Raw genomic sequence first — 70,904 nt, 5'->3', positions numbered from 1 at the left:
TCCTAAAATCAACTAAACTGTAGCTCTGATACCAATAAAATGTAACGCCCCTAACCTGTATCTGTCGCCAGAGTAGGGTTACGAGGTATTACTTGTGATATCTTGAATTAGGGCCTAAATGGAATAGTGATTTTGAAACCACAATTCTGAAGTAGAAAAATTTATTCCGATTAATTTTTATAATTTATTGAGTGATTGGATGCATGTGTTAGAATATCGATAGAAAATTTCATGAATTGCATGTCTAATTTGCCTATTAGGAATTAATTGCAAAAGTTGATAAATATGAGTTTTAGATGTTAAAGGATTAATTGAAGAGCATAATTGAAGTAGAGGTCCTTAAATGATAATTATACCATTAGGTTTTCATGGACAAAAATGGACATATATAGGTAGAAATAACCAAATTTTTTAATGAAGGGTATTTTAGTCATTTGGTAATTAAAAGATTAAAAGAAGGAAAAAGATGGCAAAATATGTCCATCTTCTTCATTAGGACGAAATTTCAAAGGTTCTCCATAGCTAGGGTTTGTTTCAAGCTTCCAAGCTCCATAGTAAGTGATTCCAAGCCCAAGTGAGTAAACAGAATTCCGTACTCGATCTCATAGATACATATGGAATTACGTTTTTGGAGTCCCGGTAACTTGATTTAGCTTATTCTAGCAATAATTTAACCTAGGATTTATATTTGGCAAAATACCCATAGGTGAAATGTGTTTATTTTGACGTTTTATGGTAGAATATGAAGCTTTAAATTGTATTAAACAATTTTTGCTAAACAATTTTACGTGAAACGAGTAAAATGACATAATCGGTAAAAATACCTAATGTTTATAACTACATGTTAGAGTGAGAATTTGATGTTTTTATAGAAGGGAAAAATGACCAGAATGTCATAAAACATAAGAATTTTGGAAAAAAATTAATTTTCGAGTTTTGGGGCAAAAGTGTAAATATGCAAAAGTTTAGGGGCAAAATCATAATTTTTCCAAAGTTAGAGTTAGGGACTATTTTGATAAATTTGAGTATTAAATCAGCTAAATGTGTTATTTTAGACCAAGAAAGACATGGAATCAACCTTGATCGGGGAAAGGAAAAGATTGTGGACTAAATTGTAAAATTTCTTTATTTTGTACCGAGGTAAGTTCATGTGTAAATAAGGTAACATAATTTTTATTTTAAGTGATTTAATGATATTTATATGATATTATACTTATTATCATGAAATATTATGCTTTGTGAATTAGTATTTGGTAATATGCAAATTGTGTGAACAACTTGATAAGTATGAGATGCTAGCAATTATCGGAAGACGATTAAAATGTGTAATTGAGAAGAATACCATTTGAACCTTGGGAATAGATTAGGGTACAAGTGACATGTCACTAGGATGGTTGAGTTCCGAACTCGTTGAGTTGAGTCCGAGTTTGTGAGATGTAACTAGGCATCTGAGCTCGTTGAGCTGAGTCCGAGTTCACTTATGGATGTGAACGCCCGAGATCGTTGATTTGAGTCCAAGTTCACTTATGGGTGGGTTACATGGTAGCTTGGCTACATAATTTCCACAGGCTATTGAGTTTGTCTAGCTGCGGGTATGACATTTATGTGCATGAAATCCGTGTATTCGAATCATATTCTGATGTGTTCAATGGGTAAATCTTAAGTGGATAAGGTGAGTACCTAAAACGAAGGTGACATGTTGGTAAGTGTGGTGAATGAGAAAATTTGTACAGGTATGTACTTAACACTCGGGTTGAGACTTCAATATAACAATAATATGGTAGGATCATGAATGAGAAATATGATATGAATGCTTTGGTGATATTATGCAAATGTGGATTTCGTATTATTGCATGGTTATGTTACTTGTTATTTACATGTGAACTTACTAAGTAATTATGCTTACTCCCTCCTCTCTATTCTTTGTAGTTTTTTCAAGTCGACTAGGAGATCGGGAACGGTCGGAGGCACGCTCACACTATCAACAAACTATTTCGGTATAATGACTTGTATATTTTGGGAATATGGCATGTATAGCATTATAACCATTTTGTGTATATAATCTTATGATATGACTCATGGATGGCATGGAAATGTTTGAGAATGATTAGCTATTAAAATGGCTAATCAAGATTATATTTGATAACACGTATGCTTTATGTGCTAACTAATCTATGGAAATCCATAAAATGGTGAAATTGGCTATAAAATAGAATCACACAGCAGCAGTGATGTGAGTTTGAAAAATCACTAAAAATACTAGAGATAGAATTAGATGATTAATAAAATACATAATTTAAGCTTAATGAATATATTTTCATTTGGAAGAAACAAAATAGGTAAAAGAGTTGTATTTTATGAGATATTTAAGTTTTGGTGAAACAGGGCAGAGCGATTTCTAGATCCCCTATTTTGACTTTATAAATTCACCATAAATTTTGTAAAAATAATTTGGACTAAAACTTTATATGTATGGATTCTTTATTGAGTATATTTTTAATAGAAACAAACTACATGGTCATTGGATCTCTGTACAGGAAGAAATTTGATTTGTAGTACACAGAGGTTAGAGTAGTCAAACCCTGAAACAGGGGAGACTTTAACTAATAAACTGTACTAATTGGCCCTACAAAAAAATTTAGAAAAAAATTAGTAAGTAGATATATGAGTCTAGTTTTAGGAAAAATTTACGGAATTTGATTTTGAGTTTCGTAACTCGAGATATGATTTTTTATCCACTATGACGCAGATGGACAGTTTACTACGAGAATTGTTTGAACTTGTTTAAATGCTAAAATAAGTTTAGTAATGTCTCATGCTCGACTCCGGCAACGGTCTCGGGTAAGGGGGCGTTACATTACTGATCAATACACAACATATAGCATAAATTTATCAACTATAAAGCATTCGTTCTCATAAATCATTCATTCTCATAAATCATTCAACACAATCACATTGTCTCTTATAAGGGCTTACGAGGCCTTAAACATGCTTTAGAAGTAGTTCGAGACTAAACCGATATCATACGAAAATTTTAGAAACTTAGTAAAATTTCAATCATACAGGGGTCACATGCCCGTGTAAATAGGCTGTGTACCTCACACGGCTCCAAACATGCTTGTGTCTCTGGCCGTGTAGAAACAGGGAATACATATTAACTTGTATCACACGGCTGAAGACACGCCCGTGTGCCAGACCGTGTGAAAACTGGAGGGTATACTGACTTATGCAACACGGCCATGTCACACGCCCGTGTGCTAGACTGTGTGCCAATTAGGGGGTATACTGACTTGTACCACACAATTAGTCACACGCCTGTGTGTGAGACCGTGTGGGGCATACTGACTTTATTTTAATAACAACACCAGGGGACACACAGACGTGTAACATGACTGTGTGTCGCACACAGCCAAGATACACGCCCGTGTCTTTGCCTATGTCGACAAAAATAGGCCATTTGCAAGGCCAATTTGCCACCCTAACTCATGCTCACCTAAACAACCAAAATGGAACCATTTCATCATACAATTAGGCAGCCAAAAACATCAATCAAATGCACAATTGATACAATATCCATTTCAACCAATTTCAATACTCAATTCAATGCCATTTACCTAATCAAATACTTATCAACTTAACTTCTAAAATCATACTTCATCAAAGCATTCCTCAAGCATTTATACTCCACAAAACAATTAACCATATTCATACCAAACATGCCAAAGTAAGCCATTTCTATCAATATTAACATCATTTACAAGCCAACTCTCATGGCTATCATCACAACCAAAATACCATATCTAGCCTATACATGCCATATACCATATATACACAACTCAAAAGTACCAAATAGATGTTCAATAGTGCGATGATGTTCCAGATGACTTCCGGATCCGAGCTAGCCTTGATTCACTATAAAACATAGAAAAATAACACGAAATAAGCTTCATAGCATAGTAAGCTCGTATGTAAATGACTTAATTCATCGTATAAATGTAAATCAACCAATTTCACATTAACTACAAACCTTTCTCATGTCTTAAAACATGATTAAATATCATCTTATTGAACCTTTTCTATTTAATACTCAAATAGGTTTTATACATACATGTATCGCCTCGTACTAACTTCTTTCTCAACCACATCATTCGTTTACCTGCTCAACCATTCGGAATAGAAATTGGATACTCAATAGTCTCATACGATAAGTACCTATACCATGGCCCGTAGCCAAATCAAGGTAACTCATCCGAAGAACAATTATCATGGCCCAAAGCCAAATCATCCGATATGTATGGCCCAAAGCCAAATCGGTATAACTCGCACCCAAAGTGCTAATATCATGGCCCGAAGCCAACTCAACTCATCTAACAACATGATACTAGTATCCAAATCTATTCCTAAAGTTTAATCGAGATTTCACACTTTCCGTTTCTATCATCGAATGCATTCATAAAGTCGTTTTCATAATTTGAACATTATCCATAATCTCATAATCAAAGCTTTTAATGTACTTTTATAATGAAATTATCACATTCCAACTTATTTTGTATTCGGAATTAACAGATTGGATATACTACTCGATAACCTTGCTTTTCCCCCGATCTAATTCTGGAGTCCTCTTTTCTTAATCTAAATATATTCAAAATTAACTTATTTAATCAACCATTCATTCAATTTAGTCTAAGACATACATTTAGGCCTATTTGCACATTAGCCCCTAAACTTTCAAATTTAATCAATTTAGTCCCTAATTTCACGAATACACAAAATTCTCATAATTTCAATAAACCTAAGCTTGGTCGAATTATTCATAGGCCCTTAGCAACCCAAAAATTTCATTTATTTCACATTTTAACTACTCAATTTGAAAATTTCACAATTTAATCCATATTATGTATTTTCATCAAAAAGCACTTTACAAAACATGAAAATCCATCATCAAGCTATCATATTTCAACATTAAACATCAAAGAACACCTAGATTCAACAATTTCAACTCTAAAAATCTTTAACAATTTCAAAATTAAAGGTATGGGCTAGCTAGATTGAGCTGCAACGATTACAAAAACATAGAAATCATCAAAAATCGAGCTAAAACTGTACCTTAATCAAGATAGGAGTGTGTCAAATGCTTTAAAACATAAGAATGGTTTTCTTCCTCTTAATATTCGACCAAGAAGATGAAAATGAAGCTTAAAATTGATTTTCTTTTATTTAACATATAATAATTATGCTAATTACCATTTTAACCTTAATGAAAATCCATTTAAAATATCCATTAAATGTCCAATATGTCCACTCATACTATTAAGGGTATAATTACAACATAAGGACCTTCACTTTAATAAAATATGGCTATTAAACACCTTTAACAAGTAGAATGTAACTTTTGCATTTTACGCGATTTAGTCATTTTTATCAAATTAACCAACCAATCGATAAAATTAACTCGCGAAATTTTTACATCTATCAAATAACATACTGTAAATATGGACAATAATATTAAAATAATTTTTCAACGTCGGATTTGTGGTTCCGAAACCACTGTTTCGATTTGACCAAAAGCGGGCTATTACAAGAGGGCTATTACAAGGATTTGACCAAAATCATGTTTAAAGCGTAACATAACATCACATGTACTCAAATGCTTTAACTTACCTATTTAATCCGTCTCATTAATTTATTAAAATTTTCTACTAATTACATACATACAAGCATATATCATTCACATCCACATTTTCATTTACTTCATTTCTAAACCAACATATATATATGTAAGTTGAATATTTAAACAAAAGTTCACTCCTAACATTTATACAAACCAAGCTTTAATTAAATTCATATCAACCTTATACATGCCATATAAATCATAGTATATGTTACAAAAAATACCAGAATAAGTTGGATAGTGTGGCTTGATGTGTTGATCCGATCTCCTAACGTCACGTTAATCTACAATGACATTAAACAACACAAGTAAACTTAATGAAGCTTTGTAAGTTTGATAGGTTAAACATAAATCTTACCGAACCTATTATAACCCATCAATTAAATAAATTCATTCAATGTAAATTCCCTGTCAACCACAACTTCAATCGATGAATATGCTTATTTGAGACCAATACCAATAATAGCAATAAGTCTCCCAATTTCAATTATATAAGTCACTTACCAAATCTTACCAAATCGGTGAACGGCTTACAAATATGAGTACATCATTTTCAGAAGCCCGAAAGCTGAACAAAAGCACATAAGTGCTAAACAGAAACCCATAAGGGTTGAACGGAAGCTCATAAGAGCTGAATGAAAACCCATAATGGTTAAACAAAAGCTCAAAAGAGCTGAACGGAAACTCATATGAGTTGAACAAAAGCTCGTGAGAGCTAAACGGAAAGTAAACACAAAAGTTCACAACAGATGCTGAACCTCGATTTACTTGGGTAATTTGCCGTCAATTCCTCTTTTACTGTCTTGCGCCACACAACGATTGTACTCAAATCTTGCATTCCATTTAACTTGGATATTCACCTCAAATTTATATCTTAACAATAATTCCATTTTCAAAAATATACTAAATATATAATACCATTCATCAATTCAATATAATTATTAAAGTTTAACCATACGAACTTACTTGGGTTACATTGTAAGATTTGTAGAAGTTTAAGGACTATTTTGCTAATTTTCCTTTTTCACGAGTATCTACGGGCTCTTAATCTAAAATATAAAATTACTCATTCATTAGCATATATTTTAGTTCCAATTCACTTCACAATTAATACCCCTCAATTTTTTTGAATTTACACAATCACCCTAACTTTAACAACTTTTGCAATTTAGTCCCTTATTAATTAGTCTATCAAATGAACTAATTTTTCTCAATTGAAAATTTATCTAAATATTCTAAGCTATCATATAGCCCTTGATAAACAGAAATTTAATACCAAACCCTAATATTTAGTCTTTTCACAACTTAGTCCTAAAATCAATATTTATCAAAATCACTTTATAAAATCGTCATACAATAAAATTAAAGCTCTAAACATGTTATTTCATCAAAAACATCCAATATTCATCAATGGTAACTTTCAAAATTTTCAATAAAATCAAAAACTAATGAAATAGCTAGTTGGACCTAATTGTAAAAGTATTAAAAACACAATAATTACAAGAAAAAGACAAGAATTAAACTTACTTGAACCTAAAATATGAAAACCAGCCTTAAGAGCTCTTCAATGGTGTTTTTTTGGGGGTTTTTTACTAAAATAAGATAAAAAAATACCAAAATAATACAAAGTAAAAATTATGTACCAAAATGGTACATTTGGGATGGTGCCGCCTATGGCAGAGGCATAACCACCCCATGTCTAATCAAAAATTCTGTTTAAAAATAATAAAAAAATAAAAATCTAAAAAAAAGCTGGCAAAAAAAAAAACAAAAGCTGGCAGATTGAGGGGGTGCCAGAGATGGCACTGATTATGCCTTTGGCAGATGCGGCACCTTGATGGAACGGCTAATACAGCAGCTGTTTGTTGTTTTGTTTTGGTGACCATTATAAGATCTCTTATGTTTCAGCAGTAGAAACAAGAAACAGCAAGGAGAAGAAGAAGAATGAGAAAAAAAAAGGATAAGAGAAGAATGAGAAAAAAAAAGGATAAGAGAAGAAGAAGAAGAAGAAGAAGAAGAAGAAGAAGGAGAAGGAGAAGAGAAAAGGTAATTTTTTTTATCAAGGTGTTGCCTTTGCCAGAGGCACAACCAGTGTCATCTCTTCTAAAGGTGCAACCAGTGCCGCCTCTGCTAGAGGCACAACCAATGCCACCTCTAGCACCCCCTCGATTTGCCAGCTTTTTTTTTTCCGCTAGCTTTTTTTTTTAATTTTTAAACAGAATTTTTTTTTTGACATGGGGTGGTCACGCCTCTACCATAGGCGGCACCACCCAAAATGTACAATTTTGGTACATAATTTTTGCTTTGTATTATTTTGGCATTTTTTATTTTTTTGTCCTATTTTAATAAAAAAACCCTATTTTTGGACAGAAAAATGGAGAAGAAATAGTCTAAAAACTCTTAAAATCTCATTTTAGCTATTTTAATTTTAATTTTATTTCCAATTTTGCCCTTAAATCACCTAATTCCATTATTTTTTTCTACTTATGCCGCCTCAGCCTTTACTTAGGCTAATTTACTCTTTAAGTCCTCCCTATTTACCATTTAGGCCATTTAATCATTATTTCCTTAATTAGAAAGTTTTGCATCTTTTTCAATTTAGTCCTTTTTAATTAATTAACTATCAAAACGTTAAAATTTTCTAACGACACTTTAATACTACCTTAATGATACTCTGTAAATATTTATAAAAATATTTACGGCTCGATTTGTAAAATCGAGATGTCAATACCTCATTTCCTAAACCATTTAACCTAATAAATCCTTATAAAACACAAATTACTAATTCAAAAATCTTTCTAAAATCACATTTAACTCGTAAGTATTTAATAATAAAATTTATGAGCTTACTCGTCAGATTTGGTGATCTCGAACCACTGTTTCCGACACCATTGAAAATTAAGTTGTTACAAGAAATTATTGTTAAGAATATTATAGTAATATATGTATTTAGTAGACCTTATAAAATAAAAAAATTAATAGATAATTTAAAATATTAAAATTACTAAGATATAGATAAATTATTTTAAATATTTTGATTAATTAATATATAATTATATTAATTTATTTATTATATTAAATAAATGAAGAATATTGAAAATTTAAATAAATGATTAAAAACAAAAAAATAAAATATACAATGAAATTTTATAATAAGTGAATAAAGTGAAAATTTTTAAGGCCTGAATGAATTGTAATAAAATAATTAAAAGTTTTTTTAAAAGGTAAAACGTGGAAGCGAATAAGAAAAAAAAAAAGGAAATGGGTTTGAGGGATCAATTCAAATATAGGGTTAAAATTATTTATAAAAAGAAAAATAATACTTATTAATATAGAGTTAATATTCTAAAATTAGAATATAAATCATCAGTCTGAAACTGCAATTATTAAATCAAACAAAAGATTAATGTTGAAGGTATAAATCAAGGGAATATTATAATAATATAATAAGATGAATGGGTGCATAGAAAAGACTAAAAACAAGGGTACATTAATGGTTAGTTTTGGTCAACAACCAACACTAAAATCTAAGATTGATCATTGCTATTCTATTCACCGCCACCCATGCCATTATACAGTACCCTCCATGGTCTCCCCAACTTTATTTTGGGATTCTTGAAACTACATTTTTATTTTGCCTATGGCCCTGCTTTCAAGCTTCTTATCTTCACATTTCCCTTTGTTTTCTTCTTTAAAAATTTATTATCCCTGCTGCAAATATCCTTTTTAAAACCAATGTCTCTATTTTGTTTTGGTAAATTATTAAAATAGTTACAGATTATATTTTAATTATTTATATTTAACATTTTAGTCACTGAGCGTAAATTATCATTAACGGTATAACAATAAGTTAACATGGTACATTAAATCATCATTTCAAATAAAAATTTTAGGTTAAATTATACAATTGGTCCCTATATTTTTTCGTCTCGAGCAATTTAATTTTTTTCTTTATGTTCTTTGAACTTTCCTTTTTTTTCCTTTTTTTTCGTTCTCTTCTGCTTCTCCCTCAGCTTCCTCCCTTCTCCATTTTTCTTAACGTAGTTTTTCTATATCTTCCATTTGTTAAAACTAGTCCCTATATATACTTTTATTTTTTTTGAACAATTTATTTTTTTCTTTATTTTCCTTTTCTTCTTCCCCTTTATTTTTCTCTCTTATCATATTTTTCACTATAGAAACATAATCTTTGCCCACTAAATAAACCAAGTCTTTGTTTCTTTCACATTATTCCTAAATTGAATTTCACTCAAAATTGAATATCAATCATTCTTAATCAAATATCAATTTGAATATAACATAATTTTGAAACTAAAATTGGATCTAACTAATCAATATAAAAAATCATATCATTAATCAAATCTAAACATAAATTGAATTCTTTATATTCAAAACAAATTTTTTCTGTTTCCAAACTTTTACAAAATCATGTGGATTATTCATTTCCTTTTCTTTTATTTTCTGATGAACAAAATTAAGCAAACGATAAAATTAATCTAAACATTCTTGGATATTCCCAAGCAAGCTTGATTGGAAGTCAAGCATGGATGAACCAAAGAGAGAAAGGGAGTATGGAACCAAACTGGTTTGGGTGAAGTTGAGGGTAAGTTTCTTATGATGGTCGTTTTAGTCATTGAGGATAAGTTTTGTCATTGAAAGTGTAGAGCTCATTTAAATAATCTGTGAAACAATATAGTTTCGAGACGACGAGAATGTTGTAGGTAAGATAGATAGATAAGGTGGTCGTGGGGGTTGGTTAGGAGGTTAAGGGAACAGGCTCAAGAAACTTTGTTGAGGGTAGACTACCATAAGTCACGACTAGCAAAGTCTTTGAGTGAGGCGAGCTTGTGGATTAGGTCATTTTAATATCCAAATTGGTTTGTTAAAATGATGATGGGTGATGAGGGTTTGTAATTGTGGGTAGAGGCGAAGCTAGGGGGTTGGCATGGGCCCCGCCCTCCCTAAAATGAAAATTTTTTATTTAGACCCTTAAAATTTTTAAAAAATTTAAATTAGTAAAGGTAAAATTGCACTTCCCCCCTAAATTTATAAAAATTCGATTTAATCATTTACAAATTATAAAGATATAGACTATAAAAGATTAAAATTTTATCCGGCCCACTTAAAAAATTGCTCTAGCTTTGCCTCTGATTTGTGGGGTGAGAATAAGCAAAGCAAGTTTTATTTTGGTTTCAGGTTTTGCCTTTTCCTTTTTCATAAACATAAAAAAGTTTTAACAAATGGAAAATATAGAAAAATTACGTTAAAAAAGATGGAGAATGGAAGAAAATAGAGGGAGAAGCAGAAGAGAATGAAAAAAGAAAGAAAGTTAAAAGAACATAAAAGAAAAAATTAAATTACTCAAAATGAAAAATTATGGGGACCAATTGTACAATTTAACCTAAAATTTTTGTTTGAAATGATGATTTAATGTATCACGTCAGCTTACCATTACACCGGTAACGACAATTAATGGCTCTATGACTAAAATATTACAACGCGTTAACGTAAGTGACTAAAATATAATATTTCAAATATAAGTGACTAAAATGTAACATGATGTAAACAAAAGTGATTATTTTGATAGTTTACCTATTTTGTTTTCTATGATTTTGGGTGTAATTTTTTTGATTAACGGTATTTTTAGCTTTCAAACTAAAAAAAAATTGACTTAATTTTGTTTACTTAATTGAATCCATGAACTAATAAAATTGGTCAAATAGGCCCTTTGATTAATATTGATCCTTAATACTTAACAGTAAATAGGCGTGACCGTTAATAGGTGCCATGTCAGCATCGTTTATTGACGTTGCAATGCCACACCATCACTAATCATTGATGTGGCAATTCACATCATCATTGAAGCTAAAGTGGCAACTTTACGTCATCATTAATTACTGACGTCATTAATTACTGACGTAGTACTTCCACATTACTAATGTGGTAGTGTCATGTCATCATCAAATATTATCATGTCAATGTCACATCAATAAAAAAATTAAATTATATTTTAACATTATTTTTTAAATAATACATAATGAATTTGAACATTTAATTTGTCTAAATTCATTATAGAATTATAAAAAACCAAAATTTATAAAAATATTAAAAAATCATTAAAATTTATAATAATTGTTAGAGATTAATTCAAAACATTTTTTTATAGATTTTATAAAAAATAGATTTATTAAAAACCATAAAAAATTAGAATTTTTTTTATAAATTTGTTAGAAACTAATTTAAAATCATAAAATTTTATAAAAATAAATTAAAGGCTTATTAGTAAAAAAAGCTTTTAGTGAAAGATAAAAAAATCAATTAAGCCCTTAACAAAATTTAGCATCCAATTGAGCTCTTAAAGGATGAAAAATAAATCAATTAAGCCCCTCTTTTAATGTTCACTAGGTTTGACCATTATGTTTCGTCTAGCAACGCATGGCAACCACGTGTATATCATGTTGATGTGGCATCTTAGATGTGATTTTTTAAATAATTATTTTTTAAAAATATTTGTTGATGTGACATTTTAACACGTTAGCATAATGTACATGCGGTTATCAATGTGCTGATTGGCCTATCAACCATGTTAGTGAAACTTAGCAGTCAAACTTGGTCAACATTAACGAAAGGGCTTGACTGATTAATTTTTCATCCTTTAAAGGCTCAATTGAGTGCTAAATTTTGTTGAAGGTTTCATTTTTTTAAAATTTTTCATTGAGGACTTTTTTTATTAGTAAGCTTAAATTAAATATTTTATTAAAGTAAAGCTGTTCATCATTAATTAAAAAAAAAAGGCCATGCGGCATTGTCACACCTGCAAATGGTGCTGATATGAGTGTTACTAACGGCTATGTTAGTATTGTTGTTAAGTATTAGCGGCGAATGTTAATCAAAGGGTTTATTTTGTTAGATTTTTTAGTTTAAAGGCTCAAGTGGACGCAAAAATCACATAACCTTAATTAAAAAAAATTGATGGTTAAAAATACCATTAAGCCCTAATTTTTTTTTATTTGTTATGATTCCTCTTATAATAATATGATTTTTAAAATTTGAATTTAATTTTTTTTTTTGAAATATAATGTATTTTACCACCAAATATAATTTAATGTTGCATTATAAATATTAATGGAAAACAACACTAAAGAACCTATCTCTAATTCAACTAAAGGATTAAAAATTCATCTTTCGGTTATTATTTCTACTTACAGAGGAGGTAGGTTGAGAGTTGGTTATTGAGTTAGTAAGAGTTTCAACCTTGTAAGCGAGAATAATTGACATAGCTTTTGGAGCTTATGTTTGAAGGTACTTTTTTATGCTTAAGTCTATAAAAGAGAATGTGATAAAAACTTTTGAGAATATTCAGGGCGCAATTAGAAATTTAGAGGGATGAATTATAATTTTATAAATTTTAAGGCTTAAAAAAGTAATTTTTTATTTTAAAGAGTTAAGGCATTCACCAGCTCCTTTACTTCGCCCTTATACTTAAGTCTAATTTATTACTTAAGTTAGAAATTTGTTTTTAAAATTTTTGATAATGTTTATCATTATTATCAAAAAGTGTTTTTGATAAGATAGAATGTCAATTTTAAATATGATATTATAAATTTTTTGATAAAGAAAAATATCAATTTTAAAAAAGATACTGTAAAAGTAAAAAATATATATTTAAAGTAAATTTAAATTCATTAATATATGATGCAGTGCTTCCTTTCAAGATTTTAATCAAGCTATATATTTATGGTTTAGTAACAAAAAAATAATTTGGGTTGAATTTTCATGTATGGATGTTTGTGTATTCTTGAAGTGTGACTTCTTCATAAGTTTTAAGGCCATGATGAAGTTCACCATTTTCTCTTTGAACCAACGAACCCCTTCGTGATATCAAAATTAATATATAAACTTACAAATCTGAAGTTAAAACTAGCATTGACAATGTAAATAATGATGTTTATCTCTATGATTCAAAGTTAAGAATCGTCAAAATTTGGAAAAAAAAAAAAGAAAAAAAGAAAGAAGAGATCAATGTTGTTCTGGGTTTATAATTTCATGGCTGATCAAGACTTGATTAAATAAAAAAACACAAGAGTTTAAATGCATAAACAGGGAAACTTTTTTTTCTCTAAAAGCATAAGAAAGTTGTAATCAGACTAGTTAAAGACTGAGAAAATTAGTATTGAACTTAAAGTTGCGATATTTTCGTAAAAGCTGAAATGTAGACCTTTCAAAACTGACGGACAATCCATGAAAATTAACGGTCATTCTCACACTGCGCCTTATTTCTCTCATACAACCCCAGTTGCATGCACTCTTTTTTGTTTTCTATTTTTTCTCCCACTTTTTCCTTTATCATTGTTTTCTTTCAATTTTGGCTTCAAAGAAGAAAAAAAATAATTGATCATAATCGGTTCAGATCTGGAAATCGGATTTTATTTAATTAATGATGACGTATTCGGATTCTGAATCGTCTCATGGTGGCGTAAAAGAATACAAGGTGTTTCGTCAGTTTAGCCGCGATCGTATGTCCTCTCTCCATTTTCTTTTTCCTAAAGTTTGAATTATGATTTTGAGGGATTCATTTTCTTTCTTCTCTTCCCAGGACTATTGTATGAAATGCTAGGAGAGTCAACATCAGGAGAAGGTTCAAAATCGTCTTGGAAGGTACTGATAATGGATAAAGTGACAGTCAAAGTCATGTCGCATTCATGTAAAATGGCAGATATTACAGATCAAGGAGTTTCCCGTAAGTTTATTTAAACATTCGGGACAAAAATTAAGCAATTTTTTTTTAAAAATCGGAAATTACTGTAAATTCTTTTTCCCTATATTGCAGTGGTGGAAGACATTTTCCGGAGAAGGCAGCCATTACCATCCATGGATGTTATATATTTCATCCAACCAACAAAAGAAAAGTAAATCTTTTTTGTTTTCCAGTTAAATTTCATGTTAGCGAAACGCAACACCAACTCTTTGAAACCAGTTAACATTTTATTTTCTAACTTCACTTCTTATGGCACTATAATACTCATGCACGGTAGAGTTGACCATATCCAAGTGCACTAAGTGCTTAGAAATCTAAGATTTCTAAGATTTAATCAGATTAGGATGTTGATCTAGAATATCTAGTCTTTTAAATAATAATCTATTTATTTATTTTATATTTTAAAATATTACCAAAAGAATATCACTTAAAAGGATAAGTTTGGATTTTATTTAGAAGTAGCAACATTTCATTTTAACTTCAATCAATGTATCATAGCTTTCGCTTCTGTCTATTAAGAAGCTGTAGGTAAGCATGTTTCAAAACTCTGAAACTATTTTAACCCTATCTTTTGCTAGCATGCAGTATTGTCATGTTCTTATCTGATATGTCTGGAAGGGAGCCTTTATACAAGAAGTATGTGAACGATTTTCCCACAAACTTTGTTCCATTATGATTGATGATTTAGCTCTTTCAGCTTGGAATGGAAGTGTCTGGTCTCAACCCCTTTTTCTTCCAGGGCATTTGTATTCTTCAGTTCACCTGTTTCAAAGGATTTTATTAACAATATCAAGAGCGACATTAGTGTGTTACCTCGCATAGGTGCATTGAGAGAGGTCAAATTTCTTTTAATATTACTTCTTGCAACCTTTTTTACTCAAGATTATTCCTTTTTTTGGTTTTCCATATAATTTCTTGTTTGATAATATGCAGATGAATTTGGAGTACTTTCCTGTAGATAGTCAGGTAAGATAACGTAATTTATTACAAGAATTGTGTTGTGGTACTGGAATCACATGTCTTGTGCCCAACAGGGGACAATGGTCTAGGAAATTTACGATCATATATAGCTCTAGCAATGACCCTCGCATACTTACTAGTTTGGATTAGGGTCTAAGGGTGATTTAATTGTTAGATAATTATCAGACAGGTATTTTATTTAAAAATATTTTACCCACCAAAACTTTTTTCGATGCAGGCCTTCATCACTGATCATGATTCAGCCTTGGTGGAACTCTATAGTGAAGAGGCAGAGAACACTCCGTATTTTGAAATTTGTTTGTACACAATGGCATCTCGACTTGCCACAGTTTTTGCCTCGATGAAGGTGAGAACAGTATAAGAAATTAGGAAGCAACTATGGTAGTTACAAATGAAAGTATGAATGTCATGTCTTGTTGGCTTGACGGTTTATTGTTTATATGCCTTTTAAGCACATTTTCATGGTGAAACCGACTTTTGCCTGAAATGAATATGCTTTACTATTAAGTGAATAACTAGGTTTGGATTTCTCAGGAGTTTCCATATGTTCGATATCGTGCTCCCAGGGAACAAGATGGATCCCCAGCAGCAACCCGCAGTTTAATTCCTTTTAAGCTTGCTGAGATTCTTTGGAAATGTCTTGAAAAGTACAAATCTATTCCTAACTATCCTCAGACTGAAACCTGCGACCTGCTCATCTTGGATAGATCTGTTGATCAGGTTTAGTGTACCTACTCTTAGCATCACTTTCTATTTCTGAGCCAATGCGATATTGATTTTGTTCCATATGACGACCCCGCTTTGCATTTTTCAGATCGCTCCTGTGATACATGAATGGACATATGATGCTATGTGCCATGATTTACTTAATATGGATGGAAACAAATATGTAGTAGAGGTAAGTCTTTTTGTTAAATTGCTTTTATGATTTTCCATCTGCCTTGCTAATCCTTTTTCAAAATATGGTTTTGTAACACATGTTTTCTTAGCTTCCTGGCAAACATGGTGGCCCACCTGTGGAAAAAGAGGTCATTCTTGATGATAATGATCCAGTTTGGCTTGAGCTTCGTCATGCACACATAGCAGATGTATGTCTCATCCACTTATATTCTCCTTTATCTGGAATCAATAGAACTATAATCTTCTTTTCTACAATTGACATGTTAGGCTAGTGAGCGCTTGCATGATAAGATGACCACCTTTAAATCAAAGAACAAGGCTGCAAACATTAATAGGTTAGTGGCTTCACTGCTTAACTTGGTATTATTCATCTCATATAGTTATTGCATCAGCATGTTACTTAATTTATGACTTATGAGAATTTTCAGTCTTAATCTTAAGCTTGGAAAAAGGCTGGAAGTGTGTTTGTTCGTTTGTTATCAGAGTAACAAAGTCAACTTCATATGTAAGATGCATTTAGTGTATGGCTTGGCACGATGTACTTCTTTGAAATATAATGCAGTTTATCCATTTATTTTTCTGATTCATTTTTTTTTCTCGAGGTATCCATATCTGACGTATATTTGGACATGGGTATGGAGATATGGCTCTCCAATCACCATATCCATGTCCCAAACAAATTAGGTTTATTCTACAATTAAATAAGTAAACATATTCTGTCATCTTTTTTTTTTTTTCCTTGTGGGGGGTATTTTTTTAACTGAAACTTTAGATGCTTCCTCTTAGGGCTGCTTACAAGCATGGTTGAAGGAGACAAATGTTTTTACTCTCTACTATTGTAACTTTAATTAAGTTGTATATTCATGCAATTATACCATATATTCTTCCTGTTGAAGTTTAGTTCATTGCAGAGATGGTGAATTATCTACACGAGAATTGCAGAAAATTGTGCAAGCTTTGCCACAATATAATGAAACAGTTGAAAAGCTCACTCTGCATGTGGAGGTTTGTTTCTTCTTGAATGCCTGGCCTTTTTTTTTTTTTTTTGAAATTGTCATTTGTTGAACGCCAAAGATGCATGTATTCCTTCTGAAATTTATAATCTAATAAAGAGAAATCAATATGACCGGGTTTTAGCCACTAAAACTGAAACCCCAGACTTGTATCTTCATATAACTTCCAGTAATTCGTCTGCAACATGCACGGTTTCGGTAAACATTTTAAGTATTTGAATAGCAATAATAAGAATTAGATAGAGTTTTAAGATGCTTGCAGTTCTTGAACAAATAAGATAGTTTTGCCGATTGTGTTTACTTATCATTTCATTTCAGATCGCCGGAACAATCAACGAATGTATTAGGGATATGAGACTTCGTGATATCGGGCAACTAGAACAGGATATTGTTTTCGGAGATGCTGCAGCCAAGGATGTCATCAACCTTCTGAGGTCATTGCAGGTAATGCCAGCGATTGGCGTTATCGCATAACATTTTTATATTGTATGATTGATCATTACCTTTTCTTCTTAAAAATCTCACACATTCAGAAATTTAATCCAATACAGGATGCATCTACTGAGAATAAATTGCGTCTGCTGATGATTTATGCAATTGTGTATCCAGAGAAATTCGAGGGCGATAAAGCTACAAAGCTAATGCAGGTAACTACTGCAGTCCCATTAGTTGGTTACATTACGAAGCAACAGTAGGTTTATTCTTCTTCTAGTTATTAAAACAGATTAATGAATGATGTCTGATAAAAACAGTCAAGTTCACACTGTTCTTTTTTTCCCCTATTTACTCTTCAGTTGGCTAAACTAACACCAGAAGACATGAAAGCTATTAACAATATGAAATATCTTGGAGGAAGTCCACAAAGTAAGAAGTCAAGCTCTGGTTTCTCACTCAAGTTTGATGGCGGTCAAAAGGTAAGCCAAGAAGGTTAAAGATATCAGCTGAGATTATAGTAGCATCCTGCATTTAGCCAATGAATCGATCCACATCATTTTTTATGTCAGACAAAACATGCAGCAAGGAAAGACCGAACAGGAGAGGAAGAAGAAACTTGGCAACTGTTTCGATTTTATCCTATGTTAGAGGTTTGGCTTATTGCTATACGAATATAGTTACGATGAAATGGCATTAGCTGACATTTTTAACATGATAGGAGCTTCTTGAAAACCTTAACAAAGGTCAGCTGCCAAAGGATGAATATGCATGTATGAATGAACCAGCGAAGGATTCAAAATCCCAAAGATCGACAAATTCAACTGCACCTAACGGTAGAAGGCCTGCTCATTCAATGAGATCAAGACGAACACCAGCGTGGGCACGAGGTCACTGTTCAGATGATGGATATTCCAGGTAGCCTTGCTTGTCAAAATCTCATCCTTTTTAGTTGTGTTTGCTCGTTAGAGAATATGCAATCCTCCAACACCTAATTCTATTTGTTGCCTTCTGTAGTGATTCAGTTCTGAAGAATGTGGTTCCCGATTTCAGAAGGATGGGGCAACGAATTTTTGTGTTCATCATCGGTGGGGCAACTCGATCCGAGGTAAAAATAGCTGTCGGGTTTCTCGTAGCATTATTGCCTTTGCATCAAGATTTTAATCTCCCCTGAAAGTTCCTTTTGCTACTGGCAGCTAAGAGCATGTCACAAGCTAACAGCAAAGTTGAGGAGGGAAGTTATCTTAGGTTCTACTAGTTTCGACGATCCTCCACAATATATTTCGGTAAAAGAAAAACAATTTCATGCATATCTGATATGGCCAAGTACCTAAACACATTCATACATATATACATACATACATACATACATACAAACATATGGCTAAGGAAGTATCTAAAGACATTCATTCATGCATACATACATACATACGTACGTACATCATTGTTGCTTTTTAATGAATTTTTATGTTAATTTTGCAGAAACTACAGTTGTTGTCAGAAAAGGATATCCTCAAAACTCCCCCGAAACCCCACAATTGGTCCTAGCCAGTTGAAGATTACTATTACCTCATTGGGGAGCTGATATAACCCTGCCATTTTCAATTGAGCGGTTTTACCTTACTCTGTGTAGTTAAAAAGCAGTGCAATTTAAGATATTTAAAACAAGGCCTATGTACAGTCATCGAGTCTTGTAGTTGTTCATCTTCATTGTCGTTGTTAAAAAGGCAATTTTGTCACAGTTTTTTGAGTAGACATTTGTATGCCCCAGGCCTAGACCACTTTGAATTTAGTCAAGCCCAATTGATTTAATTATAAAAAACATATTTAAATATTGTTATAAAATTATAAAATCGTTTTGTCGGAACTTAAACAAAATAAATTAAAAAAGAATTGGACCGTCAACCGGCCCGGGCATAATTTCATTTTGTGCATAGGGCACGGCACGTGTCCATTCATATCGATGTTTCCACGCCGATAACGAGTAGCACAAAGTTGACACCGTACCCCCGCCATTTCCATTTCTCGTCAAAGCTTCGATTGCTCCCACTGTAATTGAGGAAAATTACTGTTATTTCGTCCCTTGGTAATGGATCCGATTCTTTCAACTGCGGTTCTTTCACTTGTTATTGGAGCTGTGATCGCTTTCGTTTTCTTCAGAAGCTACCTTCTCAAACAAAGATCCGAAGTGCAGACCATTGCGAAACCGGATCTTCATTCAGATCCGAAAAAGCATTCAAAGCCTCCTCAGCATGTCTCTAGAAAGTCTCACTCTAAATCTCACGCTCATGCCCGTGACAAGGTTATCCCCCCTTCTTATTTTCGCTCTTCCGTTGATTGGCGAATGGAATTAGAAAGGGATCCGAAACACATCTTGAAGTTTCATTTTTTAACTTTACTTATTTATCGAAGCGGTTAGACTTTTGCTTTGTGTAATTTATAATTTCTCCTGAATTTGGAACCTTTTTTGTGATAATCTGATGTTGTTAGGGTTTAGTCCGGTGGTTTTAGTAGTTATTTTTATATAAAAAATTATTGAAAATGAGTAAGAAATGCTTTTATTTTCTTATCATGTAATTTAGGATTCAAATAAGCGTCATCATCCATTGGACTTGAATACTCTTAAAGGTCATGCGGATTCGGTCACAGGACTCTGTTTCTCCCCTGATGCTCGTAACTTGGCAACAGGTAATTTGGTTGCTTTTTTTATTTATTTAATTTTTTAATAATGCTGAAATATGTATGTTCATGGAATATTTTGTTCTTAATCCGCTTTCTCCTGTTTCTGCAAAGCTTGCTCTGATGGCGTGGTGAGGATATTTAAGCTGGAGGATGCTTCAAGTAAAAGTTTCAAGTACGAACTTGAAACACTTTTTCATTAGTGATGACCTTAGAAGGACTTGCTTCTTAATCTCTTTTTCTGTGACCATTGTGCAGGTTTTTAAGAATTAATCTGCCTGCTGGAGGTCATCCAATAGCTGTTGCATTTTCTGATGATGCATCTTCCATAGTTGTGGCTTCTCAGGCTATGACTGGTTGTTCCTTGTATATGTATGAAGAAGAAAAACCAAAAACAGCCAATGGACCCAAGCAACAGACAAAGCTCCCTCCGCAAATTAAGTGGGAACACCACAAAATCCATGAGAAACAAGCAATCCTGACCCTAACTGGATCTACTGCAACTTATGGAACTGCAGATGGGAGTACCATTATTGCCTCTTGTTCAGAAGGTTTGACATTATATGTGTTACATAATATATATATATATATATATAGGTTACAAAAGCAGTACAATTGTTAATTCAGATACAATATAAGTAACTTTTAATTAATTCTCAGGTACTGATATCACACTTTGGCATGGAAGAACTGGGAAAGTTTTAGGGCATGTCGACACTAATCAGTTAAAAAATAACATGGCTACTATATCACCAAATGGCCGTTTTCTTGCTGCTGCAGCCTTTACTGCAGATGTCAAGGTGAAAATTCTATGAATTCCTTTATATATTAGCACGGTATCAAGACTATGATCAGTATGTATAAATCCTGAAGTTATGTCCTAACATTTCAAGTTATATATCACCAACATTGTGCTGAAATGAAGACTGTGTCCATGGCAACATGATGAGATTCACAAATCACACAGTCTATTACAAAATTCAATTGCACATTTATATTTTGGTAGGTATTGGATATTTAGCCCTACTTTGTATGAATGACCATTCCAGTTTCTTTGAATTTATGCTATACAGATAGTCAGGGCATAACTGTGCTGCATAAAAAACTGAAGTGAGATTTCCACTTCCTATTAGTTTTTGAATATTTTGGTTCATATTTTTCATTTATATTGAAGATGCATCGAGATCTACTATGTTAATACGTGCAGTGAGGCACTAATAATAGTTCTGCATTTTATCATTCAGTTTCATAAGAGTACTATTTGCTTGGTCAGGTGTGGGAGATTGTGTATTCGAAGGATGGTTCAGTCAAGGAGGTTTCAAAAGCTATGCAACTTAAAGGGCACAAGGCATGTGATTTCACTCAGTAGTGCTAAAGCTTATTTGCATCTTTCAATATGCTGTGATTTCACTCACTAGTGCTGAAGCTTATTTGCTATCTTTCAGTATGTTCATATTATTCAATTACATAATTTCTATCATGCCACAAATTGCATTTTCTTTGTTAGAGGTTCTTAGAAATTTTATGACAATTTATGTATAGGAGAATGGTGACCGAAGGGTTGACCTTACAAAGTTTTCTCACTTCTGCATATTGGAAGTAATAGGCTAATAGTTGTATGACTTTCCCTGAGATTGCTGTTTGTTTCTAATCTTTCCCCTTTTTTATGTTTCTTTTTCCTAAATGTTCAGAGTGCAGTAACTTGGTTATGCTTTTCTCCAAACTCAGAGCAAATTATAACAGCATCCAAGGACGGTTCAATAAGAATTTGGAACATCAATGGTCTGTCTGAACTCCTTTTTCTTTCTCCCTCTTTTATGTACATATCCAAAATACTCGATGAAAAAAAATCAACTGTATGAAGGTCAGTTTCATTTCCACCTTCAACCCCTTTCAAGTCTGATCCTAAAAAAGGAAAAGAGGCAGGAGTGGGAGGTGGAAGAAATATTCTCCATAAATTTGAAGACATGACATATAAAAAATCTAAACAATGAGCTAATTTTCAATTGTTTATGCCTAAACTTAGCATTTCTGTTTATCGTAGTAATATTTACAAATTTGTCTGCTGACTATTCTAAATGATTTGTGAAGTTCGATATCATCTTGATGAGGATCCAAAAACTCTGAAGGTGTTCCCAATACCCCTTCAGGATTCAAGTGGCTCTACTTTGCACTATGATCGTCTCAGTTTATCACCTGAAGGAAAGATACTGGCAACAACTCATGGTTCAACATTACAGTGGCTGTGCATGGAAACAGGAAAGGTCTTGGATACCGCTGAAAAGGCACATGATGGTACATCCCAAGCAGCAAACTTTTATTTTCTTTTATTGTTTTCCCCCCTTATCCGTACCATGTTCTCACATACGAATCTATAGAAACCATGTCATGTCTAACTACATATTGCTAACAATTTTCTTAGTCACGATGCTCTATGATGACTGTCACCTGGCTTGGAATGATATTTGGGATTCTGGTATTAATCCTAGTTTTATGCTGCAGGTGATATTACATGGATTTCGTGGTCACCTAAGACTATACCTCTAGGTAAAATTTATTTTCTGCTTGTATGAGTTATATCTGATATCTCAAGTTACGTGCATTTCTTACAATTTTCCACATTGTTTTTAAATAGGAAATGAACAAGTGGTGGTTCTGGCTACAGCGAGTGTTGACAAGAAAGTGAGATTGTGGGCAGCACCATCAGTAAATTCTTCGTGAGCCAATGCTTTTACGTTCATTGTCAAGAATTTCATGGAGAAGACCAGGGATACCTGTGGATGCACTTTAGATCAGATCTGCTCAGCAATCTTTTAACATCAATAGAGAATACATACGTAGCTCTTCCGGAATGGTAGAATAGCTGTATGGTAGGCATATATGATTGGAGGAGATACAGAGGAATGTTCCATATATTTGCTTGAATGGTCTTTTATGTTACTGAACTTTTTTGCTTACTTGAAGGATTTAAAAAAGATGTAGTGGGCTGTTTGCGATAACTCGCACGAGTAGTATCAAGGCAATTGGCCCATGTTATGAATTATAATTATTTGAGCAATGAAATGTTTTGCGATTCATGTCACGGTAACAGCATAAAAAACATGCGGTAAGTCAGGCGCCCACCGTGGGGCTCGAACCGACGACCACAAGGTTAAGAGCCTTGCGCTCTTCCGACTGAGCTAGACGGGCTTGTTGAATTTTTCTTCAAGATTTTTATAAAATCGATTACGGTGTTTGTAAATGTATTTTATTTCTTGCTTCTCTTTTGATCTTTTCTTCCCGCACGGCACGGAGCAGCAAGTTTGGCCAAATTACGTATCCAGCTGCGGTTTATATATATATATGGTACATAAAAACAGGTTGTTTATTTTAGTATTTTATTTACACAAAGCAAAACAGAATGGGTATAAAAGATAATAATAAAATATACGAAAATAGAAGTGCAGTAAAAAATATTAAGAAAACGGTGTCGTTGGAACAACATGGCCGGTGGAGCTCATACTTTAGGTGCTCTATTAAAAGGCTGGAATAGGCTAGCAATGAGGGGGAGGAAGCTAGCGAGCGACAAAGTAAGAGAATGGCATCAATGGCATCATCATCAAGCTTTCTCTACTACAACAAATACAAAAGCAAAAGCAAAGCCCAAATACTTCCACGCATCGTCCTTTCTCAGTCCTCCCAGCTGCCCGACGATAAACCCCACCACCAACTTCCTCGAAGGTTAACTTATCTTATCTCCCTCCCGTTATTCATCATAATACATACGTGTCTAGTTTTTAAGCTTAAGAATCGGAGCTGAAAACATTGCCTTTAATTTTGAAGGGAAATCATATTGAGGAGCAGCGAATTAGCTGTTATAGGAGCCATCTTCAGTTTCAGGTTTTTGTGTCCACGCCATCGCCTTTCTAAAATCTTTGATTTCTGGGTTCTTGACCAAAACAGTGAATGAATGGTTTGTTGATGCAGTGGGAAGAAACCAGAATATCTAGGAGTGCAGAAAAATCCCCCATCGCTGGCTCTTTGTCCTGCTACTAACAACTGTATTTCAACCTCTGAGAATGCCACTGATCTCACCCACTACGCCCCTCCATGGTAAACGTCTCCCCATTTGCCTTTTGCCTTTTTCTTTTTTCTTTGGTCGAAAATCGAAGCTGGAAGCGTTTTTATTTTTGGTCGGTAAACGCATGAAAAATGTGCGCCCCCCCGACAAAATGTGATGCACATTGTGTTAACTATATATATATATAATGAAAAAGGAATTACAATGGTGGGCGTAATAGGAAAAAGCCAGTGAATCGTGAAGTGGCAATGGAAGAGCTTCTTCAAGTGGTAATTTTTTCCTCTTTTTTTTCACAGTTAAATGGCTTTTCAAGTTTTAAAAAGAATCAGTCTAATAATACGGCATAATGCCAGATAAAATCAACGAAACCAGACAAATATACCCCCAAAATCGTGGAGAAGAAAGACGATTACGTGCGTGTTGAATATCAAAGTCCCATACTAGGGGTAAAAGTTTAAGCTCTGTTTCTTTTTCATTACCAAACATATCAAAAACAGACCTGCAGATTGGCTTAATTGATTATTTATGTTATGTTGTTCAACAGTTTGTGGATGATGTGGAGTTCTGGTTTCCACCCGGTAAGGATTCAATCGTGGAGTACCGATCCGCATCAAGGATCGGGAACTTTGATTTTGATATCAATAGAAAAAGAATTAAGGTAAACATGATACAAATATACACACGAATATATAAACCTTAAACCCTGATATTAACTTTCTTTTGCTTACAGGCATTGCGAGTGGAGTTGGAAAAGAAAGGATGGGCTTCCGTAGAAACGTTTTAAAAGGACAAAAACATCATTTTGTACTGTACTCCTAGATTGTTGTTTCACACCACTGTTCACAGATTTTGTTATAAATCATCAATGCAAGATTTGTGTCACTTGCGTTTCCATAATTGAAAGATTATTATCATACACTGAACCATCATTGTACCAAATGCACTTCAACCCCAAATTTATCTTAAAAGATGACAGCTAAAATTATAGTATTCCAATCCTAGCATTTACAATTTAATATCTAATCTACCAAAAATAGTCAAAAGAGAGTAATCATGAGTTAATGCCATATCCATCCATGAAAGATTATTCAAATCTATTTTATAGCCTAATGTCAAAGGTAAATCAACTAAGATTTGAAGTATCACTACTGTCAGAATGCAAGAAAACAGTTCAATACAACCAGCAGATGTCATGGGCTTGGACTTTAACTGAGCAAATCATGCGGCCGTAGGCACGAATGGAGAGCATTTACTCTAAAGGCTTTCTTGAGTTTTTTTACTTTCTGTTGTTTCAACTTTGAGGACTTAGGCTGAGTTAGGCAATTTAAAGTGAATTCTCCACTTAAGGCTGCACGGTTTGATTGGTCAAAGTCTAGGCCAGTGACACATTAACACAAGAACCATGATCATTCCCTAAATTTCAAGTATTCCACTTCTGTAAGAGCTCTTACCTGATTCAGAGTAGAAAGCCACCATCAATCCTTCCTCAGATCCTTAGATTTAAGACAACAGTTTCGAGTTTATCCCCCTGAATTAGGAAAGGAGAGTCAGACATGGAGTTAGACATTCTTAGCAAAAGGTAAACTAGATCGAAGCTCCAACAGCAAGTTCGATATTCATGTTACCTATCCATCTGTATGGAAAAAACCAACAAGGGAGCTCATCTATTGTTTGAGGTGTTTAGACTTTCAAATTCTCTATAAATTGAGCATTTCTCAAGCTCACAACATATATACAAGGGAAAAAAAAAGAAATTAAAAGCCGACTAAGTTTGAGACATAGCACTGGAAGTAATCAATATTGTGGCTCCAGAATTGAAAAAACAGCCTTCAGAAGATACCCAATCACCAAAACAATAACAAATAAAACAAACAGTGTAGATATCTCTTCAGATGCTGATGCAAAAACAGTTTTTACCAAATCAACAGCTTCAGCTTCCATAAGTGGACTAACGCATTCTGCCAGGTGAAGGACTAGAGATGAAAATCTTTTATAAAAGAATCAAAACATAAAGAGTAATCAAAATTAAGAGCACACATTGGCAGGCAATAGGAGAAGGTTGGGTGATTTTAGTTGGTTATCCAAGAAGGCATGATGAGTGTTGAACCAGAACCTTGAGAGCTGTATCTGACCCTCTCATAGGAACCAATGGCATCATATGTGAAGACACAACCCTTGCCAAATGGTTTAACATAAGAATTTTATTTCATATTCAAAGAGAAAAAAGAAAGGCTTAAAGCTAGCAACTAAAAGCAGATACCTTCGTAATCAAGGCCCCCAAAAACATTAATAAGGATAATGAGGAAACAAGTGCTTGTAAATTGTAATAATAAAGGGTGTTGGAAAGTAGTTGAGCCATTGCAGGGCAGCTCATTTGCTTCTTGTGTTGGTGCTGACAAATCTATATTCTAGAGAAAGCACCAACAGAATCATATGTTCATTATGTTAGCTGCAGAAGAATGCTCACAAGATTTAGTGATGCCATAGTTTTGTTCTTAGATTCCTAATCTATATCAAAGCTAAATGCCTTTGTCTTTTGCAATTACTGTAGAACAGTTTCTACTGCAACAAAAAAAAAAAAAAAAGTCAAGTGAAGCCAACATTGATATGAAAAAGCAAATTTACATCATCATATCTTTGAAAGTTGAAATCTAACCAAGTAGCTAGCTGCTAGTGGCTTTTGTAAATGGAGGCAAAAACTAAATTAAAATTCCATGACTGGTAAACAAATTTCACAAAAAAAAAAAAAAGAAGTAGTTTTTCTACTTCTTCAACCATAGGAGGCAACAAAAACTTAGTAGCAAATTTCAAAAAATTTCTTAATTTCTCTCTAAAGCTTTCTATTCCTTTGATTCAAAGTAGCTTACCAGTTTTGGAGACTAAAACCCAACCTTCCTACTAATTACGACATAAAAGTGCAAAAAAGAAAAGCCCTTTAGTGCCAAAACACCATTACAATCCAGTTTCTCTATTAAGTTTTGCATTGTAAAAGCGAAGGATGGGTAAAGAACATACAGTTTTGGAGATTTTGGAGTAGTCGCCGGTGAGGATATTGTAACCGGTAGACATTCAAGTATCCGCTGCTATAACACAGTAATCGATCCCAGCGATAGCAGCGCAATAGCAATAGCATATCGACATTAAACAACGAAATCGACCGGTAAAAAAATTACCGTCCATTGTTGTTGTACGGAGACCAGTTTGGTAGCTGCTTAGCCACGGTGGAAGAAGCTGAAAGACTTGGATCCACAAAATAGGAAAATAAACAAGACTGCAGTCTCGTTTTGGGATTACAGCTTTACAATTAGCATCAACTTAATAATTAATTTAACTCAAACATTTCATATTCCATTTTATTATTAGAAAATATAAAATTTTAAAAACTCATTTGATATTAGTATTTATATATTTTATAAATTTATTAAAATTTAATATTAAGTTGTTAACAAATTGGGGTAATGTATCTTATAGAATATAAATTCAGGTGGTAATTAAGTAAAAAAAATAGTTCAAATATCAACTAAATATTTTTACATAAAATAAAGGGATAAACTATGTATTAACTCAATTTTAAATGAAAAATTAGATTATATGTGACTCAAGAAATCTTAAATAATGCCTTCATTTGATTTCAAGAAATAGAAGTCATTCTCATTTTTGTGAAATGGAAACATTAAAGAAATTGTGTTTGATTAAAACTTTTGAAATAATTTTTAAAAATATGTGAAAGTGGGAAAATAAAAAAACAATTTCCTTTTTGTTGTTTTCACTAAAAATATACTGACAAGGTTTTTTTAATTCTATAAATAGACTTAGCAAACCGTCATCTAAAACATAAAAAATTCACAAATAGTATATTAAATATATATTTTGTAAAACTGAAAAAAAATTGAAAATAAGGATTCAAATCTATATAAATATAAGACTTATTTTATTGTATTTTTCATGTTTCTATCATTAAAAAATATGAATAGAACATGCATTATTGAAAACAAAAATTTATTTTTATTTATCAAAACTTGCTTTTAAATTTAAATATATATATATATATATAAAGAAAATATTTTCAGGAAGGGAACTCAATTTGTAAATATGAAAACTTGTTGATTTATATTAAGAGTGTCTTTCAATATGAGAACATGATTAACTAAGTTAGTATTATAAATTAACCGTAAATTAATTCATTTTAAAAATTATTGAAAACCATCTATTTTATAAACAAATAAATATCATTTTCAGAATGTTTTTACAGTTTATTTAAAATCTATAAAAAAAATCAATTTAAATTACTATATAATGTAATTTGAACTCAAAATATCATAGTTTTAAAATTTTAATTTTACAAGTATCAAAAAAAATAATTTTACCAATACAGTCCAACTGTCTTTTGTTTTTAACATAAATTTTTTACACTTATGGTAAATGTGCCATGAGGAGCAAGTGAAAATAAATTTGCGATTGAAGTAAATTAATTAGATATTTGAATATGAAAAAACTTAATTGAAATTTGAATATTAAAATTAAATTTGAAAATTTTGATATTTGAAAAACTCAGAGAAACTTTTAATTCTTAAGTCATGCCTTTTATTATAAAATTGAAAATCTTTTATAAAGGATTCTTACCTTTTTACAACATCTTTATTTAGGGAATCTTATCCCTTTCATCATTACCAAAATTACATAATTTGTAATATCTCTAACCTGTCTCCATTATTAAATTAAGGTTACGGAGCATTACTGTACAAATCAGAACATTTCACTTCAAAACAGAAATAATTATGCAACTTTGATGTTAACATTTAATAACTCAATTTAATTATAGAAAAAACTCATTTACGGGTCTTAAATCGAGTCTACGGGGCCCTAAAAATAGTTTAGAAACAAACAGGTACTAATTTGAATTAAAACATAAAAATATGGAAAATTTTAGAAACAGGGGTCATACGGTCGTGTAACAAAGGCCAGCAAGTGTGGCCCCAAACATGGTTGTGTGGCTACTCCACACGCCCGTGTACTTAGGTCGTGTAACTCACTGACTTGGAACACGCGGTCATGTCTCAGACCGTGTGGAACCTGCAACTAAAATAAAAAGTGACACACGGTCGTATGGCCAGATGTGTGACAGCGCATGTCCCAGGACATGTGCAGCACAAAAGTCCTCTAAACAAGCCATTTTCAACTCACATACTTTAGCACCAAGCCAAACCATTCTCACAAACATTAATATGACCAAAACACATTCAAACACACTCCAAAACATACCAAAACAACCAATACCACTCACTTCCAAAAAGTCATGCATAAGAATTTAACTTCAAATATTTACAACTTGTTTACAACCATCAATAACAAGGGCGATAAAACACAAATAGACTTGGCACCTAATCAAAACAAACCAAGATAACATTTAAGCACTATTACATGCAATTTATAACTTTAACCAAAGTAACTGAAAGTTATCAAAACAATGATTGGATAGTGTGATTATGCTCCAATGAAATTCTAACTGATTGAGCTTTCTGATAATCTACAAGCAAAGAGAGACAAATAGAGAAGCATATAATTCTTAGTAAGCACGTATAAAATTAAACAAACTTACCAAATAGGCTCAATTTATAAAGTTAATACATTATTCCATTATCATGCTCATATGTATAACTAATTCCTATTTTTAATCACCATTCTCACAAGTTAGTGAACTGGTACATAACATTCAACATATATCCAATGTAACATTTATACATCTCAAACATTTGCTTAGATTTTAATACGCATTGAACCAAACAAATCTACTTAAGATACACAGGAACCATGCTCACACGAAATGTGTCTGTACATGTAAGTATAATCGTATCATGTAATGCTCACACAAGCAGTGAAATTGGCCTGCTCACACGAGTTGTAGGTCGGGATGTTAGGCTGCACGATGCTTCTCACACGAGCTATGGAGAATCCGCAACAAATATAGGATCTCAGCCAACGGCCGAACACCTAAGACCAGCACCCGAAAACATATAATCCCTAGTAACGTGTCATTTGTATCCTAATTATTCATAAGGCTCAAACGGGGCATGTTTTCATATTATCCCATAATTCTCAACGTTTTACACACATTATCTTAAATTACACAAACTTACATTATTGCCCAAATAACAAATTAACAATTTATATACAAAGAAATTATACCAAGCGCAATATAAATAAATTTTCCACCAAATTACAAAATTGGTTAATTTACCATTAAACGAACTTACCTCGACTATACGATTGCACAAAAAGGTACCGACAACTAATCTGAAATTTTAGCCTTTCCACGATTCAAGTCTAGTTGTTGCGTATCTTGATCTAAATAATAATTTTATTCAATTAAATCATTCAAAGTCAACTTAAAATAACTAATCCGAACTCATAACCTTTTTTAAGGTGATTTTATAAAATTACCCACAACACTTTAACATTTGTACAATAAGTCCTTAAACCGAATTTCACAATTTAGCTACAATCAATGCAAAACCAAACAAGCCAATTTTTCTATGTTTTCATTTTAGCCCAAATTTTCTATCATCTCATATTATTCACATTGCGTTTACTATACTCTCAAATAGGTCCTTAAACTTAAAATCATCAAAAATCATTTATTAGAACACTTATAGTTAACCTTTCCACGATTCAAGTCTGGTTGTTACGTATCTTGATCTAAATAATAATTTTATTCAATTAAATCATTTATTCTTTCTCCTATTTTTTTGGTTTTACAGGGCAACAAGTTTTTGAAGAAAAATTAATTTTTTTATCAAATTGGTGGCAAAATTATCCTAATTCCTTTCTACATTAAAATCTTTCTTTTTAAAGTTGTTTTAGTAATTTTAAATCTTGAAAAATATTTAATCCTTATTTTTTGGTGAAACTAATTAGTTCACCATATGTAAGTTTTTCATATGAAATACCTCTGTAAGTTTCCCTAATTTAAAATATGTAGGAAGTCCTGTTAGAAACTTTTCTTTCCAAAATGGTTGTTGATTATCATATCTTTGCATAACTCTGGTCATAAAGACATATTTATACCATTTAAAATTTGTTAATTTTTTTCATTTTAAATTTGATAATAATTCTTAATTCCCATCTTTAATATGAGAAAGATCTCTTATAAAATGTTTAGAGATTGAGAAAATCAAGGTTGCAACTGCATCTTGGATTTCTCATACTTGTTCATCTAAAATAATTCTTCCTTAATCAACTTTTTTTTATTGCTTTTAAAAATTCTTGTTGTTGTAGTGAGTACACGTTCCTACCATCCCTTTAGTTGGCCAGTAAATTCAGCAACTAAGAGAATGGCTATAGCATGATCACTAATTAATCCATTTTAGTTTTAAGTTTTATAAACATTTGAAACTATTGTCATTTGTTGTAATAAACTGATAATATTATATTCAAACATTCCATCTATATTCCCCTCATAAATTCTATTAACATTATATTTATTTTGGAAAAGAGGTTTTTCTTCAATATTAAGATCAAGTGCAGTGATTTTTGGATAATATAATCTTTTCCAAGCCATTTTGTCTATTTGTTGTTCATCTGACTATTTAGAATCAGATTGGAAAGATTGGTGTAACGTATTTACTGCATGTTGGGCTTGCTTTAACACCCCTAACCTGTCTCCATCGCCAGATTAAAGTTACGGGATGCTATGATGATTAACAAGTCCAATAATAAATAAAAATAACTTAGAGTTCAATTTAATCATCATAAATCAATAGTCAATCATTATTCATAACATATATGCAAAAACAAAACTTAAATCGGGCCTACGGAACCTAATAATAAATTTAGAAACAAGTAAGGACTAATCTAAAACAAAATTGAAAAATATGGAAAATACTATAAAGAGGGGTCACATGACCTTGTGGCAAGGCCTTGTGACATGGCTAAGGCCATGTGGTGCTACTTTACATGCCCGTGTCCTCAAACCATGTACAATTCAAAAATAGGATCACAAGATCGTGTCACCAGACCGTGTAACATTTGTGAATCGTGTGAAAAATCTTGCACTTAAAAATCAAACAGACCACACAACCGTGTAGGTAACTGTGTGTGGCACACGGTCATGTGACAGCTCGTGTCTTAGGCCGTGTGCACCAAAAATGACTTCAAAATCAAGCTATTTCAACTACCATTTCTTAAGTTTCAAGCCATGCCATTTCCATTCATATTCACCGATTCAAAGCACACTAAAACATACCAAAACATGTCAATATATATCATATATCATTCAACCTAAGTGCCTAACCAATGTGCCCTCATTGACACCACAATTCAAAGATTAAATCATTTCACATTCATAAACCATAATCATGTAACTATCATCCATACCATAGCATCTTTCCACATTTCAAACCAATCTCACAAGGCATGGTTCAACTCACTTATTCATACATGAACAAGGCCATACCAAAAGTACCAAATAAGAAACACTTTCACAACATTTCATAAACAAAACATAAAACAACAAAACTATGAACAAGTAAACTTTAAAACCCTTAGTACATGCCACTTATAACCTAAATCAAAATAACCAAAATTTATACCGAATCATTGAACGAATAGTGTGAGCTCCGATTTAAACTTCCAACCGACATAAACTTCCAATGATCTACAAGAAATCAAATACAACAGATGTAAGCAAATATTTGCTTAGTAAGTTCGTATTAAACTTTAACTTTAACTTTAACTTACTGTAAAGGTTGTAACTTAAACGTTTTGCAATTAAATTCATAAGCAATGTCATGAGTTCATTATTAACCTATACATATCACAAGTCTCACTAGGTTAGTGAGTTCACATATACGAAACTTGTAACTTTATCATGTCATGAAACATGTACAAGTAAACACATTTGATATACCATTCATTCCACATCTATTCATTTAACATTTCGTATAATCGTTTCATACAACTATTTTTATATAATCTATTTGTATAATCATTTCGTATATTTGCTTCCATATAATTGATTCATATAACCATTTTGTATATCCATTTCATATAACCATTTCATTTTACACATTTAGCACATAACCATTTTGTATATCACATTTCATTTTAATAATTCATATCAATTTCTCCATTCAATGTCTCATTTCCTATAACTATTTCGTATATCCATTTCATTTTATACATTTAACACTCGATGAATCAAATGAAATAACGTCGGATACACGAGAACAATGTTCATACAAGTTGTGACTGTAACTGTACATGTAAGTGCTCACACGAGCTGTGGGTTGAGATGCTAGGCTACATGATGCTGCTCACACGAGCTGTGGAGAATCTACAACAAATGCAGGACTTCAGGCATTGGTAAGACATTCAAGACTAACACCCAAAACGGTAATAACCCTAATGACATGTCATTTGTATCCTAAGCATTCATGAGGTTCATACGGGTCATGTTTCATATCTATATTATTTAATTATAAACACATTATTTCATCACAAGAATTTATCTATGTATTTTTCCATTTTCAAACATAACCTTTAAATTAATTAACATTTCAACTTAATTCATTTCATTGCTTACCATTTATTAAGCAAATGAAATCAATCACAACACACATAAATAGGTAATAAAACACAAAAACAACAATTAATTTAATTTAATTCAACTTACAAACTTACCTAGTAAAAAACGACTATGAACGTGACACCGAGGTTTTTCCGCTAACTTTCTTTTTTCCACGATTATTGTCTGATTGATCCATTTCTTGATCTAAATAATAATGTTAATTCAATTAACTATTTAAAAAATTAAACAATTCAACTTATGCATATAAGCCATTTTATTATCATTTTACACTTTTACCCTAAACTTTTACCTTTTATTCAATTTAGTCCTTAAACCCGAAACTTTCAAATCTATCACAATCTTACCAAATCAATGCTAGTTGATTTCTATATAGTCCCTATTCAGCCCACATATATCAATTTTTCACAAGAATCTCATGTAATTTTACTATTCTAACAACTTTGTCCAAACTTTAAAATTAACCAAAACCACTTTACAAAATAATCCTATTTAACTATCAAACTTAATAATCTATCATCAAACTTCAAAAATACCATAAATTCATCAATGATATAAATCAAAATATTTAACAATTTTAAGAATTAATCATTGAATTAGCTAGATTAAGCTATAATAATATAAAAAATATTAAATTTACGAAAAACGAATTAGGAAGTTATTCACATGCGAGGCCGGTTATACTAGATGAAGAAAGGGCTATGGCTTCTTAAGTTATTTGCTATTTCGAGTGGATAAGAAGGAAAAACCAAATGGATGATAATGTTGGCTTATTTAATAATATACATATAATTTAATTTTTATTTTTATTTGTTTTTTAATTATAAAATCAACATATTTTCTTTTTAACCGTCCCACTATAATTTATTATGGTGAAATTGTCATTTAAATTCATCTATTAATATTTTTAAACCCATTTAACGCATAAAAGTTAATTGCTATTAACTTTTGTTCTGTTTACAGTTTAGTTTTTTTTAATTAATTATCTAAACGTTAAAATTTTTTAAATCGAATTTCAGTACACCTATATAATCCCTCCATAAATATTTAATAAAAATATTTATGGGTTTTGTTTATAGAAATGAGGTCTCGATACCTCGTTTCTCAAAACCATTTGACTTTAGGACAAACCATTTGTCCTTAAACTATTCATTCAATTAATAAAATTATCAAATGAAATTTTAATATAATACTATATTTAACTCGTAAATATTAAATAATAATATAATATTTATGAACTCACTCGTCAGATTTGTAGCTCCGAAACTACTATTTTCGACACCACTGAAAATTTAGTTGTTAGACTTGCATTGGGGTATCTAGTGCAACTAATTCAGACGTGTAGTTTTCCAAAGCTTCAAGTCTATTTTGGATTTCTGTTAAGAAATCATTTGGGGATTTTTGGAAAGGTTTTGGGATTTCATAAGGTGTAAATATTGTTTCTTTAGAACTTTTTTCAGTTATCTATTTTATTGATTATTTCTTTTACTCTGTCGCTTTTTACCAAAATTTTAATATAACCTAATTGATTTCCTATTGTATGAAGACTGATATTTGTTTATTTGTTTTGTTTTACTATCATTTTAATATCTTTTGATGAGATTTTTTCTCCTACATCAAGAGCTTTCATTTTTTAAGGACTTGCTTTTATTCCAATATTTTTATGAAAATATTGACCCTCCATGAAAGGCGAATGTTGAGATTCAACTTATCCTTTATTAGTTTTTTATCTAGTATTTTTTTTATTGCATTAATAGATTCTAAATAATATTTTTCAAATTATTCAAAGAATTTTATATGAATTTTATAGGTATTTATGAATTAATAATATTCTTCGAAAATGCTCTCTTTTTTATTATTATAAAATTTAAAGTAATCTTTTCTTCTTTTTTTTGTTTATTTTTGTTGGAATAGAAGTGTTTTCTACATCCTTCTTTATTGATCTCTAAAGATTTTTCTAGAACAAAAATTTTTGAACTTTCTCCTTGTTTTGCATTATTAGTCATTGATGAGTATGTTGGTGACATATTAGATGAATTTTGGGGCTTTGTTTCTGTTCGGCATAGATAAGTTGAGCTATATTTGAGGAATTATTTATTCCTTGTAAATTGGTCCTAAATGTTGTTGGGATAGAAAAGATAGAGGCTCTAGCTGTCCTAAAATTTGTTGTTTGTGTTTCGAGATTTGATTCTTCTTCTAAATTTAATCTCCTAAAGGTTGTGCTGGTTCTTCCTATTTCACTTGAGTTGGCGCAACAAGGTCTGTAGCACCTTCAAGTTTCTACCTATCATGAAGGTTAATTTCATGCCATTGTATTGTTCTTGGGATTGTGGTATGAGATCTTGAGGTATCTGTTTCTATTAAAAGGGTTCTCCTTTTGGGCTCTAAAGTAAAGTCTTGTATTGACTACAGAATACATAGCTTTAAAGTGGAACTAATAGACTAGAGTTAGTACTTCAGATCCAGGAAGCATTTTGTAATTATGAGTATGAATTTGAAGGGTCAAAGGTTGTAAAATGTTTTTATTTGTTAAAGAAATCATAAAATTTGGGTAGCAATTAAAATGTATTTTGCTACTACATAGGCTTGTTTCTATGTTCCTAGTAAGGAATCATTAAACATAGTATGTCTATAGTCTTTTAAGACAATTAAAATTGAGGTGTTTTTAGTGGCTTCAATACTAAGAGATTTGACACCAACTTGGACTAATCTAAAATTGACATATTTATATTTTTGTTCTTTGAGTTTATTAATGACGACCTTATCTAATAATTAGATTGTTTCATGTTATGTTTTAATAGGTAAACTTCTTTCTTTTGTTTTTATAATGTAACTTCAAAAGACATTTAAATCTTCAAAAGTTATTTTCTTATAAACTTGATTTGTTGGAACTCTTGGGAGAGTCCAATTATCAAATCTTTGTGGATCATTTTCATAATGTTCTTCTTATTTATTAACAATGTTATTTGAGCTTTGGTCAGACTTTCAGATCGGTTGTGTAACAGCCCGATTTTTGTGGTGTCAGAAACAATAGTTTTGGGACCACAATTTCTGACAAGAGAGTCAATAAATATTATTAATTTAATATTTACAAACATTTAGTAAAGTCATATTAAACTTTAGTTAGGAAATTAAAATGTTTAAAACGCTAATTAAACAAAAAGGATTAAATCGTAAAAGCAACAAAAGTTAAATCCTATTAGTTAAATATATTAAATGACCTTGAAAAGGGGAATAGGTGGACTTAAATGGCAATTATGCCCTGTCAATGGTTAGTGGACGGTTTGGTGACAAAACCATTGATATTTTCACGATGAAATTATAAAATTTTTTTGAACAAGATGAAATTATAATATTAATATATTAATATTAAGTATTAAGTGATAAAAAGGAAGGAATTTTTTTTTTTCTGTTGTTCATCTTCCTAAATGTGAGAAACTCCATTTTTGGTGCAAAGAAGGCTCAGCCAAATTCCCTTCTAAGCTTGGGTGAGTTTTTTTTATGTATATTTCTTTTGATTTCTATGTTTCTGAGTTCGTTTTAGCTTAGTCTAGCTAATCCGAGGGTTGATTTATGAAATCGTTCAAAGTTTAAAGACTTACCATGAATGTGATAAGTATATTTGTGAACTTGGTTGTTAAATCCTTGAGATTGAAGGTTAAGTATAAGTATTTTTAATAGATGGTTTTTGATGATTTTGAGTTTAAAGACCTATTTGAGAGTATAGTAAAATGCAATGTGAATAATAGGAAATGATAGAAAATTTAGGCTGAATTGAAAACATAGAAAAATTGGCTAGTTTGGTTTTTTACATTGATTGTGTTTAAATTGTGAATTTCGGTTTAAGGACTTAGTTTTACCAATGTTAAAGTGTTGAGGGTAATTTTGTAAAATCACCTTCAAAAGGGTTATGGGTTCGAATTAATTATTTTTAAGATGACTTTGAATAATTTAATTGAATAAAATTATTATTTAGATCAAGACACGTAACAACCGAACTTGAATCGTGGAAGGCCAAAGTTTCAGATTAGTCTTCGATACCTTTTTGTGCGGTCGTGTAGTTGAGGTTAGTTCGTTTAATGGTAAACTAACCAAATTTGTAATTTGATGAAAAATTTATTTATGTTGCGCTTTGTATAATTTCTTTGTATATAAATTGATAATTTGTTATTTGGGTGATATTGTAAGTTTGTGTAATTTAAGATAATGAGTGTAAGACGTTGAGGATTAGGGAATGATATGGAAACATGATCTGTTTAAGCCTTATGAATACTTAGGATACAAATGACACACCATTAGAGGTTATAGGTTTTCGGGTGCTGGACTTGGGTGTCACACCAATGGCGAGGTCCTGCATTTATTGTTGATTCTCCACAAGTCATGCAAGCAGCATCGTGTAACCTAACATTCCGACCCACAGCTCGTGTGAGCATTACATGATATGATTATACTTACATGTACAGGCACACTTCGTGTGAGCATGGTTCCCGTGTATCCTAAGTAAATTCATTTGGTTCAATGAGGATTAAAGTTTAAGCAAAGGTTTGAGATGTATAAATGTTACATTGGATATATGTTGAATGTTATGTACCAGTTCACTAACTGGTGAGAATGGTGATTGAAATTAGGAATCAATTATATATATGAGCATGCTATTGGAATAATGCATTAAATTTATAAATTGAGCCTATTTGATAAGTTTTTATTTAAGTTTATATGTGCTTACTAAGCATTATATGCTTATGTATTTGTCTTTCTTTTCTTGTAGATCATTAGTAAGCTTGTTCGGTTGGAATTTCGTTGGAGCACAATCACACTATCCAATTATCATTTTGGTAGCTTTCGATCACTTTGGTTAAGGTTATAAATGGTGTGTAATAGGGCTTAAATATTTTCTTGGTTTGTTTTGATTAAGTACCAGGTCTATTTGTGTTTTATTGCCCTTTTTGAGGATGTTTTGTAAACAGGGTATAGATTTGTGATGTTAAATTCTTACGTATGCCCTTTTGCATGTGAATATTATTGATTGTTTTGACATGTTTTAGGTTTGTTTAAATGTGTTTAAAAGTATGAAAATGGTAGGTTTTTAATTTGGCTTGGAACCCAGGGGTTGGATGAAAGTTTGTCTTGTTTTAGGAGCTTTTTAAGATGCACACGGCTTGTCCACACTGCCATGTGACCTACACGGCCATGTGTCTTATTAAATTTAGGTGCAGGATTTTTCACACGGTCACAGTTAGTTACACGGTCTAGCCACACGGGCGTGTAGGGAAGCCACACGTGTAACTCCCCAATTTTCGGGAATTCTGTGAATGTTGGCATAGGTTTAATTATGTTAGTGGGCCTCTAGAAGGCCCAAGCTTAAGATAGAACCCGGCAATTTTAGTTAATTTTTGTTCCATAAGAAAAATGGGGTGAAATTATGAAATAGGACCTATGTGAAAATGTTTGAAAATGCTATAGGCTAAATTGAAGTGGCCAAATAAATAGGAGTGCAAAATAGGAGGATTTGCATGATAAACCTCCCATTTTACATGAAGTGGCCAGCCATCATGTTGTTGTAGACAAAATGTGCACTTGATATCCATAATTTATAGTACAAATTGATACAAATTGATAATGGGTTAGGTAAATGTTCCATGATAATGGGTTAGGTAAATGTTTCATGTTAATGGGTTAGGTAAATGTTCCATGATAATGGGTTAGGTAAATGTTTCATGATGGGAATTTCATGTCTTTTGTATTAAAGAATTAAATGGATGAAATATGAAATTTTATTAAAAGAAAAAGGGGTGAAAAGAACAAAGTTTTGTCTATCTTTGTTCATCATAGCTGAAAGTTAGAGAAGAGAAAGGAGAGGAGAAAGCTCTTGAATGTTCGGTCACTTGGGGAAGAAAATTGAAGGTAAGTTCATGGTAGTTTGCTTCTATCTTGATATTCATGAGTTCTTCTTGATTCTACCTTAACTCTTGAAGCATATTTTGGTTTTTAGTTGTGTTTTGAGCATTTATTCATGAATTAAAATGAAGGAAATGGTTGTTGTTTCATGTTCTTTTGATGAAAAAAATGGAAGATAGGTGAAGTTGAGCCAAACAAATGAGCATGCATGTGCCTTAGATGTTAAAGGGAAAAATCAGCTAACATGTTGTGCTTTAAAATGATGAAATGGAGATTATACTTAATTAAAATCATAGTTATGTGATGATTGATTGGTGATATACATGTTTAAATAACAAGCATGCAAGTTAGGTGTAAAAGAGTGATTTGGTAATAAATCTGCTTGGGACAGCAGCAGTAACGTGACTTTGGAAAATCACCATAAATTGTGGGAGATGAGTTAGAAGCTGCATAAATTATGTAATTAAAGAATAATGAGTCTAGTTTCAAATGGAATAAACAAGAACATATTTTGAATTCTATACAATGAGAAATTTGATTCGTAATGAAGAGTGGTCAGATTAGTCAAATAGTGAAACATGGAAAACTTTGAGAAAAATCTGGTATTGATTGGCTAAACCAAAAATTCTGAAAATTTTATGGATATAAGATATATGAGTCTATTTTCAAGGAAAATTAACGACACTTGATTTGGAGTTTTGTAACTCCAGTTATAAATGATTTAGTGACTGTTGCTCAGGAAGACAGCTTGCAGTGAAATTATGGTTATGTGGTAAACATTGACAAAAAATTGTTAATGAGTTGCTTATTGTTTTCTTATAAGCTTACTATGATCTGTAGGTGTGGTTGGCCGAATATTGTAAGGGGTTAATACGTAGTTTGTATTTGAATAGTTAGATTAACGTGTTAGTAATCCAATTGTAGGCGGTTCGTGTGTGGATCTTGTCAGCATATCGTCGCAAACAGGTGTGTAACTAACACCCTCTTTCTTAGTCTGGATCAGCAAAAGTCGAAAAGCCGAAATGTCGAAAACCGATATTTTGTAGATTTGCGAGTGTGCGAATGCTCGTGAGGTAAATCGATTAAGGTTTTTGGTAAGCTGCAAAATTTAAATTGCAAAGTGTATGATTTCTGTGCCCTCGATATTTTTGGGCTTAATGGGCCAAAATTGGAATGATGGGCCAACGGGCCCAATTCGGTAAGAACCCTCAGTACGTGATTCTGTTAGTACGTGAAAAGTAGGAATATGCATGAAAACCCCTAAAATAGATAAATTACCGAAATACCTTTAAAAGTGGAAAATTTATAGTTTTACCCTGGTAGATAAATTACCGAAATACCCCTAGGGTTAAATTGACCTAAATGCATGTTTGACTGTTGTTATTTACTGCATGCCATGTTGTTATTATCTGATGCATGGGATTGGGATATTGACGGAGGAAGTACTGAAAGTGGCTTGTCCACGTACTGGAGGCTTTGCCTTAATTTACTGTTAACTGAGCAGCAAGGCTGCAACTGTGGAGTGTTGGGCTGGGTGGGTTGAACTATTCCCCACATGGAGTGTAGGGCTGGTGCGGGTAGAGTGTAGTGTTGGTGGGTTGAGTAGTCTCCCCAAATGGGCTTGCATATGTTATTGATGTTGCATGCATTTTAAAATGGGCCTATGGGCCATACTCTTATCTGAATAAGGGGCTAAGGCCCAGTTTAATGTAATCTGAAAAGGGCTCTGGTCCAGTACCACTGTTACCTGAATGGGCTTAGGCCTAATAGGCTTGAGCTGACTTGGGCTTTGAATGAGTTTTCCTTACACACTGAGTTTCCCCAAACTCACCCCTTTTATTTTCATCCACCCAGGAAATCCCCAACCATAGTGGGTTTGGAGCTGTGAGGGAATTCGGAGTGGCCACCCGTTCTGAAAGTTTGATTTTCTTCTAGTGAACTGGACATCCTATTATTTATGTTGAGGTTTGGGTTTTTAAATGTAATAAGGCCGCTTAATTAGTTTTGATGGTTTTAATATGTATTACTAAGATATGTATTATTTATTTTAACTGTTGAAATTGGATAGCTTTAGGGCGCGTTTTCAAAAAAAAAAACAACAATTGATTTCAAAATAACACGACAACAAGCAAAGCTTCCGCAATGAAAGTATTTTCCAAAATTAATCACTTTTCCTAAAAATGACTTAATCAAATCGGTTTCCTAGAAATATACATGACGTTAAGGTGTGGCAATGGCGGTGTGCATGTCTAGGATTGGATCCGAAGGGAGCTTGGTACTTAAGTAGTCCGATAGACTCACCTCCTCTTTTCCGGTTTCCTACCTGGTGCACAGCTTCCATTCACTTTAACCTATAATGAAATTATCTTTTAAAACACCAAGTAGGTTTTTCTGGATCAACAATATAAAATGTTTTGAATGCTTCGATGTGGCATGTCGGATCCGGCCATAACGTCTGGGCCGGGTTTGGGGTGCTATAGCACGGCCTGGGCCTGGCCACACAGGCGTGTGACCCCTTATTCTAAAAGTTTCAAAATTTTCATATTTGCCTGTTTTAATTCAAATTAATCTGTTTTAATTCAAATTAGTCCCGGATTGTTCCCAAACTATTTTTAAGGCCACGTAAGCTCGATTTAAATCCTGTAAGTGTATTTTTACCCTGATTTTATAAGCTATTGAATGTTATTATTTATTTTATATTTTTGTTTTTGTTTGTGATAAAGATCTTGATTTATATTGTAACACTCTGTAACCCTAATCCGACGACGGAAATAGGTTAGGGGTGTTACAGGTTAGAGGCAAAGCTTGCAGAAGAATTGGTTCTCCTAAGGAAAAGAAACATCTTTTTGTTTTCGTATTTCCTACAATAGGGTTTTACTATTAGAATTTCTGGATTACTACAATTGCCTACATGGATACTCTGTCCTTAACACGCCTAACCCATGGCTAACTGGACTGTGTATCAATACTCAACAAAAAAATAATACATTAATAAAGATATTTAAACCAGAACTCAGAAATATAGAAAACAAATTGAATATTTTCAAAACTTAGAAATACTTATTCCTCCTTGACTCTGATATCAGATAGTCCCAAGGATCTAAGGATTGGGTGGGTGGAAGTGTATGAAAATAATAATTTGAAAATTAAAATTTAGAAAACTTAAATTTGATTTGTTTTAAATTTAAATTTTTAAAAAAATTTAAAATTTTTAAAGCATCTTTATATCTTTAGGATAAAAAAAATTAATGTGCTTTGAATTATATGTAAATATTTTAAATATAAGAATTAATTGCATCAGACTCTCTAAATTATGATATTCATTTTAAATTGGTCTTTAAATTTTAAAATATTTTAATTACATCTCTAAACTATCGATGTTATATTAGTCAGGTCTTTTCCATTATTAAAATTGTTAAATGAAATATCAAATTGTACATATTTAAATTTAAAATGAAAAATTAAAAGAAAGAGATCTTTATCATTACTAATTTTAGTTACTTATAAATTGACATGTTATTTAAAAATTAAATTAACGATCAATTTGTCATGTCATTTAAGTTAGCTCGATATTAATTTAAGATTGATGACAATACCATAATAAATAATTATAGTGCATTTAATATTTTTAATTTGATGTACATATAAGTTTAAATTTCATTTTAATCACAATTTAATCTATTTTTTATTTTAATGTATGTATTGTTATTATTATTAATTAGTTTAAAATTTTAAGTTTTATTTTTTTTTGTACGTTACCTTTAAATAAACATCATGTTTTAAGCATGTAATTTCCACGTGCAGATAAAATTTTGTAGCTATAAATTAAAAACTTTAAAAGATTTATGGATAAACTGTAAAAATGGTCACTAAATTATTGCCTTCGTTTTATTTTGGTCAATTAACTATTAATTTTTCTAATTTAGTCATTAAACTTTTCGAAATCAAATATTTTAATCACTCAAAGCTAGACTTAGGCTTTTTATTGTTGGTATAATCAATTTAGTTCTAATTTTAAAAATATTAATTTTTGTACCAGGAATTAATAATTTAAGTTTCTTAACAAAGAAATCTTAGCTTTAGGTTTCAGATTTTTATAATTTTATCATACTCCAATATAAAATTTCTAACATCATATTTGGTATAAACTCTTTTTATACATTCTATTGACCAACCCAACACATGGAAAAAGGAAAAAAAAAAAAGAAAAAGAAAAAAAGAAAAGAACACCATATGGTATTGATATTTAAAATGTTATAATTGATGAAGCAAAGTTGATAACAAATCTCTCACAAACTTTGCAACAACTAACCAACTAACTTATAATAAATAAATAAAAAAACATCACCAAACATCAAATTTCAATACTTGAAATAGAAAAAAAAAAGTGAGCTAAAGTTGTCATCTCTAACTTTAAAACAAAAGATAAATTTATGGGAAACATATTGTTTAGTAATAGGTAAAATTATGTGAATTCTTTAGAATTCGAACTAAAATGACAAATTTTGTAAACACTGAAGGCTACATTTGTTGAATATTTTATATTTAAGATCAAATTGATATAATGTGTAAGTATTAAAGAGCTAAATTTATTATTAGAAATAATAATAATAAAGCCCGAATCAACTTTGAGTGATGAAAATATTTGGTTTCCAAAAATTTAGTGACTAAATTAAAAAAAAATTAATATTTTAGTGACCATTTTTATTGTTTATCAAGATTTATTTAGTAGGTTAAACAACAATTTAAGTTAAAAAATAAAAAAAAATCTAAATAAATTATATATTTATAGTTTTATAATTTATATATATAAGTGATAACAGTTGAATTGGGATTAATATTAGAAAAATAAATGGGCGTTTTACCCAAATATGCCATTTAAATAATATAATTACGGAAATGGGTCGTTTTTTGAGTTATTTACCGAATTAAGCCGTTTCCCAAAAAAATGCGGCCACGTAGGCTCGATTTCGGAGTACCTGTCAACAAAAAATGCGTCCTTGAGGGCGCGCTTTGCTGATGTGGACAAAGCACTCCCCCAGGGGAGCGTTTTGCCCGTGTAACGGTAAAAAAATTGGCCGTTGGAAGCCAATGGTCCAAAAAAAAAAAACCTATAAAACCCCCCAAATCATTTTTTCACACAAATCTCTCAAATTTCTATAATTCTCTCAAAATTCATTTCCCTTTAATTATTTTTCACACAATTCTCTCATAATTCTCAACATTCTTTCAATATTCCCTTCAAAAATCTATCAAATTTCATTGAAATTTTCTCAAAATTCTATCAAAATTCATTGTTTAAAATTTTTTTGAATTTAATTTTTTTAAATTAAAAAAATCCGATCGTGTTAGCAATGGGCGGAGAATTAATCCGTCTCGATAATAAGCACATCTCCGTTGATCAAATGACAATGGTAAGTGATAATTTTAAATTTTCAATATTATTCGATATTAATTTAATTTATGCAAATTTAATTAAATTTGCAATACTGTTTGATATTTTATTCATTTATGCAATTATAATTACAATTTCAATACTGCTTGATTTTTTTTTCATTTATGATGTTTGCATTAATTAATTTATGCAATTTTAATTAATTTTTGTTTTATAAATTTTTACAATAATTTGTAGATCGCGTGTTCTAATGCTACATCCGTAATATGTTTGGTCCTCCATCGCCGTTGATCGAGAATTACTTGCGAGAAAGTGGGATTTTGGCACGTGGCTACGATAGGCCGGGGGTGCAAGTTGGACCCGAAACTAATCAGTGCATTGATAGAGAGGTGGAGACCCGAGACGCACACTTTTCATCTTTCATGCGGAGAGTGTACTATCATTCTGGAAGACGTGCATTTGCAATTGGGATTACCGATGGATGGGTACGCAGTCAACGGGCCCGCATCATCTACTGATTGGGGAGCCATATGCTACGAGCTTTTGGGTGCTATACCAGATAAAATTAACGGAGGTCGGATCGAGATGAGATGGTTACGAGATATATTCCTGGAGCCGGATAATGATGTGACTGAACTCGAAAGAATACGATATGGTCGGGCATATATTCTTGAGATGATTGGAGGTTATTTGATGCCAGACTTGTCAAGAAACCTCGTACATCTGAGATGGCTGTTGACACTCGTAGATTTTAGAGCAGCCGACGAATTGAGTTGGAGGTCTACCGTGTTGGCAACATTGTACAAGAAAATGTGCAAGGCAACGAGACCGAACAAAGCCAAAATAGGAGGTTGCCTATCACTACTGCAATCATAGGCACGATTTCACTTTCCATTTTTACGTCATCGAGTCGACCACCCATATACATTTTCACTCATAACGAGGTAAGTTTTATATTAGATTTTACAATTATTACGTAGATTTAGAATATAATTTTATGCTCAAAATTTATTTAATTAGGTTGAACCATTCGGCAAGTTATGTTAGAATACCTACCTCTCTCGAAGATATACGACTACTATTAGACCAACGATCGGAAGCAGAAGTAAGTATTAAATAAAATATATATACATAATAAAATAGTTGTTTCGTATTTAGTATTATGTATTATGTATATAAGTAATATTTTTATCATGTTCATATAGTTTCAATGGACACCATACGAGGATTCGACAATTCGGGCAGTAATTCCGGATGAATTCTTTCAAAATCCAAACGTTTGGCATGTGAAGGTCCTATTGGTGAACTATGCTACCGTGGAGATGCACCAGTCAGATAGAGTATTGCGACAATTTGGATTCTGACAACCGATTCTCGTGGTACCCAAAGTGTTTGATGACGAGCACAAAGTCGATTTACGGCAACTGCATACAGATTGGCCTAGATTCTGGTCACATTATATCGAAATGTGGGAAATCGATATGATTATATACCTACTCGGGAACCAATCATTGTTTCAGAGTTAGCGTGCATAGCGGAATACATGCCATGGTTTAGGATCTATGGCAAGCCATATTTATTGTCGGAAGAGGAGAAGCGACGACAAATTTGTGCCCAAAGGGAACAACGGGGCCCTTTAAATCCAAGAAGAAGGGACGACGACGCAAGCCCATCAACAACACCTACACAATCATCAGGCTCAACAGTTCAGCGGACGACACCTACATCACAGCTTTTTTAGATTATGCCAGGTACGTATCCTAGCCCTTATATGTATCCTAACCCTTATATGTTTCCTTTTCCTAGTCCTATGGCAGGTTGGAATCATGGCCCGGATCATCTTCGTTCCCGATTACTTCGAGTTAACCTCCGATCTATAGGCCGCCGTTGCATGAGGGATCGCACGAGGCACCATCGAAGAGCTCTTCTTTCTAGCAATCTCCATCACCTTTCGGGATTTAAACACCTCCGCCATGGGTGACGCAAACACTGCCGCAATCATTATTCTATCAAGGTAGGTCATCTTCTCAACAGCCACAACCAGATCCCCTGCCGAAGGAACCACAACCCTCGCCGGAACCTGATCGAAAGAGGAATCCAGCACGGACCAGTCGACGACCCCCATGTGACACTAATTTCGACCGCCACAGACATTAATTTTTTTAATATATTTGTACAAACTTTTTTATATTGTTTCATTTAATAAAAATAAAAGTTCTTTTGAAAAAGACAATTGTAATATAATATAGTTTCATTTAATAAAATATAAATAATACAACATAGTTTTTTACGACAACTATCAACTATTTCGATTTGGACATGATCTACTTGTATGGCCTGGGTTCCTACACCATCCGCACAACTTTTGATTATTGGTTGTTTCTCGAATATCCATATTGGTACGTATTCTAGTCGAGCAAGGTCGACCTTTTAGTTTGCGACGCAATTTTCTATCCGGTAGTAGCTTAAACGGAGCAAGCGATACAGGCGGCCAGTTATGTTTATCTGAGACAGGTTGGAATACGTGTCTCCACACGTTGTACATGGTTTCTAGTTTGTACACTTCGTCGATGTAGCTTATGGGATCTAGCCGGAGATTCTAACAAGCTGCAATTACATGAGCACATGGATAACGAAGCACGTCAAACTTCCCACAGTCGCAAGTCCTATTTCTCAATGTACACGATATTGCCCGCCAATAATACCTTTGTGCAGTCTGTCAAACTCCGTCACACGAAACCATAGGTTGTCTCGGTCATGACAGACTGTGTGCATGGTGTTCGTCCGCGCCTTCGCCTTGTTAATTTCTTGCAATACCTTTGCGCACTATACACGACCTCCTTGCATTTGGCCTTTATAACTCCCTGCTCGCTTTGGAAATAGTGCCACTAAATGAAAATATGTCTCTCGAACAACCGATGTTATCGGCAAATGACGTGTTCCTTTTAGAATAGAATTTATGCATTCAACCAGGTTTGAGGTCATATGACCATATCTGAATTAAGGTAGCTAACATATCTGAATTTATCTTGGGATGATCTTCTGAAACATCTATCAACGAAGTACATTAAAAAATGCAACAGTACGTAATAACAGTACCATTAAAAAAATCTAAACGGTTTGTGATACTGTACCGGCAGCTCATGCATGTGGACCTTTGTACTTTTTTATCTCCCACAAGCCTATCTTTTTCCTCAACGAGGCCATGATTTTCCATGAATATGTACCGTCTTGCACTGCACACTTGGCCTCAAACTTATTGGATTTGGATTTAACCACGTTGTAGTTAACCCCGTTCATGATGCTATGTTATTTTAATGCACCAAGAAAACTATATTTATTGGAAAACTCCTTACCAACTTCTAATTCACCTAAATCCAATGAGGAACTTGTACGGTCATGCCTTCTGTGTGGTAGATCTGGAAACTCCAACGCATCATCTTCAGATAGATCAATATTATGCATGTGGGCTGGAGACGAATACGCCCTGAATCGTGGATCTTCTTCTTCATCATTTGAACCCCCTTTAACATCTTCAGGTATAGTTGGAATAGGCTCTAGTTTAAAAAATAATACAACTTCTGCACCATCGGGGCCGGTCTCTCGAGGTGGATCCGCATCAGACTCATTATCTGACCCATCATCATGTACAACGTAAAAGGTCCCCTCGCCGGTGGACGTTGTAGGGAGTACATCATCCCTCCTTATAAACGTTTCACAACGTCTCCAATCAAATGTGGATTGCCAACCACTAGAAGTTGATGTCATTCCCCAGTACGTATTTCCAGCATCAAACATCGACCCACTGAGGTGCATGTCCCATCCACTAACGGAGTGTCGTGCAGGGGTTGAGTATTCTATACTGCTACTAAACATGGGCACTTCCATATTTTGCCACCCACTAACGAAGTGTTGGGCAGGGGTCGTGTATTCTTCTCGACTAGCAGTAAATGTTGAAGCTGCAAATGCATCATTTGGAGATGAAAATTGCACATATAACTCAAGATAGGATGATCCACTAGCGAGATGAGTTTGCACCATTGCCTCCAAGCTACGAGCGCCTTTGATGTCGAATGAGTCATATGTCACAGGATCAACTGAAGCACAAAATCGATACTTAATAGACAAAACTTTTATTGGCGTCGTTCCTAAGATTTTGCGCCTAATTCTTTTACGAAGTTCTGTCAAATCTATGTTCTAGTTAAAAACCAGTCTCGCTGTGTTCTCCGATAAAAAAACAACACCGTTCTCGGTGTTACAGACCTCACCATCATAGTAAATAACAGCACTAATACGTTCACTCATCTTTAATTTCTTTTCTTCTTAGCCTCTCTAATTTTTTTGTTGTAAGTTATGCAACCTGAGAATAAAATTTGGCTAATTTATAGCCTTATTTTTCTACGAACTACTGTAGCAAAAGAGCGTCCACGTGGGAGCTTTTTCTAGAAATTTTGCTGATAGTGCATCCTGCTTGAAGTGTTTTCGGCACTATTTGTTCAGAAACGTCTATTCAGAATTATTTTTCTACGAACTACTGTTGCAAAAGAGCGTCCACGTGGGAGCTTTTTCCAAAAATTTTGCTGACAGTGCATCCTGCTTGAAGCGTTTTCGGCACTATTTGTTCAGAAATGTTTACTCAGAATTATTTTTCTACGAACTACTGTAGCAAAAGAGCGTCCACGTGGGAGCTTTTCCCAGAAATTTTGCTGACTGTGCATCCTGCTTGAAGCGTTTTCCGACACTATTTTTTAAGAAACGTCTGCTTAGAATTATTCTTGCAAAAACCCTAAACCTTAAAACCTATGAAAAAAAATTATATTGCTTATATGTTTTTTCTAATACCCTAAACACAAATTTATTTTAAAAAACTAAACCCTAATCCATAATTTAATGAATTAACCCTAATACACTCTAATTTAGTATTTAATATTTAAAATTAATAGTTAATTTAATGAATTAACCCTAAACCCTATATCCTAATTCAATTAATTTTTTCTCGAAACCTTAAACTTAGCATAGCGCCAGTATGTATATATGCTGCAATTTTTTTTCTTGTATTATCATTTAACCTTAAATTTAATCAATTAACCTTAAACCCTAAATCAATCCATAATTTAATCAGTTAACCCTAATACCCTAAACTCTAATTTAATATTTAATATTTAAAATTAATAGTTAATTTATACCCAATTCAATTAATTATTTTCCTAAAACCTAAAACCTTAAACCCTTACAAAACCCTAACCTTAACCTAAACCATAAAAACCCTAACCCTAAATCAATTAAATAATAAAACCCTAACCTTAAAAAAGGGGCAAAACGCTCCCCTGAGGGAGCGCTTTGTCCACATCAGCAAAGTGCACCCTCAAGAACGCGTTTTTTGCTGATGTGGACAAAACGCTCCCCCAAGGGAACGTTTTGCTGGCACGTACTCCAAAATTGCGCTTACATGGACGCGTTTTCATAGGAAACGGCCTAATCCAGTAAATAACGCAAAAAACGACCCATTTCCGTAATTATATTATTTAAATGACATATTTAGGTAAAACACCGAAAATAAATATTACTATTATTGTGAAATATTTCAGTTTTTAAAAAATTAAATTGAATCGAAGCTGAGTTTTTTTCAAAATATTTTAAAAACCTGTTTACTTTCTTTATTTGAAATATTACTTTTTTTCTTTTTAAAATTTTGCAATAATATCTCTTTTTTTATAAAAAAGAAAAAAGAAAAAAGCTTTTATCTTTCTGATAAATTTCAAGAAAAATTATATATATATATTTGAACAGTACAAATTTATAATTAAGTTGAACAAAAAACAAATTTTCTAATTAGTTGACATTGAGAAAAAAAGGTAAAGAATTATTTAAAGAAATTAAAAATATAGGCATTTTCTTCTTCTTCTTCTTTTTTTCTTTTTTTTTAATGTTTTAACCGAATGAAAAAAATAGCAGTTAAAATTAGTAAACTGGCACAGTATTTCTCCTAAGTTCTGAATCCACAACCAAAAACATTGCCACCAACAGCCCTTTTGGCGGCATTGAAGTTGCCTCTGTAATTAATTATTAAAATTAGATTTATTTATTTATTATTTTTTACAAAACAAAGAAACAGAGATTGAGATTTCCGCGACGGAGGGAAGGAGGAAGAAGAAGGCGATGGCGAGTTTGTTCGTAGGTCTCATCACCTTCTTCGTCCTCATAGCTCTTCTCGCCCTTTTAGGTTATCAGGTGAGTCATTTTCGCTTTCCTTTTTTTATTCTTTAAAAAAAAAAAAGAGTAAAAGATATAAATTGAAAAAATGGTTGCAGCTGATGTGTTTTGCGGATTTGGAATTTGATTACACTGACCCTTTAATTGATTCGACGGCACGGATAAACAAGGTTGTCATGCCGGAGTTCGTAGTACAAGCTGTTTTCTGTTTTGTGTGTATAGCGACAGGGCAAGGTTTTTTGTGTCTCATGTCTCTCCCGAATTTACACTATAATTTCAAATTGTAAGTTGTTATTTATTTATTTGTTGGTAAAAAGAAAAGGAAAGAAAATGTGATGTGATGTGATGTTTGAAAATGAAAATGAGCAGGTATAGATCAAAAAGGCACTTGCTTGATGTAACTGAGATCTTTAATAAGCTGAACTCGGAAAAGAAGCAACGACTTATTAAATTTGGATATGTTATACTCATTTTTGTTGTTTTTCTATCTAGGTAATTTACCATCATTTTTAATATCATTATATTTTGGCCTTTTTCTGTTCCTAAGGGATTCCCTTCCATATCTTTTCAGGTTGCTTTGTACTGTAGGAGTTGATGATTGTTAAAACAGAGTTTGGTGAATAATTCCACCAATGTAAGTTCTTTTTTCTTTTCTGCACTTCATATCTTATGAGAGAATCATGTTTAGGTGTCTTTCTTTAATTCCCCTGTAAATCAAAGATTAAAAGCTCACACCTCTGCTTTCTTTTTATTCAGGATTTTATTAATGCCTTACTTGGACACGTAATATTAAGAATCTGTAACTGTTAAACATGCGATTATAAATCACACATTTTAAATTAAATTAAAAACTTCAGAATAAAAAATATATATTGTCTATGTCATGTCTGAAAAATTAAAACCTAGGTGAATGTCAGGAAATTACTTTATCCTACATTAAGACATGAATGATTTGCTACGTTATTAAATTAAACTGCAGGCAAAGAAATGTTGATATCAGTGGCTGAATTTCTTGGCTCCTGTATGTTGGCCCAAATTTCTGTTCTGAAACTAGCAGTAGTAGCAAAGTTTTGTTTCAGGGTATTGGAATTTTGTTGTGAATGTTGCACACCGATGCCATCCTCTTTTTCTGCATTCGATGCAGGTAAATCGACTGTGGCCAGGTTTGGTGCAAGAGTTGCTGGCATGGACTCGTTTTCCTGCTTCTTGGACTTTTGGTCGTGCTGGTTGCCTGGTACAAAACTTCATACGACAACCTGATAATTCGACGAAAAGATTAGACATCGTGTTTCATGACCGCAAGATACTGGAAAATGCTAGAATGACCAAAGATCAATGCCGGTTTTCCAAGATTCCGACACAAGTCGGCTTGTTCACTGATGCAAAATCTTGTTCTCATAGTCATGGATCACTGCATATTGCTTGGACTATTGGTTCCAAAAGGGAAAAATCGAACTTTAGAAAGCTTACCTGTACAGGACTGGCAGCTATGAGAAGGCCTGCTACGCCTCCACCTACAACGCGTCCATCAGGGCTTGCCAATGAGACGCTCATCCCTCCAGATCGACTCCTAGCTCCTTGAGTTTCAGTAGGCATAAAGGAACCGGACAAGGACAGTATCTCAAAACGACCCTACAACCAAACAGGACATATTACTGTTTCTTTTAAGGCTTAGAAGAATCTTCATTTTCCGTAGATGAACAATTAGTTACTAAGACAAATCCTAGAAACCGTAGCCGAGCATCGATCAGATCCTCAGTGTACCAGCTACAATAATAAGACTATAGTTTAAAGAATTGTCTCTTCCGATATCCTATCAAATTTATATGCATTACACATTCGTGCAGCCATCAAATTAGCACATGATTTAAGTTTAATAGATGGGTTCATAGCATCAAACCCATCGTAGATACGAGAAATATTGTCAAAAACTGGGCATAGTATGGAATGCAGTGGTAATTTCTAATTTGCCTAACCTCATATGTAAGCGTACCCCCGGAAGAATCGGGCTGACGAAGTGTAACATTTGAAATCACTCCGTTAGCGGATAGGATGCAAATGGCTCGTGGTCCTTGTTGACAAAACGATATCACCTTCATTGTTACATCCTTAAATACACCAAAGAAAATGAAAGATGGAGCAAGAAAAAAAAAAAAAGTTCAAGAAGCAAGACTAGGGTAACAATGAAAGAAATGAATCCTAATGCCTCAATAGTTAAAAAAAGCTATCTCTTTCCTCTATTGGAACATACCTCGCCGGGATTGACAGTGATGACATGCGGCATAAAATTTGTTCCGACAGAAGTACCGGGCGACTCACCTATAAAATGATACACAGATAAGGAATTTTGCTGTTAAAGCATAAAAAACTTGTCAAACTTACATAGATCTACTGCAAACAGAAACCAGAAACATTACCAAATCTATAACATGGCAAAACTAACCTAGAACAACAACATGCTGAAACTTGAACTAAAAGAAACAAGTTTTATTACCTAAATTATCTATTTCCATTCCTTTATGATGCTTAATCTGGTAAGCACTGCCTCGCCCTCTCCCTGGCTTTCCTCCACTCAGAAACTCAGCTGTACCGGGTGGGACAGATGAGGAAATAGGCATTGGTGACAATGACCTTGCCATTTTCCCATCTGGTCCATATTTTCTAGGTCTACCTCTCTTCTTCTTTTCTGTACTACCGGTTAATCCTACACTAACTGCTGGAACATCGACTGGTGTTAAACCACTGCTGATCTGATTAGCATTTTCAGTCCTCGGTGCCATATGATAAGTTGATGGAGCTTCAGCTCCTATCACTGTAACACCTGAATTTGTTTCCATGCATATATCGCAAATAGAAATTCACTACAACTATATCAAAACTTTCAGATTCAAGGCCAAATCACCTACAAAACAGAAATTCATCAATCAAAAACCAGAAAACCAACAATAAATACAATGTTCTAGTTCAAGTGATAGCATGCTCCTGTCAATGAGTCAGACCATGCACAAGCTCTTCGGTTTGCTATAATTCCGCAACATACCGAAGCACTGCCGATCGGTGAACCCTCTACGGCTCCGAGTCGAGAGACAAAACCCCGACCAAAAACAATACTAGAGTACAAGGCTCACAGTAAATACAACTAATAAAAACCCTACTATTCTCTTTCAACAAAAGTTCAGGGAAAAAAAAGTTATAATGGTTTCATAAGTAGCAACTTTGAGAAATTATACAAAAATTGTCAAAAAAAAATAAGTCTAAGGCATTTTCAGGGGGGAAAAAGCCAAAAAACTTCTAAATACAAGGATCATAAAAAAAAAGTAAAGAGCATGAAAAGATACAAGAGAAGCTGCTAATACTCAAAGTTTAACAAAAAAATGCTAAACAAATTGCGAGGTAAAATGTTTAAAAGTAGAGATCATGACCTGTAACTTATAAATACAGCCCAGAAATTTCTTCACTGACACTGTTCCTCTCACACATGTTAACATTTCTCCAGGAGCAAAGTACCTTCAAAATCTTTTTCTAGCCAACCAAACAGAAAAAATAAAGAAACTGTTTTCTGAATTCCTGGTCTGAACAAAGGGAAAAAGAAAAAGTGAAAATACGAAAAAAAATGAATTTTTTATTAAGGTTTAAATTATTATTAATTAGTAGGTAAATTTGATTACCCCTAATTATAAAATTTTGGTTAATAAGGAATTTCACGTCCGGAAATTGAATTTTGAATTTTTTTAACTAAAACCGGGTAAAACAGTAATTTAGTTAAAAAGATGAGGGGAATAAATAAGGGTGAAAATAGAGTAAATAGCATTTTTTTCCCCCAAAAAGTATATTATTTGTGTGTGTGCCCTCCATTTAAAGCTGCAAAGTTAGCGTTGAAGGGCCGACCATTTTATTGCCGCTGACCTGCTTTTTGTCTTGTTTGTCAAATAAAGAATTGAACATCTTAGATTATGCCCTTGATTTGTTGACTTATTCACAGTTATGCCACCTTTTGTTATTTATCTTTTTCAGTCTAGAAATTTAAACAAGGGCTAATTTCCATCAAAAGTCCTCAAATTATGGCCCAGGTTTTAAATTAGCTTTTTAATTTCAGAACATTTTAATTGAAGTTTCAAAGTATCAACATTGCTATCAATTAAATCATTCGTCCAACGCTCAAATATATTGTAAAGCATATTTAAAACGTGCTAGAGAGTGGTCTTTCTAATTTTTTATTTTATTTTAGCACTAAATGTTTTTTAAAATTGTTATATCTAAGTTGAGTATGTATTAGACACAAGTGTTTTAAAATTGAAGTATACACCATTGATATCTGAATTTATATTTAACCACTAAATTGATGGAATGATAATATTGATTCCAAAGTATAGGGACTAATTTAGAATGAACATGATGGTTTGGAAACTTTTATTGACATTAACCCATTTGAAATTACAGAACAACCGGACTAGATTTGTGTTCTGGTCTGATGGAATACACGAAACCGATGCCTTTGTCGAGCCAATCAAAATTGGAGCTTCTTTATTTTATCGATTGGTTGGCGTCTTCTGATTTCCCTCGTGGTAATTATGAGCGTTGGTGATCGAGTAATGATTATGTCACCAGCAGGTGAAAAGAGTTTATCTAACGGTAGAATATGATTGGATAATATAGTTGAAGAAAAGACCCAACTAAGGTGAATTCGATTTGGTTAAATTAGAACTATTTATGATAATATGTTTTTAATTTTTTCATATTTATAAAATAAAATATATCTTAATTAAATAAAAGTTTAAGTGCGTAAAAAGCTATTAAGCTTTTTCAAAAAAATTAATTAAGTCTTTTTTTTTTTGCACTTAATTGAGCATTTGAACTTTCAAAATACATAAAAAATCTCTCAAACTTCTTCAAAAAAAGCAATTAAGCCCATTTTTTTCACTCAATTGAATACTTGAACTTTTAAAATGCATCAAAAAGACCCTCAAAATTTTTCAAAAAAACAATTAAGCCCCTACTCTTATTAAAAATTAGAAAAAAATAATAAATAATAAATTTTAGAAAATTTATTAAATTTTAATAAAAATATAAAAATTAAAAACTTAACAAAGATTAAATTTTTTTATAAAAATCATAAAAGAATAGAAAATTGTAAAATTTTATAAAAATAAAAAAATTAACCACCCTTAGTTTTTCAGTTAAAGCCATCATGTATCGCAACATAGTGTGACATGTGGCGAAAAATAATAAAAAATAAAAATCAATAAAAGTTACAGAAAAATTATAAATTGCTTCTTTTGGTACGAAATTTTTTAAAATTTTTTTATGAAATTTATATTTCTTTACATTTTGTATAATTTTCTTACGACTTTATAAAATTTTATAATTTTTATGTATTTCTATATATTTTATAATTTTTATTATATTTATAAAATTTTATATTTTTTTATAATTTTTAATAAATTTTTAATAATTTAATTTTTATATTAAAATCTAATAATATTTATAGCTTTTATTGATTTTAATTTTTTCTAAGTTTTAATAAAAGAAGGGACTTAATTGTTTTTATTTAAAAGTTTGAGAGCCTTTTTAATGCATTTTAAAAGTTCAAGTACTCAATTGAGTAAAAAAAAGTAGGGGTTTAAAATTTTTTTTTGAAAAGGTTTGAGGACTTTTTTGATGCATTTTGAAAGTTTTAGTACCCAAATAAGTGCAAAAAAAAAGTAAGGACTTAATTGCTTTTTTTTGAAAAAGTTTGAAGGCTTTTTGCACCCTTAAGCCTAAAATAAAAATAATCAAGAAGTCCATATTATTTTTAAAAAAATTAAGTTATTTTTTCTATTTTAAATATAAAATATTTATTTTATTATAAAGTAATTAAAATCAATTAATCAAATTAATTTCTGGAAATTGATAAATTTTAACTTTTATTCCAAAACCGTGCTAACACTTTAGATTAAATTAGTTTTTGATTGGTTTAATTATAAATTTGGCTATTAATGTTTACATATTTTGTTAAAATGACCCTAATTGTAATTTTGAGCTTTTTTGACTATTAACCTTTTCTATTTTCAATCTTCTTTTCTAATAAATTTAATGAATAAATTTTAAGTTTCAAATTTTCTTGTCTTTCAAAAAGTTTCAATATTTTATATGTTTATTTATTGAGAAGTTTTTCTACCGAGTTAATTTCTTTTAGATAATTACGTTTATTTTCTTTAAATTAAGATTTTTTTAATTTAATATATTATTTATTTTATTATTTTTCACATGTAATTATCTTATTGGATTATCTAAGTAATAAATTACATCTCATTAAAAATATTTTACATATGAAATTCTACATCATGCCTGTTAACTTTTGTAATAGTACTTTCATTAAATTTGTTAGATAAAGTATATTGAAAAAAAGAAACAAAGGTTGATAGGCAAAAATACAATTAGGACCATTTTAATAAAACATGCAAACATTAGTGGTCAAATTTATCATTAAGCCTTTTTGATTCATTATTTTTTTTTCCGCTTATCTCTAACTTGAATTATGGTGTTTTGAAAATTTATGGAGTATGAGTTAAAAGAAAGTAATTAACTAAACCAAATTGAATTCTATCTTTTATTAATTTATAATTAATTTTAACTTTTTTATAAAGTACAAATAAATATATTTTTTTCAATACAAATGATATTTAAAATTACTTATAGTTTCTCTTATCCCTTTATAATTAATTTTAACTATTTTACGAGATAAAAATAAATATCTTATTTAAATATTTTTATACAATTAATACTAAAATTACTCATAATCCTCTTATATAAACATAAGTACATAGAATTAATATAAAAAACTCAACATTAAAATTAAATTAAATTGAAACCATTAAAACTTTAAAAATTGATCCACCCAAACTGAAATCCCTTTATTGAATAATAATAATACGGCACGCGATTGCTTTGCAGAAATTATTTGTGAAGTTTAAATTTTAATTATTATATTCAAAGTCAATAAATAAGGGCAAGATAGACAGAACGTTTGTCAGAGGTGCAAGAATCTGATTGACTGGTGATTTTAAGAAGTGTCATGCGCGACACAGTCAAATAAAATCCTGACCTAAGTTTGGTGGATCGTGTAAAGATTTATACTTGTCCGAGGTATCCCTTGTTTGAGAGAGTGCCACGTTGCCATTGCTGCACTTGCCTCTCACTAAATCTAATATATTTTTATCATTTTTATTAAAGCTATTTTTTAAGTTTTAAAGACAATATTTTATATTTTATATTAATTATTTTTAATCTAACGTAAATTATATTGTGATTAAAATTCACCCGTTTCAAGATAGACAAATAATGTTTGAATTTTATATGAAAATGTAGAATTTTTGTCCGTGTGAAAATTTCTTTGTTTTAAATCTATCTTAGTTTAATTCTCGAAATTGAATTTTTTTTTAAAAATTCTCTAAGAAATTGAAACAAAGTAGAAGTAACTCAGAGAAAAGAGTACAAAAGAACAGAAAAACCACAAAAAAGAAAAAAGTATAAAGAGTTTGAGTGAATGCTCTTAAAGAATTCTATTATTCAAGAATGAAGTGATTACAAATGAGGGGAGAAGCCTCTATTTATAGTTGAGTTCCCTCAGATCTAACGGTGCAAATTAAAATAAATTAATGGCCAAGATTAAAGGCAATCTACAAATCATATCTTTTAAGATTAAAAAATCAAATCTTTTCATATTAGGAATCTTCAATGATTGCAAATCTTCTAAAATTACTTCCCATGTTTGCCAAGCTATGCATATGAGCCTTCAATCTCTCCAAGCAATAGGGCAATCCAGTTGGGCCACATGACCCGTCGCGAACAAGATGGATCATCCAAGTGTGCCTTGTTTATAGGCTTCCTTGCGTAGCCCATGACATTTTCCCCCACTTGTTCTGGCAAAGCCGTCGTGGCATCCTCAAAATGAAATTGGTTTATCCTGTCTTGGAACTACCATAAGGCCTCAGCAAGTTCCTAACTAGCTTCACTATCGAGAAGTCCCTTCTATCAAACTAAGAATTCATGCATTGGCCTATAGCACTTCTGTTGAATCATTTGGTTTACCATGATGCATTCAACTTCAAGATCATATGAGACATTTACCCTTATTAGCGCTCATTCGAACTTGCCTTAATTTGGATCCTCTTGATCCTCATGAAATAACTTAAGCATACTAACATGGAACACTGAATGAACCTTGAGTTTTGTTGGCAACTCAAGTTTGTAGCCCACCTTGCCTACTCTCTTCAAAACTCAAAAAGGTCTATCATACTGACACACAAGCCTCTTGTCCAAGCAATTGTGGCGCAAAACAAGTGTAATTTCGTAAGAACTTAATCACCAACTTGAAATTGCACATTCCTATGATTCTGTTAGCCCACTTCTTATTGCGTTTACTTGCCTTTTGTAAGCAAGCTCTGACTAAGTCATGCTGCTCTTGCCAATCCTTTGCAAATCGATAAGCTGTTAGATTCTCTCCTGCATAACAAGTTGCAACAACGTTGTGTGTGAGTTGTTGTTGCCCTATCACTATCTCGAACGAATTTTGAATTGTGGCCCCATTCCACTGCAAGTTATAAGAAAATTGGGTCACATCCAACAACTTTGGCTAGTCCCTTTGTGTGGCACTCACATAGTGCCGAATATACATCTTCAACAAAGCATTCACTCCTTTAGTTCGCCCATTAGTTTGTAAATGCATGCTAGTGGAAAAGTTCAAGTTTGATCCCTTCAACTTGAATAAATCTATCCAAAACTGGCCCATAAACCGCCCATCTCGATCATTGATAATAGATTATGACACTCCCTAATATTTCACCATATTTCTAAGGAAAAATTGAGTTGCCTTCTTAGCAGGGCACTCATTGGTTGCTAGAATGAAAGTTTCATACTTAGAAAATCTGTCCACCACAACAATAATACTTGTAAATCCATCAGATTTAGACAAACTAACAATAAAGTCAATGGATACACTCTCCCATGGGTATTCTAGAATGGGCAAAGGTTGTAATAATCTGATCAGATTCTTCAACTCTACCTTATCTTGTTGGCATACCAGACAAGTTTTCTCATAGGTCTCAACATCATCACCCATGTGATGCCAATAATAATGGTCCTCCAAAAGAGACAAAATGCAGTGTATTCCTAGATGGCCATCCCATCTCGAATCATGGCACTCATTCATGAATTTTTTACACAATTTATCATATTGAGGTACATATATATAATGCCCCTGAGTGTACAATAACTCTTCCTCAAGCCAAAATCAACTCGTTTTTCTCTCACTAGCTAGCTCGATCAAAGTTTTGGCTGTAGGATCATGGTGTAATCCCTCTCAAATGCACTCCAATAAAGAGTTATCAGGTCAGTGGATTGCTGCAAACTCCACCTTTCAACTTAGTGCATTAGCCACGGTGTTGACTCTTCTCGGCTTATACTCTATGCTAAAATCAAATTTTGCTAGGAAGACTTGCCAATAAGCTTGCTTGAGAGACAACTTTTTACGAGTTAGAAAATAACTATTTGCAATGTTATCCATAAATACCACAAACCTGAAACTCAATAAATAATGTCTCCATGTGCTCAAAAAATACCTGTGAATTGCTTCGAATATGGGCTCGATCAAATCGAATCAAAACACAAAACTAGAAATAGTTTTATTTTCTTTTGGGTGAAAATGAAAAATTCTCTTCTCAAATAGAAACTATCAGAATTGTTATTCCGAAAAACTAGATTTAATAGTTGAGAATAAATTCTCTCTATTTTTCGACAGAGTAACAATATCTTAAAATTGTTTAAATAGCTCTATCGATGTCATCTATTTATAGAGAGAGAAGATAGAACCCTTATTGAATTGTAGAAGTTTATTTCAACTAGTAAAATGAAATACTAATGCAACTAGGATGTAAGGGCCGGTAACCATAGTTAAATATACTAGGGTTTGTCGTCCCCCTTTATTACATAATGGGCTTTTGGGCATCTTCTATATCGGGTCTAATTACAAGTACTTCTTTGGATTTTAACCCAATACTTTATAATTTGATCCAACCCAATATTTGTTTTCTATTTCCCAAAGTAAACTTCAATATTTATATTAACTAATTTTCTCATCCCAATTTTACTCTCGGTAATTACGATGATTTTACCTCTGATAAAAGTTTTGAGAAAATATATTTTATATTTCACCATTCAATTTGTTCACTATGATTGTATGGTTTATTTTCATTTTCGGGCTTTAAAATAGCTCAAAAATATGAACTCAATCTTACGATCATTTTTTAGAATCCCTTGTTCATTTCTAAATGAATTCATTTCTCATTTTCATTTTCATTTCCATTTTGAGAAAACCACATTCATTTTCAATGATTCCATTTTCTCCTTTTTCATTTTCATTTAGGAGAAAACCATAATAATTTCCTAAATGTTTTCCATTTCTCCATTTATATTAATTCTATTCATTTTGATTCAAAATGCAGTTTGTTTCTAATTTCAATGAGCTAGCATAAAGACCCAATAGACATATGCAATTGAGGCTCAAATGATTTATAATTAAGTTCCAACCGAAAGCCTATTAATTATAGATTCATTTAGTCACAAAATCATTCCACTATAGTATCGTGACTGAGCTTTCCCCAACGATATACCATTACGAAAGCAACTTGATTAGTGCTCGTCTAATGATCGTTTCATAAGTTTGTTACCCTCATAGGATAACCTTAATCTCTTTGGAATAATATTCGCTCTCCCATATGATCCTATGTTATCTCATGGTAACCAATCTTCCTTCACGAAAAGTCAATCACTATCAAATAGTAATTAAGTCATTCATAAAAAAATGAATGACCTGTGGCCACGTTTACTTTTCATCACCCATGAAATGTCAATGAGAGGATATCATTTACCCATGTCTCGGGCTATGAATTCCTGTTGCGAATGACGTTTGTACACCCAATGCACCAACTTTCAGTTCCTTGTTTATTGAATATGTACGAGTCATGCATACATAACCTGTTAGTCACTCGGGGTTTAGGTATGATACACTATGAACGTTACAAGTGAATAAATTCATAAACAAATTCAGGATCTATTCTTCTTGGGTTCTGTCTGATGTAATGTCAATATAATTAGTCATATCTATTTCTCTATCTTCTGGGAGTCATTCACTCTAATACCCAAGACAACGCATCTCCATAATTGGACTTGATGACAACATATTAGTCTTTCAATCGGTTTGCTCGTTTCTGGTTAGACTAACAATCTGCCATAAATCGATATGGAAAATTAAGCTTTTTCGACACACTTAAGGAGCTTTTTCTTGAGCAAAATAGAGTTTTTAGCTTAGTTTTTCATTATTTTCATATTTTTATATTTTCGAGTAATAAGTGAAAATCTCTAGTTCTTATCTATTTTTTGACCCAAATTGGCTGAGAGTGTCATTAGGAGGTCTAATGTGTGTTTGAGTGATGTAAAGATGTGTTGGAGGTCGAAAACGAGCGAAAACAATGTCAAGGACAGGGATATCGCGACATCTAACCATTGGAATCGTGAACTCCTAGTTAGTATAGAAGATCAATGATACCCTTTAGTGGTATCGTGACATCCTCCTTCAGTTTCGCATTATCCACCTCTCAAAGAAGACCTCCAATTCGATACTACTCGAGATATCGCGATATCCTCCTCTGGGTATCGTGATATCGCCTTCGTCAGAGGGACAAACTTGGGTAAAAAGGGCAACCTTTGTATACCTGACCCACCAATTACATAAAGCTTGTGTAGTGGCAATTTTGGCATCGAAAAGTCATTAGAACACCCTTCAAAACAAGCCAAAAATTGTTGAGGAGGAGAGTGACATTTTAGCTTAGTTTGAGGTTTAGTTTTCTTAAAGTTTTCTTTAGTTTTTTTATGCACTTTTCAATGTTCTTATTTTTCTCTTCTTCTACCTTAAATTAGAGTTTATTTTCATGCATTTACTTCTTGCTTTTAATGTCCTTTATGTTAGTTAAGTTACTTAACATTGCAGCTAAGATCCTGTCTCTATACTTTTTTTTCAAGACTGTTTAAGCTTTAGTTTAATGTATTTCAATTTATTTCACTTTAAATATGTTAAAGCTTGTTCCTTTTATATTTCTTACTTGAGATTTCTTTGTTAAATGTTTTGGGTTCATGCTATTTAAGTTTTCTTGCATAAAAATCTCAGCTTTCACATTTTTCTTAAGTTTTACTTTTATAGCCGCTTTTTTTTCCATTGTTATGTTTATTTTCTTAACTTTGAGCATGTGTAGTTAAATTCTTTAGGAGGCTGGTTGATAGAGATGTGGATAAACTAAAATATTTGGACAAATGACTAGATCGTAACAAATTGGACTAATTTGAATATAACTAAAAACTTAGAGAGTGATGCCCCTAAGGGAATATTAAGATAAAGTGAGACCAGAAGGTAATCTTGTTGCGCACCTGTTCGTTAGTCTCAGATTAACTGGTGAGATTGGAAGATAAAATAGAGCCACTTAGTAATTTACATAATTTATGTCCCTAGTTTGAGATTTGGTGATTCACATCGAAGTCAACCAACCCCCATTAGTCATTTGCTAGATAATCCATTTAGTTTATATTTCTTGCAATTTAATTATTGGAGTAGAATATTTAACTTTTGTGCAAACTTATCTTTTATGAATCGCCGTAATATAAAATATTATTAGTGGCCACTTAGCCTCTATTATGTATCCTAGTTATTTCTCAATCGCCTCTTCCTTTGGGTTCTGTCCTTAGAATACTTAAGTATTTCATTGTAACACTATAAATATTACAACTAACTTGTATGCTTGCAGTAAAACCATATTTAAAAAATTGTTTCACACACGCGCAGCTAGTCAAGTTGTTGACATCGTTGCCGGGGAAGACGGTGTAAGATTGAGTAATCCTTAGTGTACACCTTTAGGTAGAGATGAGTAGCTAAAGTAGGATTTATAGATACAACTTTATTTCCCTTTATTTTTGTGTTATTTAACTTTTAGGTAATATTCTTCAATCTCTTGCACTTGCAGGAACGTAGTATGAGTCGAACCGATAACAATTTCTTACTATTTTAGCCAAAATTGGAACATATCAAAAGACACAAATTATGAGAGACATTCTATTTCCACTAAGAGAGCAACCTATTGAAGATCCGCACAGAGAAATTCGAAAACCACCACAACTACCTATGGACCAAAGAACTATGTGTTGCTTAACTTAGATGTTATTCGAGGTAGCATTGATTGCCAAGCGATAAATGTTAACAACTTCGAAATTAAACCGGTAATAATCCAAATGATATAATCGAACCTTCAATTTCGAGGGTCAATGAATAGAGATCCAAATCAACACCTTAAGCGGTTTCTAATCATTTGTGATACTTTCAAATATAATGGGGTATTCGATGATGCTATTTGTTTTTGGTTATTCCCTTTATCTCTTACTGAATATGCTTTTATGTGGTTAGATTTGCAGCTGGTAGATTCAATCAACACTTGGGATGAGCTAGCGAGCAAATTTTTGGCAAAATATTTTCCACCAAGCAAGATGATGAAACTCCGGATGGATATTATGAATTTTCGACAAGAGAGTCATTATACAAGACTCGGGAGCACTTCAAATTGATGTTGCGCAATTGTTCGTACAATGGTTTACAAGATTGGTTGCAACATCAAGTCTTCTACAAATAAACTTGATGGGAATTTACGCTTTAGTCTTGATGGAGCATTCACTGAAGCATTCATGTCAAAGAATTACACCAAGGCTTGTCAACTCATCAAGGATATGATGATAAAATCTTACATGTGGCTGACTGTGCGGTTCATATATCGAGCCAAATAAGCGGCAGCAAACGCTGTCACTAGCAAGGATAAATATCAACAAGTCCTCGAGAGGATTAATCAAGTGGAGATAAATGCGACCAAGGTGAGAGTCCAAAAATAACCTAATCTAACCAATTTTACTGCAGGGCAAGATGATGAGAGCAACCATATAGAGGCTAATTCTGTAGGGAATAAAAGATATAACCCTTACTTCAACACCTATAACCCTAGATGGTGTGATCATCCTAACCTCAGGTGGGGAGGGAACTAAGCGGGACCTTCAAATTAAGGGAACCAAAATACTAACCCTCTAAAACCCCACGTACTATGCCACCCTCTATTACCTTTTAGAGCACTCCAAGACCAAGAAAGGAAGCCAACTTATAGTGTGACCCTCCATTGTCTATTAGGGTAAGTAAATTAGAGGAATGTTTGCATGTAATACAAGCTGATATGCATCAAAATTGGAGCCAATTGGACCAAGTTTTGCAATTTTTGCAAAACAATTTAACCTCTAGCATACCCAGTAATATCGGACCTAATCCAAAGAGAGAAGGAAATGAGCACACGAAGGCAATCACTTTTAGATCTAGGGTTGTGGTAAAGAAACCTATTTGACCAAATGGTAGGAAGAAATGAGTGAGAGAGAAGGACGAGAGCACCCGCACTCCTAATGTTGGAGAAGGGGTAGCTGAAAAGGAAAAACTTGAGAGTGAACCCACACAAGTTGAAATTGAGGATAAACACTTTTCACCACCACCACTTAGCTTGAAACCTGTACCATTTCCTAGCCACTTGGAGGAAAAGAAGAAGAGAGATGATGAGCAGTTCATAGACTTCCTCAAAATGTTTAAAGCATTGAATGCGAATCACTCTTTGTTAGAACTTTTTAAGAAAATGCCCAAATATGCTAATTTTCTTAAGACAGTAATGTCATGTCGGAGGAGAATAGGGAGAAAATAACAAATTGCATTTAATGAAGAATATAGCGCAATAGTGTTTTAGAGAGTTCCTTTAAAACTAAAGGATCTTGGTAGCTTTACCATCCCCATTGAGATAGGAAGACTAAGTTTCGGGAAGGCCTTGTATGACCTAGGAGCCAGTATCAACCTCACGCCATTTTCAATTTACAGGAGGTTAGATATGGGAGAGCTTAAGGAAATGGAAATTACCTTGCCATTAGCCGATCGATCTTTAGTACGACCCAAATGATTCCTTGAAGATGTGTTAATGAGGGTTAGAAAACTTATTTTTCTAGTTGATTTTATCATGTTAGACTTTGAGGATAATCTAGAAATTTCTATACTCTTACGGAGACATTTCTTAGCCACATTTAGGGCCACTATAGACGTAGGGTGGGGAGCATTCACTATGGACATTGAGGGAGAAACTAAGTTTTCAAATGTGTCAAACCCGACCATAAACGTAGGATGGGGAGAATTTACTATGGACATCGAGGGAGAAACTAAAGTTTTCAAATGTGTCAAACCCGAATTTAGGTCTGAGAAAGTGCAACCATCATAAGAGTATGAGTGCGAAGTGATTGAGACGAAAGATTATCATGCCAACCAAATTGCAACTTTCATAGAATGGTGTAATTTTTTAAATGTTCATGGACCACGCAAGAGAATATGGAAACGAACGAGGGTAAAGAAGATATTACATCTCTCAAAAGGCTCTGGTCGTACACTGAACGAAAGATGTGTTTGAGTGTTGAAGACACTGGTGAAACAGTATTTCGGTGGTATTACTAACAGATCGTAGATTGATTTTTAATTCAACGTCTGTGGTGATTGAATAATCTTTTTTTTTGTAAATAATTAGATGTTTTGAGCATGGACTCTATTTATTTCTTGCATTTAGATTGGGATTTTAAATTGTGTTAGTTTAATCTTAGACTTGGTAGGTTAGATTTTTGATGATTTTGTTGTGTTTTTAGGAATTAGTTCAGTGAAATCGTGATACCCAAAAGGGGATATTGCAACTTCCTAAATAGTTTCGAGGAGGACCAAAAATCTTTTGGGTATCGCAATATCGGAGCCTTAATATCACGATACCCTTGGAATTTCAGAAGTAAAAAAAAATTATGTTTTACATAGTGGTATCGCAATACCCACACCTCGATATCGTGACATCGAAGAAAGAATCGAATGAGAGGGATCCAAAAACAAGGGATATAGCGATACCCACCCTTGGATATTACGATACCTAAGTGGGGTCACACGATACCTGGTTTTAGCACTACAGGAGAACAGACTTTTAGCGGCGTTTTTTTGCCTTTAGCGGCTCTTTTAAGCACCGCTAGAACTATTTGCGGCGTTTTCACAAGCGCCGTAAAAAACGCCGCTATAGCCGACGCTGCAAATTTTTGCGGCGTTTATTTTAAAAAACGCCACTAAAGACCATGACCTTTAGCGTCGCTTTTTTCACAAACGCCGCTAAAATCAGCGCTTTTCTCAAAAACGCCGCTAAAGACCATAACTTTTAGTGGCACTTTTTTCACAAGCGCTGCTATAAAACAAACCTTTAGCGACTCTTTTCAAATAAACACCGCTAAAAAATATAACCTTTAAAAAATATATTTTAATTAAATAATATTTATTTTTTGTGATTAATATTATATTATGTTTTATTTTTGAAATTTAAACTTTAAACTATATACTTTTAAGGATAAATAAAAAAGTATTAATTAAATTAAATTTTCTATTAAAATTTTAACTTTAAAACTAAATATAAAAATTAATGAATTTAAATATTATGTTTAAATAAATGGGCATTCTACCTCACAGCTCATCTAATCTATATTAACTCGGCCAATTATAAAAGAAGCTACAAAACTCGTAATAATTAACCATCATGGTTAAAGAAGCTAGTACACAAACCCTGTTTCCATAACACAAAATTCAAGTTCTGACTAAGATGAATGACCAAGGAATGCAACATTAAATAACATTCTACTTGAAGAAGTGCTAAGCCTTGGCTTTTCCAGCTTGAAGGGATTGAATCCTCTGCCGCACCTTCAATATCTAAAGGATGCAAAACCAAATGATCAGATTCATTGTCACTTTGGCAGATAAATCTAGTTACAATCTATTATCCACACCGAGGTACCTGGATTCTAGACTCTAAAGTTTGATATTAAGAGGACATAAACATTTCCCGGTGGTTTTACAATATAATTCAACACAATTTGATTTCATATCTAGAGCACATTAATAGAAACTCATACTGATGGTTGTTATTCCAGTTTAAGAGATACAAACTTCCATAAAACCCAAAAATCATATGGATTCATGTAAAAAGCATATGATAAATGCTAATAGTATTAGTTAAAATATTGCATGATGTCTGCTAATGAAAAAAAGGATATCCTTAACATCATTTTAAAGATCAACCAGCATGCAATAGAGCACATAATTAAAAAAATTTAACTAGAGGGGCAAATTTAAAGGTAAGCAGGGACTTGACTCTTCAAAAATGAAACCAAATTTGGTGTCTTCAAATTAAGAACTAAACATCGCTCGCATTCACGGTTTTGCTCATAGACAAAGACAACGAAATTAAAAAATTAACAAGCTGAAGTAAGTACTTAATTATCAACTAGTAATCTTACTTTAGCAATTTCAGCTTGTGTAAGAGCACCTTTTATGTCCTGTTTGTTTGCTAGTATCAACAAGGATGCTCCTGATAACCTCTACAACACAAAGAAAGCATAAGCCACAGTTTACATTGCACGGCATTAGCTTGCAAGGTTTCGTTTTCTAATATTTATTGCAGCAACCTCAAACTATTATAGTAAGATGGATAGCTTCACCGTAATGAATATAAGACGTGCATTTGATGGGGAAAAAAACAAGTCAAATTAACATCTTACCTCTTCCTTTAGAAGATTATCCAGTTCCATTTTGCAATCATCTAATCTTCTAAGATCTGAGCTATCAACAACACAAACCAAACCATCTGTTTGCTCAAAATAGTTCTTCCAATATGATCTTATAGTTCTTTGACCACTTACATCCCATATATTCAGAGTATATCTGCCGAAACCCAAAATCAAATCTAATTCAATATTACAAATCATAAATATAATGAAGAAAACTACAAAAAGAAACAACCCAAAAATTTTTATTTTCAAACACTTGGTGAGCTCAGGTAGTTAATGATTAGAAATTGTTAAAAAATGCAAAAGTTTTACTTCTGGTATGTGATGGTTTTGATGTTGAAGCCAAGAGTAGGACTAATTACGCTTGTATCCTCTCCATTAATCTTCAAAACAATCGTGGTCTTCCCTGAACTATCAAGCCCACTGCGCCAACAATTCGGTATAATTATGAATACAAATTATCGAATGAACAAAAAGAAGAAAAAAATTGAAGGGAGAGAAAAATGTGAAACTTACACCATAAGGATTCGCATTTCCTTTTCTTTTCTCTTCTCTTGATTTTCTGAATGATACTAAGAATCCTATTTCTTCTGCTTACAGCAAAGATAGAAAGAAACTAAGAAAATTTTCATAATGTGATAAGCAATGATTCTATGACTGTGCATGGAAAGAAGAACTCATAGCCGAAGAATTTGTGGAAAAATTGCTTGAAACCCAGTTCATGGATTTTAATTAAAAATAATAATCCATTAAAGAAAACAGTAACATCAAAGAAACCCCCATCAAGGTTCCTTATCAATCATACATATAAATTACAAAAAAAAATGAAATTAAATAAATACAATATATATAACTTTTTTCATGAAGGATGAACCTTGTTAGGTGAAAGTCCATTAAAACCTGCAGATTTCATAGCAGCTTCAACATACAATTTAGACGCAATGTTTGCACCTTTTTCCATCAAATCCCCCATTTTTTTAACTTTCTCAGCAGTATCATCAACACCACTGAGTTCAGCTTTTGCCTCGCGTTCCATTTCTTCCACGAATCTCCTGAACTCATCCACGGCGGTTTCCATGACTGAGTCAAAATAATCCTCTGCTTGTTGCATGGTTATTTCAGCTCCTTTCACTTGTTTTTCTTCCTCTAGCTCCAAAGCTGCCCATGCTTTGTAAGATTCGATCTCGAAAAGCTTCATTAGGTCTTCCATGGCGGATGGATCGAAATTCTTGTTGCCTTGTAAGGCTTGATCTGAGAGGAAAGTGAATTGAGAGAGGAGAGCTTCCATGGCTGTTTGATGAATTCAAATGCAGATGTACCTGGGAAAATTGGAAAGTAGCAAAAGCGGTAGAGAGAAACACCTAAAGGGTTTTGAGGATACCGATTTTAGGGGGAAAATTAGAGATTTCGGGGGGAAATTTGGGGATAAAAGGGTGCCACTTTTTTTATTGCATTTTTTGTGGCGTTTTTATAAAAAAACGTGCATACTTTTTGCAGTGTTTTTCACAAAAACGACACTAATCTCTATTTTATATTTTATTTTCATTTTTGTATTTCACTTTTATTTGTTATTAATGTTTTTATTTATTTATTA

At 32.5% G+C, this 70,904-nt stretch overlaps 7 protein-coding genes, 1 long non-coding RNA gene, 1 other non-coding gene and 1 pseudogene across 12 annotated transcripts; 5 read left to right on the top strand and 5 right to left on the bottom strand.

Annotated features, from left to right (window-relative positions):
• The first annotated feature begins 13,848 nt into the window (after positions 1-13,848).
• LOC107900852 (protein transport Sec1a) lies at positions 13,849-19,570 on the top strand. Of its 2 annotated transcripts, XM_016826596.2 has the most exons (20): positions 13,849-14,187; positions 14,268-14,411; positions 14,502-14,580; positions 15,015-15,065; positions 15,169-15,265; positions 15,363-15,395; positions 15,628-15,756; positions 15,945-16,130; positions 16,225-16,308; positions 16,400-16,498; positions 16,578-16,645; positions 17,222-17,315; positions 17,642-17,767; positions 17,875-17,970; positions 18,118-18,237; positions 18,328-18,408; positions 18,477-18,673; positions 18,773-18,863; positions 18,952-19,041; positions 19,238-19,570. In XM_016826596.2, the coding sequence occupies exons 1-20, from the start codon at positions 14,109-14,111 to the stop codon at positions 19,301-19,303; spliced, it is 2,010 nt and encodes a 669-aa protein (XP_016682085.2). In that variant the 5' UTR covers positions 13,849-14,108; the 3' UTR covers positions 19,304-19,570. The 2 variants fall into 2 exon arrangements, with proteins under 2 accessions (XP_016682085.2, XP_016682086.2); XM_016826597.2 differs by lacking the exon at positions 13,849-14,187 and having other exon boundaries at positions 14,270-14,411; positions 15,008-15,065.
• Positions 19,571-19,655: 85 nt separating this feature from the next.
• Positions 19,656-23,516, top strand: LOC107900853 (transducin beta-like protein 2). Its single transcript, XM_016826598.2, has 10 exons — positions 19,656-20,057; positions 20,338-20,443; positions 20,549-20,609; positions 20,693-20,985; positions 21,095-21,234; positions 21,708-21,782; positions 22,126-22,216; positions 22,526-22,729; positions 22,937-22,981; positions 23,070-23,516. The coding sequence occupies exons 1-10, from the start codon at positions 19,845-19,847 to the stop codon at positions 23,153-23,155; spliced, it is 1,314 nt and encodes a 437-aa protein (XP_016682087.2). The 5' UTR covers positions 19,656-19,844; the 3' UTR covers positions 23,156-23,516.
• A 34-nt stretch (positions 23,517-23,550) lies between these two features.
• TRNAK-CUU (transfer RNA lysine (anticodon CUU)) lies at positions 23,551-23,623 on the bottom strand. The gene has a single exon. It is a non-coding gene; the product is annotated as a tRNA-Lys (tRNA).
• A 209-nt stretch (positions 23,624-23,832) lies between these two features.
• LOC121204477 (uncharacterized) lies at positions 23,833-25,376 on the top strand. 2 transcript variants are annotated; one of them, XM_041074306.1, is made up of 7 exons: positions 23,833-24,154; positions 24,257-24,313; positions 24,401-24,526; positions 24,691-24,763; positions 24,848-24,940; positions 25,039-25,072; positions 25,225-25,376. In XM_041074306.1, the coding sequence occupies exons 1-7, from the start codon at positions 24,012-24,014 to the stop codon at positions 25,311-25,313; spliced, it is 615 nt and encodes a 204-aa protein (XP_040930240.1). In that variant the 5' UTR covers positions 23,833-24,011; the 3' UTR covers positions 25,314-25,376. The 2 variants fall into 2 exon arrangements, with proteins under 2 accessions (XP_040930240.1, XP_040930239.1); XM_041074305.1 differs by having other exon boundaries at positions 23,931-24,154; positions 25,039-25,152.
• Positions 25,377-25,567: 191 nt separating this feature from the next.
• On the bottom strand, positions 25,568-27,784 carry LOC121204478 (uncharacterized). The gene is made up of 2 exons (XR_005899395.1): positions 27,510-27,784; positions 25,568-27,056 (listed from the first exon to the last, which is right to left on the bottom strand). It is a non-coding gene; the product is annotated as an uncharacterized lncRNA (long non-coding RNA).
• An 18,063-nt stretch (positions 27,785-45,847) lies between these two features.
• On the top strand, positions 45,848-46,246 carry LOC121205055 (serine/threonine-protein phosphatase 7 long form homolog). The gene has a single exon (XM_041075981.1). The coding sequence runs from the start codon at positions 45,848-45,850 to the stop codon at positions 46,244-46,246; it is 399 nt and encodes a 132-aa protein (XP_040931915.1).
• Positions 46,247-51,330: 5,084 nt separating this feature from the next.
• LOC121204476 (protein cornichon homolog 4) lies at positions 51,331-53,387 on the top strand. 2 transcript variants are annotated; one of them, XM_041074303.1, is made up of 5 exons: positions 51,336-51,601; positions 51,682-51,866; positions 51,953-52,075; positions 52,155-52,217; positions 52,728-53,387. In XM_041074303.1, the coding sequence occupies exons 1-4, from the start codon at positions 51,530-51,532 to the stop codon at positions 52,186-52,188; spliced, it is 414 nt and encodes a 137-aa protein (XP_040930237.1). In that variant the 5' UTR covers positions 51,336-51,529; the 3' UTR covers positions 52,189-52,217; positions 52,728-53,387. The 2 variants fall into 2 exon arrangements, with proteins under 2 accessions (XP_040930238.1, XP_040930237.1); XM_041074304.1 differs by lacking the exons at positions 52,155-52,217; positions 52,728-53,387 and having other exon boundaries at positions 51,331-51,601; positions 51,682-51,817.
• Positions 52,436-54,977, bottom strand: LOC121204475 (AT-hook motif nuclear-localized protein 1-like; annotated as a pseudogene).
• A 13,226-nt stretch (positions 54,978-68,203) lies between these two features.
• Positions 68,204-69,843, bottom strand: LOC121203144 (ADP-ribosylation factor-like protein 2). Its single transcript, XM_041075980.1, has 5 exons — positions 69,827-69,843; positions 69,623-69,733; positions 69,302-69,464; positions 69,041-69,121; positions 68,204-68,453 (listed from the first exon to the last, which is right to left on the bottom strand). The coding sequence occupies exons 1-5, from the start codon at positions 69,841-69,843 to the stop codon at positions 68,397-68,399; spliced, it is 429 nt and encodes a 142-aa protein (XP_040931914.1). The 3' UTR covers positions 68,204-68,396.
• On the bottom strand, positions 69,810-70,752 carry LOC107940453 (uncharacterized). Its single transcript, XM_041074302.1, has 2 exons — positions 70,185-70,752; positions 69,810-69,900 (listed from the first exon to the last, which is right to left on the bottom strand). The coding sequence occupies exons 1-2, from the start codon at positions 70,596-70,598 to the stop codon at positions 69,892-69,894; spliced, it is 423 nt and encodes a 140-aa protein (XP_040930236.1). The 5' UTR covers positions 70,599-70,752; the 3' UTR covers positions 69,810-69,891.
• Positions 70,753-70,904: the final 152 nt, after the last annotated feature.

This window comes from Gossypium hirsutum, chromosome A08 (assembly GCF_007990345.1).
Source record: "Gossypium hirsutum isolate 1008001.06 chromosome A08, Gossypium_hirsutum_v2.1, whole genome shotgun sequence".
In the NCBI taxonomy this organism is placed as follows: domain Eukaryota; kingdom Viridiplantae; phylum Streptophyta; class Magnoliopsida; order Malvales; family Malvaceae; genus Gossypium; species Gossypium hirsutum.
This window is presented reverse-complemented; position numbering and strand designations above follow the sequence as displayed.

Coding starts and splice junctions, on each gene's coding strand:
- LOC107900852 (XM_016826596.2), top strand. CDS start 14,109: ATGATGACGTATTCGGATTCTGAATCGTCTCATGGTGGCGTAAAAGAA. Junction 16,499..16,577: donor GTCATGCACACATAGCAGAT/GTATGTCTCATC, acceptor TTGACATGTTAG/GCTAGTGAGCGCTTGCATGA. Junction 18,674..18,772: donor TCAGATGATGGATATTCCAG/GTAGCCTTGCTT, acceptor TGCCTTCTGTAG/TGATTCAGTTCTGAAGAATG.
- LOC107900853 (XM_016826598.2), top strand. CDS start 19,845: ATGGATCCGATTCTTTCAACTGCGGTTCTTTCACTTGTTATTGGAGCT. Junction 20,610..20,692: donor GCTTCAAGTAAAAGTTTCAA/GTACGAACTTGA, acceptor ACCATTGTGCAG/GTTTTTAAGAATTAATCTGC. Junction 22,982..23,069: donor ACCTAAGACTATACCTCTAG/GTAAAATTTATT, acceptor GTTTTTAAATAG/GAAATGAACAAGTGGTGGTT.
- LOC121204477 (XM_041074305.1), top strand. CDS start 24,012: ATGGCATCAATGGCATCATCATCAAGCTTTCTCTACTACAACAAATAC. Junction 24,314..24,400: donor GGAGCCATCTTCAGTTTCAG/GTTTTTGTGTCC, acceptor TTGTTGATGCAG/TGGGAAGAAACCAGAATATC. Junction 24,527..24,690: donor ACCCACTACGCCCCTCCATG/GTAAACGTCTCC, acceptor ATAATGAAAAAG/GAATTACAATGGTGGGCGTA.
- LOC121205055 (XM_041075981.1), top strand. CDS start 45,848: ATGGATGGGTACGCAGTCAACGGGCCCGCATCATCTACTGATTGGGGA.
- LOC121204476 (XM_041074303.1), top strand. CDS start 51,530: ATGGCGAGTTTGTTCGTAGGTCTCATCACCTTCTTCGTCCTCATAGCT. Junction 51,602..51,681: donor TCGCCCTTTTAGGTTATCAG/GTGAGTCATTTT, acceptor AAATGGTTGCAG/CTGATGTGTTTTGCGGATTT. Junction 51,867..51,952: donor TTACACTATAATTTCAAATT/GTAAGTTGTTAT, acceptor GAAAATGAGCAG/GTATAGATCAAAAAGGCACT.
- LOC121203144 (XM_041075980.1), bottom strand. Junction 69,465..69,622: donor AAAACCATCACATACCAGAA/GTAAAACTTTTG, acceptor GGGTTTCGGCAG/ATATACTCTGAATATATGGG. Junction 68,454..69,040: donor CACAAGCTGAAATTGCTAAA/GTAAGATTACTA, acceptor TGCATCCTTTAG/ATATTGAAGGTGCGGCAGAG.
- LOC107940453 (XM_041074302.1), bottom strand. CDS start 70,598: ATGGAAGCTCTCCTCTCTCAATTCACTTTCCTCTCAGATCAAGCCTTA.